Here is a 72,089-nt window from a genome sequence, read left to right as displayed (position 1 = left end):
GCTACCCAGACGGAATATAAGGTGTTGTTCCTCCAACCTGGGTGTGGCTTCATCTTGACAGTAGAGGAGGCTGTGGACAGACATATCAGAATGGGAATGGGACGTGGAATTAAAATGTGTGGCCACTGGGAGATCCTGCTTTGTCTGGTGGATTTCATTCAAAGGCATTAGTGTTTCCACACCAGGCTGTGATGCAGCCAGTCAATACACTCTCCACTACACATCTACAGACGTTTATCAGAGTTCTTGCTTCCCTAGCAATTGCATTTATGTGCTGGGTCCAGGACAGGTCCTCTGCGATAGTAACACCCAGGAATTCAAAGTTGCTAACTCTCTTCGCCTCTGATCCTCCAATGAGTACTGGCTCATGGACCTCTGCTTTCCCTCTCCTGGTCTATAATCAGTTTCTTGGTTTTGCTGACATTGAGTAAGAGGTTGTTATTATGACACCACTCAGCCAAATTCTCAGTCTCCCTCCTGTATGCTGATTCATCACCACCTTTGATACAGCCCACGACAGTGGTGTCATCAGCAAACTTGTACCTGGTGTTGTGGCTGTGCTTAGTCACACTGCCATCGGTGTAAAGTGAACACAGCAGGGGGCTGAGCACACATCCCTGTGGTGCTCCTGTGCTGGCGGAGATCGTGGAAGAGATGTTTCATTTGATGGTACAGAAGTATATCACCCTAGCAAAATAACATTTCTTTGGATCAAGGTGCAATACTTAATACACATAACACACACACAACACAGAGTAATATTACCACAAATAAATTAACAAATAATAGGCTGTATTTATTACACATACTAAAAAAATAACCAGTATAACGCTACTTGCACTTCATACTGATGAGACCTGAGTGGTGGCAGAGAGGTCAGTAGTCTCACAGACTGGGGGAAGAAGCTGTTTCCCATCCTAACAGTCCTTGTTCTAATGGTACGGTACCTTCTGCCTGATGGTAAAGGGACAAGGAAATTGCTGGATGGACAGGAGGGGTCATTGACAATGTTGAGAACCCTGTGTAAACAGTGCTCTGGATAAATATCTCTAATGGTGAATAATGGTTGTAGTATTGTTAAAAATACTAATTTGTATTTGTATTAAAACAGCAAGCACCCCCTCCTCTGTAATCTGTATAAGGTCCATGACCTCGCTGCTGTTTTGCCTCACTTCTATAGACTCAGTGTTATCATCTGAGTAAATACAGACGCAAAAAATCCTTTCTAGATCTTCCCCATCTCTTTTGGCTCTACACATGGATTACCAGAGGACCAATTTTATCCCTTGCAATCCTTTTGCTCTCCAGTTATCTGTAGAATCCTTTAGGATTCTCTATCACCTTGTCTGCTAGAGCAACCTCGTGCCTTTTTTTAGCCCTCCTGATTTCTTTCTAAGTATTCTCTTGGATTTCTTGTACTCCATAAGCACCTCATTTGTTCCTACTTGCCTGTACCTGCTGTGAATCTCCTTTTTTCAGAACCAGGGCCTCAATATCAAGGTTCCCTAAACATGTTATCCTTACCTTTCAAATACAGACACATACAAGCCTTTCACTCTCAAAATTTCACTTTTGGAGGCCTCCCACTTACCAAGGAAACAGCCTGTCCCAATCCATACTTGCCAGATCATTTTTGAAACTATCAAAATTGGCCTTTCTCCAGTTTAGAATCTCAACCAATAGATCAGACCTATCTTCTTGCTTATTTACTTTGAAACTAATGGCATTGTGGTCACTGAATGCTAAGTGCTCCCCTACACAAACTTCTGTCACCTCCCCATCCCATTCCCCAATAGGAGATCCAGTTGTGTACACTCTCTCGTTTGGACTTCTACGTACTGATTGAGGAAACTTTCCTGAACACATTTGACAAACTCTATTCCATTTCATCCCTTTACAGTATGGGTGTCTTAGTCAGTATGCGGAAAGTTAAAATCACCTTCTGTCACAACCTTAAATTTCTTGCAATAGTCTGTGATCTCTCTACAAATTTGTTTCTCTAAATCCCACGGACTGTTGGGTGGTCTGTAATATAGCTGTGTTGATGTGGTCATACCTTTCTTATTCCTGAGTTCCACCCATAACGCCTCACTAGTTGAGTTGTCCAGTTTGTCCGGACGGAGCTCTGCCGTGACATTTTCCCTGACTAGTAACTCCACCCCTCTCCCTTTGATCCCTCCCGCTCTATCACGCCTGAAACAAAGGAACCCCAGAGTACTGAGCTGCCAATCCTGCCCCTCTTGCAACCACGTCTCATTAATAGCTACAATATCATAATTCCAGGTGATGATCCGTGCCCTGAGCTCATCTGCCTTTCCTACGATATTTCTTGCATCAAAATATCTGCAGCTCAGAACTTTAGTCCCACCAGGCTCAACTTTTGATTCCTGGCTTTGTCTGAGGTCTTACCAACATCTGTCTCCACAACCTCTCCACTATCTGTTCTGGCATTCTGGTTCCCATCCCCCTGCAACTCTAGTTTAAACCCCACCGTGCAACATGAGCAAACCTTCCTGCTAGGATATTATTCCCCCTCCATTTCAGGTGCAAACCGTCTCTTCTGTACAGATCCCACCTTCCCTGGAAGAGAACTCAATGATGCAAAAATCTTTTGCCCTCACTCCTACGCCAACTCCTTAGCCACCATGGAGATGTCCCAGACCCTGGCAGCTGGGAGCCAACATACTATCTAGGTATCTCCTTCTCGTCCACAGAACCTTCTTTTAGTTCACCTAACTAATGAATCCCCTATCAACACAGCTCATCTCTTCTCCCCCCTTCCCTTTTGAGGTATAGAATCAGACTCAGTATCAGAGACCTGACCACTGTGACTTTCCTCTGCGAGGTCATCTCCCTGACGGTATCCAAAGTGAATTATCTGTCGTTGAGGGGGATAGTCAATAGACAATAGACAATAGGTGCAGGAGTAGGCCATTTGGCCCTTCGAGCCAGCACCACCATTCACTGTTATCATGGCTGATCATCCACAATCAGTACCCCGTTCCTGCCTTCTCCCCATAACCTTTGATTCCGCTATCTTTAAGAGCTCTATCCATCTCTTTCTTGAAAGCATCCAGAGACTTGGCCTCCACAGCCTTCTGGGGCAAAGCATTTCATATATCCACCACTCTCTGGGTGAAAAAGGTTTTCCTCAACTCCGTTCTAAATGGCCTATCCCTAATTCTTAAACTGTGGCCTCTGGTTCTGGACTCACCCATCAGCGGGAACATGCTTCCTGCCTGCAGCGTGTCCAATCCCTTAATAATCTTATATGTTTCAATAAGATCCCCTGTCAGCCTTCTAAATTCCAGTGTATACAAGCCCAGTCGCTCCAATCTTTCGACATATGACAGTCCCGCCATCCTGGGAATTAACCTTGTGAACCTACGCTGCACTCCCTCAATAGCAAGAATGTCCTTGCTCAAATTTGGAGACGAAAACTGCACACAGTACTCCAGGAGTGTCTCACCAGGGCCCTGTACAGCTGCAGAAGGACCCCTTTGCTCCTATACTCAATTCCCCTTGTTATGAAGGCCAGCATGCCATTAGCTTTCTTCACTGCCTGCTGAGGCAAACCTGCCTGCCAGAGTGCTGGTGCCCCGCTTATCAAGGTGCAACCCATCACTTTTGTACAATTCATCCTTACCCCGAAACATGCCCCAGTGGTCCAAGACTTCTGATTCCTGGAATTATTCTTGTGAATCTTCTCTGGACCCTCTCCAATGCTAGCACATATTTTCTTAGATAAGAAGCTCAAAACTGATCCAAGTGTGGTCTAACCAATGCCTTATAAGGCCCCAGAACTACATTCTTGTTTTTATATTCTCGTCCTATCAAAATGAAGGCTAACATTGCAATTCTCTTCCTCACCACCGACTCAACCTGCCAAGTTTGGTACAGAGGCACAGAACAAGCAAGCCCAGGTCTAGAGCCAGCCTCAAGGGAACAGGAATGAACAGAGGGGAAGTTGTTTTAAATCTGGCCAGATTTCACACATCTCCATGATGTAATGTACAAAAATAGACATCGAGCCTTTGGACAGGGTACAAAGAGAAAAATAGATTTCCCAGAAGGAGAGGAAGAATCCCAGAACCATGTCAGTTCCTATCCCCGTTCCCATTCTGACATGTTGGTCCATGGTCTCCTGTTCTGCCACGATGAGGCCACTCTTGTGTTGGAGGAGCAACACCTCATATTCCATCTTGGTAGCCTCCAACCTGATGGAATGAACATTTCTCTAACTCGTGGAAATTTCCTTCCTGTCCCCACTACCCTCTTGTTCTTTTCCCCACTTTAGCCTCTTAACTCTTCTCCTCCTCACCTACCAATTACATCCCCCTGGTGCCCCTCCTCCTTCCCTTGCTCTCATGGTCCTCTCTCTTCTCCTATCAGATGCCTTCTTCTTCAGCTCTTTACCTTTTCCACCTATCACCTCCCAGCTACATACTTTATTCCCTCTCTCCCTCCCATCTGGCTCACCTATCACCTGCCAACTTGTCTTCCTACCTTGTCCCCCACCACTTTCTTATTCTGGCATCTTCCGCCTTCCTTTCCAGTCCAGGTGAAGTGTCTCAGCCCAAAGCATCACCTGTTTATTAATTTCCATAGACGCTGCCTGACTTGCTGAGCTCCCCCCAGCTTCGTGTGAGTGTTGCTTTGGATTTCCAGCATCTGCAGGGTCTCTTGCATTCCCAGAACTGGAAATTATTTCACTCTCAGGAAGGGCAGAGCTGCAAGGGGTGGTGGGATCAGAGGTCTGGAAAGAGGGTATCTCAGAGAAAGGAAAGGGAGAGGGCAGCACAAACAGCCAGTAATGAAAGGGTTACTGTATGAGGAGTGTTTGATGGCTCTGGACCTGTACTCAGTGGCAATCTCAACAATGAGTGGGGATCTCAGTGAAACCTATCAGATGTTGAAAGGCCTAGAGAAACTGGGTCTAGAGGGCACAGACTCAGAAAAGAGGGATGTCCATTTAAAACAGAGATGAGGAGGAATTTCTTTAGCCAGAGGGTGGTGAATCTGTGGAATTCATTGCCACAGGTGGCTGTGGAGGCCAAGTCATTGAATATATTTAATGGGGAGGTATTTAAATTCTTGATTAGTCAGGGTGTCAAAGGTTATGGAGAGAAGGAGGGAGAATGGTGTTGATAGGGGTAATAAGTCAGGATTTTGGGAATGGTGAGAGTGGAGCACTGCGGGAGGGATGTGGGGCAGGTGGCAGAAAAGTAATGACATTCCTTCGCCATTGCTGGGTCTAAACCCTGGAACGGTCTCCCCAACAGTACCGTGGGAAAAACTTCCCCAAAAGGACTGCAGCAGTTCAGGGCAGCTCACTCCCATCTTCTGAAGGGGCACTTAGGGTTGGGTGGTATACGCCGCACAGGATGTTCAAAGAACGCACTGCAGCCATATTTCATTAGGAGTTTGAGGAGACTGCAAATGCCACCAAAGAAACGCACAGATTTCTACAGATGTGTCATCGATCTTCATCGGTCAGAACATGAAGGGATACTTTACACTTTATTGTCGCCAAACAATTGATACTAGAACGTACAATCATCACAGCGATATTTGATTCTGCGCTTCCCGCTCCCTGGATTACAAACCAATAGTAAATATTAAAAATTTAAATTATAAATCATAAATAGAAAATAGAAAAATGAAAAGTAAGATAGTGCAAAAAAAAAAATCGAGATACAGGTCCGGATATTTGGAGGGTACGGCTCAGATCCGGGTCGAGGAGAAGGCAGGAGATTGGGGCGGAGAGGAAAAATAGATCAGCCATGATGAAATGGCAGAGCAGACTTGATGGACCAAATGGCCCAATTTTGCTCCTACAGTGCCTATAAAAAGTATTCATCCCCCTTGGAAGTTTTTATGTTTTATTGTTTTACAACATTGAAACACAGTGGATATAAATTGGCTTTTTTTTTGACACTGATCAACAGAAAAGACTCTTTTGTGTCAAAGTGAAAACAAATTTCTACAAATACTTTATACTTTATTGTCACCAAAGAATTGGTACTAGAATGTACAATCATCACAGTGATATTTGATTCTGTGCTTCACACTCCCTGGATTACAAATATGAAAGGTATTAAAAATAGTTAAAATTAGTAAATATTAAAAATTTAAATTATAAATCATAAATAGAAAATAGAAAAATGGGAAGTAAGGTAGCGCAAAAATACCGAGAGGCAGGTTCAGATATTTGGAGGGTACGGCCCAGATCTGGGTCAGGATCCGTTCAGCAGTCTTATCACAGCTGGAAAGAAGCTGTTCCCAAATCTGGCCGTATGAGTCTTCAAGCTCCTGAACCTTCTCCCGGAGAGAAGAGGGACAAAAAGTGTGTTGGCTGGGTGGGTCGTGTCCTTGATTATCCTGTCAGCACTGCTCCGACAGTGTGCAGTGTAAAGAGAGTCCATGGACGGAAGATTGGTTTGTGTGATGTGCTGCGCCGTGTTCACAATCTTCTGCAGCTTCTTTCGGTCTTGGACAGGACGACTTCCGTACCAGGTTGTGATGCACCCTAGAAGAATGCTTTCTACAGTACATCTATAAAAATTAGTGAGGGACAGGCCAAATTTCTTCAGTTTTCTCAGGAAGTAAAGGTGCTGGTGGGCCTTCTTGGCAGTGAACTCTGCTTGGTTGGACCAAGTCAGGACATTTGTGATATTGACCCCGAGGAACTTAAAACTTTTGACCTGTTCCACTTGCGCACCACCGATGTAAATTGGGTCGTGTGGTCCGCTACTCCTCCTGAAGTCAACAACCAATTCTTTCGTATTGCTGATGTTGAGGGATAGGTTATTGTCTTCGCACCATGCCACCAGGTTCTTAATTTCCTCTCTGTACTTAAACTCAACATTACCCGAGATATGGCCTACAATTGTTGTGTGATCAGCATACTTATATATTGAGTTTGGTGGAAACTTGGCTGCACAATCATGGGTGTACAGTGAGTACAGCAGGGGGCTGAGTACACAGCCTTGTGGGGCACCGGTGCTCAGAGTGATTGTAGAGGAGAGCTTGTCCCCTATTTTTACAGCCTGGGTCCTGTCTGTGAGGAAGATCTGAGTGCTAAGGCCCAGGTTCCGGAGCTTAGGAATCAGTTTATTTGGCATGATGGTATTAAAGGCAGAGCTGCAGTCAATGAAAAGGAGCCTTACATATGTGTCTTTATTCTCCAGGTGTTCTAAGGAGGAATGTAGGGCCAGAGAGATGGCATCTGCCGTTGACCTGTTGCTCCGGTAGGCGAATTGCAAAGCGTCGAGGTTGACCAGTAGGTTGTGGTCGATGTGTGCCATAACCAATCTCTCGAAGCAGTTCATAGCAATTGATGTCAGAGCCACAGGTCGATAGTCATTCAGACATGCCACCTTGCTCTTCTTCAGCACTGGGATTATCGTTGCCTTCTTAAAACCCACGAGGGGATCTTAGACTGAAGCAAGGAGCAGTTGAAGATGTCAGCAAACACTCCAGCTAGCTCGCTTGCACAGGCCCGGAGATCCCGTCCTGGGACGCCATCTGGGCCCGTCGCCTTCCTTGGATTTATCTTCAGGAAGGCCCTTCTAACGTCCTCCTCGGTGATGATGAATCTCGATGCTACCAGGTCCAGTTCATCCGGAGGGAGCGGGACGCTCCTCTTCTGTTCGAATCTTGTGTAGAATATGTTAAGTTCATCAGGAAGAGAAGCGCACAGTTATTGATTTTCCCAGCCTTTTCTTTGCACCCAGTGATCTCATTTAGACCCTGCCATAGACTACTGGCATCCCTCTGGTTAGCCTGGGCTTCCAACTTGGCTCAATGTTGCCTCTTCGCGCCCTTAATGGCTTTCCGGAGTTCACGCCTGGATTCCGTGTCGCGCCCGGTATCCCCGGACCTAAAAGCCGCAGCTCTAGCCTTTAAAAAGGACTTGACCTCATCCAAGGTTTCCTGTTAGGGAATACCTGGATGGTCTTGAGAGACACACAGTCCTCCATGCATTTCTAAATAAAGTCGGTGACAGCTGAGGCATACTCATCGAGGTTAGCTGCCGAGTCCTTGAATACTAACCAGTCCACCGATTCAAAGCAGTCACGGAGGACCTCATCCGTTTCCTCCGTCCAACGCGACACTACTTTTGACACCGTGACCTCCCGCTTCAGTTTCTGTTTGTAAGCCGGAAGGAGGAGTATGGCCTGATGGTCCGATTTTCCGAAGTGAGGTCGTGGGACGGAACGGTAGGCATCTTTGACTGTTGTGTAGCAGTGGTCAAGTATATTCAGGCTCTAGTGGGGCAGGAGACATGTTGGTATAACTTTGGCAGCGCCTTTCTGAGGTTGGCCTGGTTAAAGTCCCCGTCTGTAATGAGCAAAGCCTCCGGATACCTGGTCTCAAGTTCACTGATGTTGGCGTACAGTATGTTCAGAGCACACTCCATGTCCGCCTGGGGGGGAATGTAGACCATTGTCAGTATGACTGAGGTGAATTCCCGTGGCAGATAATACGGACGACACTTCACCGACAAGTGTTCCAGGTCTGGGCTGCAGGAGCTTGTCAGTGCCACTGTGTCCGAGCACCACGCAGTGTTGATCAGTAGGCAGACACGACCTCCCCTCGTCTTGTCTGAAGACGCCTTGCGATCCATCCGATGGATTGAAAATCCCTCTGGTCGGATGGCACAGTCAGGGGTGGCAGGGGAGAGCCAGGTTTCAGTGAAACAGAATACACAGCAGTTCTGCATCTCCCTTTAGTAGGTGAGTCTCCCTTTAAGATCATCCACCTTGTTCTCTGTGGCTTGCACATCAGCTAGTAGGATGGTGGGCATAGGGACCCTGAAGCCCCTCAGCTTCAATCTGACCAGCAGCCCAGCCCTTTTCCCACGCTTCCTCGGTAAGTAGTGCATCTTTCCAGGTTTCCATCGATGCAGTGTGTTGTCAGCTCTTTGCGGTTGGTGGATGTGTCCCGCAGGAATCGATCGTCGGGTCACGTCGTCGTGCACTCTGGGTCGGGCCGGGTAATGGGGGAGGCTCTGCTGCCACTTACAGCTGCCAGGGGCCCGAGCTGTCGATTGGGTCGGGCCCCAAAGCCGACACTTAATCCCGGAGGGCCGGGCTCCTTGCTGAAACAAGTCCTTGAGCCAAGTCACGGCTGCAGAGGCCTCCGCTCCAATCGAGCTTCGGGCTCGATTTCTGAGGTCGGCGGCGGAGGCCTCACTTCCGGCAGCTGTGGATGGCCACCAACGGGGCTTTACGGTGGTCGCTCCGGGGAAGTTTCTGGGGCACCTTGAGGTCTGCGGCGTCACTTCTGCGTCACTTCTGCGTCGTTGTCTGCTCCGGAAAGGCGCTGGTCGGAATGGGCCGTGTCTTCATGCGCTCCGGCACGATAGCAGACCGTGGGTCTCTGGGAACGTGGTGGGCCTCGTTGGTCAGGTCCAGGTGCGGTCCGGAGTTTAAGAAGCGGTTCTGGCATGGTGGTCTCCAGCTGGGTCAGTAGCTTCGCCAGGGTGTTGTTGATCTTGATCTTGCTACATTGGAGGTTTAGAAGGGTTTCTCGGGTATAGGATAGTGGGGAGGGTAGTTTGCTCGGGAGAGCCCGTGCAGAGTCGCCAGTTACCGATGCCATCTTTAACATAAAATTGGTCAAAATTTATTAAAAATATTAAACACAATTGCATAATTACTCACCCCTTCAATTCAGTATTTAGTAGATGTAATTAGCAGCAATTTGTGGGTAGGTCTCTATCACCTTTGCACATTTTCCCCATTCCTCTTTACTAAACTGCTCAAGCTCTGTCAGATTGCATGGGGATCATGAGTGAACAGATCTGTTTAAGTCCAGCAAAAAAATTCTCAATTGGATTGAGGTGTGGACTCTGACTTGGCCATCCAGGACATTGTTGATTTTTAAGCCATTCCTATGTAGCTTTGGCTTTATGCTTGGGTCATCGTCTTGCTGGAAAACAACATTTCTCCCAAGTCACAGTTCTCTTGCAGACTGTATCAGGTTTTTCTCCAGGATTTCCCCGTATTTTGCTGCATTCATTTTACCCTCTACCTTCACAAGCCTTCCAGGGCCTGTTGCAAATGAAGCAGCCACCACCATGCTTCACGGTAGGGATGGTGTGTTTTTAATGATGTGCGGAGTTTGGCTTACACCAACATAACATTTAGTGTAATAGGCAAAAATTTAAATTTTGGTTTCATCAGACCGTAGAACCTTCTTCCAGCTGACTTCAGAGTCTCCCACATGCCTTCTGGCAAACTCTAGCTGAGATTTAATGAACCAAACACGAGGAATCCTGCAGATGCTGGAAATTCAAGCAACACAAAGTTGCTGATGAATGCAGCAGGCCAGGCAGCATCTCTAGGAAGAGGTACAGTCGACATTTCGGGCCGAGACCCTTCGTCAGGACTAACTGAAAGAAGAGCTAGTAAGAGATTTGAAAATGGGAGGGGGAGGGGGAGATCCGAAATGATAGGAGAAGACAGGAGGGGGAAGAATGGAGCCAAGAGCTGGACAGGTGATTGGCAAAAGGGTTACGAGAGGATCATGGGACAGGAGGCCCAGGGAGAAGGTAAAGGGGGAGGAGGGGGGGAAACCCAGAGGATGGGCAAGGGGTATAGTGAGAGGGACAGAGGGAGAAAAAGGAGAGAGAGAAAAAGAATGTGTGTATATAAATAAATAACGGATGGGGTACGAGGGGGAGGTGGGGCATTAGCGGAAGTTAGAGAAGTCAGTGTTCATGCCACCAGGTTGGAGGCTACCCAGATGGAATATAAGGTGTTAAGATAATATAAGAATATAATGTATTTTTTTTAACATTAGCTTTCTCTTTGCCACTCTTCCATAAAGCTGTGACTGGTGAAGCACCTGGGCAACAGTTGTTCTATGTGCAGTCTCCCCCATCTCAGCCACTGAAGCTTGTAACTCCTCCAGAGTTGTCATAGGTCTCTTGGTGGCCTCCCTCACTCGTCCCCTTCTTGCACGGTCACTCAATTTTTGAGGATGGCCTGCTCTAGGCAGATTTACAGCTGTGCCAAATCTTTCCATTTCTTGATGATTGACTTAACTGTACTCAAAGGGATACTCAGTAACTTGGAAATTTTCTTGTATCCATCTCCTGACTTGTGCTTTTCAATAACTTTTTCTCAGAGTTGCCTGGAATGTTCTTTTGTCTTCATGGTGTAATTTTTGCCAGGATACGGACTCGCCAGCAGTTGGATCTTCTTCTTCTTCTTCTTCCTCTTCTTCTTCTATTTCCGGCAGTTTAGATGCAGCTAGACGTATTACTGCCTTCTGCAGGATGTATAATTAATTATAGAATTATAGAATTTCAAGGAACTCAAATTCTCGAATATAACCTAGTCTCACGTATAAACTGTCACATGGTTTCCAAATAATTGCATTGCCTCAAATCACATTAATTTCATTTGAATCATTTGTAAAACTAAAAGCTTCTTGTTTCAGAATATTCATTATCGTATGCTTAACATTTAAAATTGCTGTTTTCCAAGTCTACCTGCTACTTCCAAGTTTTCCTTTTCTTGAATGGAAGCTTGTAGTTGTTTATTGAGATCTTGAAGTTTTTCCTCAGCTGTTTCCATGTTTCCATTTTATAATCCAAATGTAGATAATTCACTTTGCAACAAATTCCTTTTCCCTTTTGTAACTTTGGAATAAGTTCCTCCATTTTTAATCTGTTTTCCATGTCACTGAATTTTGACTACAAGCATCTTCTCAGCAACCGTCTCCTTTAAATGCAGTACTGTTTCGTCCAATCTCTTTCCAACTCACAGTTGTTCTTATTCAGTACTTCTATTTGTTGATGGAGTTCTGCACATTTATCCTGGGTTTTAACCATGTTTCTTGTAAACATAAATTCTGAGGTTTTCCCCTTAAATTCTGGTACATACTTCTTAAGTTCTTGATCATTTGCGATAAGACTCTTTGCATTCCTTTGTGATATATATATATATATATATATATATATATACAGCCATTAATTTCCTGCCTCTCCTGCCTGTGAACTGTTTGATCCTCCATTCAGTGTATCTTTGACTGCTTCCCACCTAAGCCCTGTAATACCAAGATATTTATCTGCAGACTTGACTATAATTTTAATTTTTTCGGTTCTTTTGTCTGTTTGCACTGAACAGTTAATTGCAGCTACCATAAACAGTACGAAATCCTTCTTACTCATTATTAGTGTATCTTTATTTATCATATTACAGCCTTTACAATTCATCGGTTTATTATTCCCTGAATTTGTTTGCTTGATAGCCTTCTCTTTTCCAGCAAATGCTTTCACTGCCTCTGCGTAACCGATCCCTTGAGTTACTTTTACATATTGTATCTCATCTTCTCTCTTGCTCATAACACACCCTTGATAAGCTGCGCTGTGTTCCTCACCACAATTGCAGCATTTCAGCCGAGCTCCCGCCTCACATTTCCCGTATTCATGTTCTCCAGCGCATCTTCCACATCTTTGTTTGCCTCTGCAGACCGCTGCAATATGCCCGTATTTCTGACATTTAAAGCATCTTAAAGGCGGTGGCATATATTTTCTGACCAGAAAACACATATACCCTTAATAAACTTTAGTTGGCAATCTCTCTTCATCAAAGTTAATCATAACCGATAAACTATCACACTTTTTCCCCGTTTCTTGTAGCTTTCAAACATTTGGCCTCAATAATTTTTGCTCCTTTTATGTTCTGTTTAATCTCATCCATTGTAACTTTTGTTGGTATCCCTGAAATAACTCCTCTAGTCCACTTGCTATCGTTGGGTATTGAACATTGTACTATTTTGCCATTTATTTCATTTAATCTTATCACTTTGCCTTGTTGAGCACTATGCCGACAAATCACTCATAGCGCTCCATTTCGTAAAATCTTTGCACTTTTGACTTCACCTGCAAGTTTGTTGATTACCTTCGTCAAATGAATCGGGTTCCATTCACCAAAAGATGCTCTGTCTTTGCTCAGTTTTATAATTGCTTTAATCTCACCTTCTTTTCGTTGTTTTGCTATCCTATTTTGTTTGTCCCCTGACTCCTCAGAGTTTGACATCTCATACCTCTGTTTTCTTTTCTTACTCTTTCCACTCCATTCCTCTTTCTCGCCAACGTCCATCTCTAACTCACTTCCACTGTCCGTCGGCCAGCAGTTCATCCTGCGGGATATTCTCTTTATCAACTCAGCAGATGTGGCCTCCCTACTCGTCTCCTCTTCAGCAGTTCCACCCACGATCGGCACTCTGGTCTGGCTCGAATCGGTGATGAAAACAAGCGACATTGTTGCCCTCCGTTCCTCACTGCCCGCAACGTGCAGGCTCGGTACTCCACAATTCAGCTCTATTCGGTCAATTTGCCTCTCCCTAAATCGGCCTCAACTCGAATCAACTCAATTCACGAGCTGTCTCAACTACTACTTGGCCAACTCCCAGCTGGACCTTCCAGATACAGGTGTGTTTTTACTACGATCAATTGAAACACCTTGACTGCACACCTAGATCTCAATTAAACTCAGTTTGACTTCTAAAACCAATTGGCTGCACCAGTGATGACTTGGAGTGTCATATTAAAAGGGGTAAATACTTATGAAATCAATTAATTTGTGTTTTATATTTGTAATTAATTTAGCTCTCCTTGCATAGATCTGTTTTCATTTTGACATGGAAGAGTATTTTTCTGTTGATCAGTATCAAATAAAGCCAAATGAAATACACTGTGATTCAATGTTATAAAACAATAAAGCATGAAAACTTCTGCGGGAGGGGGTGAATGCTTTTTATAGGCACTGAATATCTTATGGTCTTATAGAGAGCATTGTAACTGGTCGCATCACCATCTGATCTGGAGGAGCCATAGCACAGGATCGGAAAAGGCTGCAGAAAGTTGCAATCTCATCCAGCTCCACCAGCCTGCCCAGCATTGACGAAATTTTCAAAATGCGATGGCTCAACAAAGCAGCATCTGTCATTATAGACCCCGTCACCCAGCCCTCTTCTGATTGCTACCATCAGCGACAAGGTACAGGAGCCTGAAAACACAGTCTCAATGATTCAGGAACAGCCTCTTTCCCTCCACCATCGGATTTCTGAATGGACAATGAACACCACCTCACTATTTTCTTTTCTACTTTCTTTGTACTACTTATTTAATTTATATCTCTGATTATAATTTATAGTTTTTATTATCATTCCACTGCATTGTACTGCTGCCACAAAACAACACATTTCACAACATTTGCCGGTGATTTTAAACCAGATTCTAATTCAGATTTAACCTCGTCAGTTCCAGCATTGGTCTCAGAAGCCGGTCTGTGCACGTCGTGTTAATGTTCTTTGTGTAGAATCAGCAGGCAGTCTGTCTGCTGTCAGGCCGGAATATCATCCCCCCACAGCTGGTGCTCACCGGGGCTGGGTAATATTTCACCGGTGCTCTGCACAACGGCCCCTCGCTGGATGGGATGTCTTTGCATTCCACTGGCCAGCATTGCAGTTTATACACAAGCAAACAAATACGTGCTGTCTCACTCTAAAACACACAGACACACAGACACACACACACACACACACACAGACACACTCACACACACACACACACACACAGACACACAGACACACACACACACACACACACTCACAGTGGCATGTTCACACACACACACACACACACACACACACACAGACACACAGACACACACAGACACACACGCATGCACATACACACATACACCCGCACACATACACCCGCACACATACACCCACACACATACACAGACACAGACACACACACAGACACACACACGCACACTTTAGTCATGGTCATAGTCATACTTTATTGATCCTGGGGGAAATTGGTTTTCGTTACAGTTGCACCATAAATAATAAATAGTAATAGAATCATAAATAGTTAAATAGTAATATGTAATTTATGCCAGTAAATTATGAAATAAGTCCAGGACCAGCCTTTTGGCTCAGGGTGTCTGACCCTCCAAGGGAGGAGTTGTAAAGTTTGATGGCCACAGGCAGGCATGACTTCCTATGACGCTCTGTGTTGCATCTCGGTGGAATGAGTCTCTGGCTGAATGTACTCCTGTGCCCACCCAGTACATTATGTAGTGGATGGGAGACATTGTCCAAGATGGCATGCAACTTAGACAGCATCCTCTTTTCAGACATCACCGTCATAGAGTCCAGTTCCCTCCCCACACACACACACACACACACACACACACACACACACACACATGTACACACACACACACACACACACACACACACACACACACACACATCTACACACACACACACACACACACATGTACACACACACACACACACACACACACACACACACACACACACACACAGAGTACAGCACAGAAACAGACTTTTCAATCCATCTCACCCATGCCGAACTATTATTCTGCCTCATTCCATTGACCCACACCCTGACCATAGCCGTCCATAACCCACCATCCGTATATTTATCCATTGAAATCGAACCCTCATCCTCCACTTCCACTGGCAGCTCATTCCACATTCTCGTCACCCTTTCAGTGAAGAAGTTTCCCCTCATGTTCCCGTTAAACATTTCACCTTTCACCTTTAACCCATGACCTCTAGTTCTAGTCTCACCCAATCTCAGTGGAACAGTCTTGCTTGTATTTACCCTATCTATACCCCTCATAATTTTGTATACCTCTATCAAATCTCCCCTCATTCTCCCACACTCCAGGGAATAAAGTCCAAACTTATTCAAACTTTCCCTATAACTCAGGTCCTCAACTCCAGGAAACATCTTGTAAATCGTCTCTGTGGGAGGTTTGAGTGAGAGGTGAACTCCCGGATTCTAGCACAGAAAATGCAGGGGCCCAGGCAGAGATATTTCAAATGTTCCTCGCCACCAGAGTTGTGGATAAGGTAGCAAGAGTGTAGGAGGTGTAGCTGGATACGAAGGTATGGAGTGGTCAAGCCCAGAGCTGATGAAGGGAGCTGAGGCAAGGCGGGGGTGCGAGATGCTCTGCTTGTGTGGGTGATGAAGTCTTTGTGATGGGAAGAATCTGGGGTCAGATACTCGTCTGAGGGTCAAAGTGGTCAATCCCAGGCACATTCCAGTACTGTTCATCTGTAAATAAAGGGACAGATTCTTCAAGAACTGTCAGATAACGAGGGGCCCCAGGTACTCGGAGATGAATCACCCCTGATGTATGCAGACCCCCTTAGAAGGTCAAATCTCCAGAGTTCTGTGTAAATAAGGCAACAGGAGCATGCGTGGAGAAGAAGGAATGCACAGATTTCACCTGGGGGTCGGGCCATGTGATTGTGTGGGCTTTGACCAACACACATGAACCGGGAGCAAAGCCAGCCTGAGACACAGGCACGCACCTCGAGCAGGCTGTTCCGAGAAGAGCTGGCTCACTCGAAAGGAGAGGAGGAGCAGGAGGAGGTGCAGTGGGGGAGGGGGGAGGCTGGTGGGGGGGTGGTTTACTGTGGGAGACTTGCAAAGTAAAAATCCCAATCTGAATCATATTTAATATCATTGGCATATGTCCTAAAATACAAACAATAGGAATTCTGCAGATGCTAGAACTTCAAGCAACACATATCAAAGTTGCTGGTGAACGCAGCAGGCCAAGCAGCATCTGTAGGAAGAGGTGCAGTCGACGTTTCAGGCCGAGACCCTTCGTCAGGACAAACTGAAGGAAGAGTGAGTAAGGGATCTCAGTGAAGATGAAGCCACACTCAGGTTGGAGGAACAACACCTTATATTCAGTCTGGGTAGCCTCCAACCTGATGGCATGAACATCGACTTCTCTAACTTCCGCTAAGGCCCCACCTCCCCCTCGTACCCCATCTGTTACTTATTTTTATGCACACATTCTTTCTCTCACTCTCCTTTTTCTCCCTCTGTCCCTCTGAATATACCTCTTACCCATCCTCTGGGTCCCCCCCCCCTTGTCTTTCTTCCTGGGCCTCCTGTCCCATGATCCTCTCGTATCCCCTTTTGCCTATCACCTGTCCAGCTCTTGGCTCTATCCCTCCCCCTCCGATCTTCTCCTATCAATTTGGATCTCCCCTCCCCCTCCCACTTTCAAATCCCTTACTCACTCTTCCTTCAGTTAGTCCTGACGAAGGGTCTCGGCCTGAAATGTCGACTGTACCTCTTCCTACAGATGCTGCTTGGCCTGCTGCGTTCACCAGCAAATTTGATGTGTGTCCTAAAATATGTTGTTTTGTGACAACAGTGCATTGCAGTACATAATAAAAAAACTATGAATTATAATAAGAAAGACATGTGTACAAGAATTCAATTGAATAACTAGTACAAAAAGAGAACAAGAAAAGGAAAAGAATAGTGAGCTAGTGTGCATGGGTTCATTGACCATTTCAGAAATCTGATGGCGGAGGGGAAGAAGCTGTTCCTGAAATGCTGAGTGTGTGTTTTCAGGCTCCTGTACCTCCTCCTTGATGGTAGCAATGAGAAGAGGGCATGTCCTGGGTGATGGGGGTCCTCAATGATGGATACTGCCTTTTTGAGGCATCGCTTGTTGATGATAAGACCATAAGACATGGGAGCAGAATTAGGCCATTCAGTCCATCGAGTCTGCGCCACCAATCCATCGTGGCTGATCCTGGATCCCACTCAACCCCATATTCCTGCCTTCTCGCCATATCCTTTGAGTGATCAGGAAACGATCAACTTCCGCTTTAAATATACCCACAGACTTGGCTTTCACCACAGTCTGTGGCAGAGCATTCCACAGATTCACTACTCTATGGCTAAAAATATTCCTCCTTACCTCTGTTCTAAAAGGTCACCCAGCTCAATTTTGAGGCTGTGCCCTCCGGTTCTGAATGTCCTCGATGGAGGGGAAGCTGGTGTCTGTAATGGAGCGGTTGAGTTGGTGACTTTAGGCAGCTTTTACTGATCCTGCACAGTGACCACCTCCCCCATCATACCAGATGGAGATGCAACCAGTTAGGATGCTCTCCGCAGTGACTGTGTGCTGTCAGTCTCTGTCGCTCAAAACAAACCATTTCCCCACTGCATCGAGCCAGGATGTTCAGGATCAAACTTAAAGGTTGCGAACTGTGCCAGAACCAGAGATAGTCACGATGAAGAAGGTGGCCCTTTGCCTTCATAAATCGAAGTATTGAGAGCAGGAGTTAGGGTGTTACGTTGAAGTTGTGCAGACGTTAGTGAAGCCCAGCTTGGAGTGTTGTGTGTATTTCTGGTCAGCTACCTACAGGAATGATGTCAACAAGACTGAAAATTTAGAAAATTTACAGGGATGCTGCTGGGACCTGAGGACCTGACTTATAGGGAAGTGTTGAATTGGCTAGGATTTTATTCCCTGGAGAGAGGAGAGTGAGGGGAGATTTGACAGAGGTATACAAAATTATGAGGGGTATAGATAGAGTAAATGGAAACAGGCTTTTTTCACTGTTTTGGGGAGACTAGAACTGGAGGTCATGGATTACGGGTGAAAGATGAAATGTTTAAAAGGAACATGAGGGGGAACTTCTCCGATCAGAAGTTGGTGAGAGTGTGGAACGAGCTGTCAGCAGAAATGGGGGCTATGAGTTCTATTTCAACATTTAAGAGAAATTTGGATAGGTACATGGATGGGAGGTGTATGGAGGTCTATGGTCTGGGTGCAGGTCGATGGAACTAGGCAGATTAATAACTTGTCATGCCCTAGATGGGTCCATAACACCATAAGACACAAGAGCAGAATTAGGCCATCTGGCCCATGGAGTCTTCTCCGCCATTCAATCATGGCTGATCCTTTTTTTTCATCTCCTCCTCAAACCCAGTTCCCGGCCTTCTCCCCATTACCTTTGATGCCATGTCCAATCATAAACCTGTCAACCTCTGCCTTAAGTACACCCAACGACTGGCTCCACAGCTGCACGTGGCAACCGCACAGGCCAAGGGATCTGTTTCTATGCTTTAGTGCTCTATGACCCATTGTGCTTCTGCCCACTGCTGAGGGGATACTTGGACCAATTATACCCAATGACTTGGCCTCCACAGCATCTGTGGCAATGAATTCCATAGAGTCAGCACGCTCTGGCTAAAGCAATTGCTCCTCTTCTCTGTTGTAAATGGACATCCCTCTGTTCTGAGGCTGTGTCCTCTGGTCTGAGAGTCTCCCACTATAGGAAACGTGCTCTCCATGTCCAGTCTATCTAAGCCTTTCAATATTCGAAAGGTTTCAATGAGATCTCCTCCCACCCCCCCCCCACTCCATTCTTCTAAACTCCAGCGAGTACAGGTCCAAAGCCATCAATCGCTCCTCATACAGTAACCCTTTCATTCCTGGAATAATTCTCATAAATCTCCACTGGATCTTCTCCACTGCCTACACATCCTTTCTTAGATAAGAAGCCCAAATCTGCTCACGGTAGTAGTTGACCATTGTATCCGACAATGACAGGAAATCTGCGCTGGGGAGTTTTTGAGTGGAAAAGCCATTACACTGGGGCAGTCCCTCTCTCTTGACCTCAGAAATCCAGGTCCAGGGATACAATCGAGTGTCACAAACCTTGGTTGCGGTAATGACCATGTTGTCTCTGTGCCTTGTCATGTCCTTTGATCTCCATGGAGCATTGCAGTATCACCTTCCTGGCTGTTGGATCTCACTGTGGATCTCATCCGCACTGTTCGCTGGAGCTGACTTCACATGCGAGGGCAGGCTTCAAGTTCAATACTCAACGTTCAGGAAGTTAAATGCTATCCAATATCTGGAGTAGTCGTGCGATCACTCGAGTTGAGTCTGATGTTCTGCTCAGGGGTTGTCTATTCTTGGGTCCTCAGGTGGATGTAGAGGCCGAACTGGGCACCATGGGACTTAATATGGAATATGAGTGTGGATTTCCTTAATGGAGAACGCCTGTGTGTGACTGTGCTGATGTCCGGGCAGCCACCACATGGTCCTTGACAGATTGGGGTCACGGTCCAGTGACATGGGGTGTAGGATGAGTGTGGACCCTTCACTGCTGCAGGCTTCCTCCACTTTCACTGCTGTTGTGAACTGTCAACATTTCCCACCAGCCCTACTGTCGATGTCTTGTTTGGATCGCTCTTTGTCTGGAATCTCCTGCCAGGTCCACCGTCGAGGTCTTGTCTGGATCGCTGTTTGTCTGGAATCTCCCGCCAGGTCCACCGTTGAGGTCCTGTTTGGATCACTCTTTGTCTGGAACCTCCCGCTTGGCCTTCCCGCCATGGGTGACCCACCAGGAGCTAATCTCCAGACGACATCACTCTCGGGATCTCAGGAACACACGAGGCTCTTTACACCAGCAAGGTGGTGATCCTCAGAGAAGATCCCTGTAGCTCATTTAGCGGTACAGTGCGGAGTAGGTGCTCCGACCCCTTGAACTGGACAGCGCAGCAACTGCTGCCAAACCCCATTAACCTAACCCAATCAAGGGACAATTTACCAAGACCAGTTAACCTACCAGGTACACTTTAGACTGTGGAAGGAAACTGGAGCACCCGATAAAAACCCCGTACATCCCATAGGGAAAACATAGAGAGACTCCTTACGGAAGACACTGGGACTAAACTCTGAACTCTGACACCTCGAGTTGTAATAGTGTCACATTAACCACTGTGGACCTCAGTATGCTCCTGTGTCTTATGGCCTTATGTAAACTTTGTTAATGTTGTTTATTGGTTCCGCAGTTTCAGTCCCAGCTCTCAAAGTCTTTCTGAAACCTCTCTCTCTCTCAATCTCACTTCTTATTACTCCAGTTACTTTTACTTTCAGCTGAGAAGCTTTTAATAAATCAAACTTCTGTTACCAACTGTGGGATGTTCCTTTCTGTTTCAAAGATATGACACAAACATTTATTTGGAGTATGAGCAATTCTGGATACCATAACTATGGATTAACTAAAATGAAAACTGATCCACACTCATGAGAATGATCCCTGGACAGAAGGGTTCGCATATAGTATGAGGAGAGTTTGATGACTCTGGGCTTGTACTCACTGGAGTTTAGAAGAAAGAGGGGGAATCTCATTGAAAACTATTGAATATCAAAAGGCCTAGATAGAGTGGATGTGGAGAGGATGCTTCTTATAGTGAGGGAGCCAAGGACCGGAGGGAACAGCCGCAGAATAGAGGGATGTCCATTTAGAACAGAAATGAGGAATTGCTTTAGCCAGAGGGTGGTGAATCTGTGGAATTCACTGCCACAGTTGGCTGTGGAGGGCAAGTCATTGGAGATATTTAAGTGGAGGGTGATAGTTTCTTGATTAGACAGGGTGTTAAAGATTACGGGGAGAAGGCAGGAGAGTGAGGTTGAGAGGGATAATAAATCAGCCATGATGGAATGGCAGAGCAGACTCGATGGGCTGAATGGACTAGTTCTGCTCCTATGTTTTATGGTCTTTAGGCTCCTCCGTGGTCTTTTTGACCAGTGACATGCGACCTTGTTGTTACCTATGGTCACAATATGCTGGGGCCTTTATTGATGGATTTGGGGAAGCCTATAGAGTTGACTTCATGAATGTAAGACAGATTCCAACCAGAGCAGCTGGAGAGTTGGAATTCAGTTAAAAAACACTGGAATTACACATAGACGTCCTTGACTCAGGTGGGAAAAGGCTTGTGTGTTGGGATTGGAACTGGTTTATTATTGTCAGATGTACTGAGATGCAGTGAAAAGCTTGTCTTTCCTACTGCTCACACAGCTCAGATCAGATCATTACAAAGTGCAGTGTGGCAGCACAATAACAGAATCAAAGTGCAAAGTTCAAAGTAAATTTGTTATCAGCACATATGTCTCGGCGTAAATGGGGTGTCCAGGGAGGGGTAGCACCTCTGGTGGTGGCTGGTCGTGCTTCCCCCCAGGGGCTGCTCGTTGACCTTTGATCCCCACATGCCACCCGGTTCTCACCCGTAGCTCCAAGTAACCGGGACAGTGGTCACACCCCAGTGCACCACTTGGACAGGTGGGCTAAACCTGGTGAGGGTAGCCGGGAACCTCCAAGCCTGGTGAGATAGGGATGTGCTTGTACCAGCATTCGAAGCCAGGTCTGGCGGACCAGGCAGGTGAGATCAACTACAAGATCCAACGACCAGGAAGGCGGTGCTGTAGCACTTTGTGGAGAGCAAAGAACATGACAGGGCACAGGGTGTCATGGCTACCCACTGCAGCCAAGGAAGTGATGATTTTTCATGCCATTAGATAAAGGTTTTTGAGGCTGAGAGTGGAACTGCCCGGTGCAATGGCCTTTTCAGTATAAAACTCCTCCCTCACAGGTTTTTCTCCCTCAGCTCTTTAGCTGCACAGACAAACGTCATTGTTGGAAGCCACAGACAACCAACACATATATCTCAGCATAGTGCAACCACGAGATTTATTTCCATGTGGGCATTCAGAGTCAATCTAAGAATCAACGAAAGAGAGGGCGGACAAGCAACCAACATGCAAAAGAACAAACTGTGCAAGTACAAAGGAGAAAATCAACAAAATCAATCAATCAATCAATAAATAAATAAATAAATAAATAAGCAATTAATATTGAGGACATGAGATGAAGAGTCCTGGAAAGAGAGTCCCTAGGTTGTGGAACAATTCAGTGATGGAGTGAAATTATCCCCTCTGGTTCAGGAGACTGATGGTTGAGAGGTAATAACGGTGCAGAATAAAGTTACTGAAAAAGTGCAGTGCAGGTAAACAATAAAGTACAAGATCATAATGATGTATATTGTGAGGCCAAGAATTCATCTTTTCGTACAATAGGTCCATTCAGGAGCTTGATAACAGTGGATAGAAGCTGTCCTTGAGCCTGGTCGTACGTGCCTTCGGGCCTTGTATCTTCTGCCCGATGGGAGATGGAGAAGAGAGAGTGTCTGGAGTGGATGGGGACTTTGATTGTTCTGGCTGCTTGACCGAGGCAGTGAGGAGTGTAGACAGAGTCCATGGAAGGGAGGCTGCTCCCTGCCATGTGCTGAGCTGTGTCCACAACTCTCTGCAGTTTTTGCAGTCACTCGCAGAGCGGGGTGTGAGGAAACTTGTTAGTAAGTCTGAGCCTTTCTGTGACTCTAGTTACTACTGTCCTCTGACCTGCTCTAGCTGGACTCCTGGTTCAAGGAAACCTGGCCAAGAACTTGTCCCGGCACTGTCCTCTGCAGTGGGGGCACCGCACAGAATGGTAGCTTTGCTTATTGATAAATATTCACTTTGTTCGATCACCTTGTTGTTGATCAGTGTTTATTATTCATGTTGTACGGTGGTGCAGTATTTAAAATTCTGTCTTTCCTGTCCAGTCCTGATTACAGGAAGAGGAGGATCTGTCTGTCTGTATCTTGTTTTACGGCGGTTGGCATCCAGCTTAATGGTGCATTACCACCAAAGGAAGAGGAGGATACAGCCAAGTCCATCACAGGAGAAGCCCTCCCCATCATTGAGCAGATCTACAAGGAGAAATGTTGCAGGAAAGCAGCATCCATCATCGGGGGCACCCACCACCCAGGCCATGCTCTTTTCTCGCTGCTGCCATCAGGAAGGAGGTAGAGGAGCCTCATGACCACACCACCAGGTTCAGGAACGATTATTACCCCTCAGCCAAAGGGGATAACTTCACTCGCCCTATCACCCTTGGCAGGTAAAAAAGAAGAGATTTGATAGATGTATACAAAATTATAGGAGGTATAGGTAGGGTACATTCAAGCAGGCTTTTTCCACTGCGATTGGGTGGGACTACAACCACAGGTCATGGGTTAATTGTGACAGGTGAAATGTTTAAGGGGAACATGAGGGGAAACTTCACTCAGTGCTTCGTGAGAGGGTGGAACAAGCTGCCAGTGCAAGTGGTGCATGTGAGCTCGATTTCAACGTTTAAGGGAAGTTTGGATGGTCGGGATATGGAAGGCTGTGGTCACAGTGCAGGTTGATGAGAGTAGAAGATTAATTGGTTCAGCACAGACTAGGTGGGCCGAAGGGCCTGTTCTGTGCTGTACTGTTCCATGAGTCTGTGACTATTTACAATGACCAGTTGACCTACTAACTGGTACATCTTTGGACTGTGGGAGGAAACTGGAGCACCTGGAGAAACCCACGTTCCACGAGGAGAGCGTCCAAACTCCTCAAAGAGGGTGCCATAATTGAGCTTTGACTACTCCGAGTTGTAATAGCGCCGTGCTACCCTCTGCATTACCATAGCAGTATTGTCACTGTGTCTCAGTACAGGTGACAGCAACAAACCGATTAGCAATGACGTCTTTGTGGAATTCCCAGGGGCTCAGTTCTGCACTTGCTACCCGTGCCTGGCAAGAGGAAGGTTTCTGGCCCGGACCCAGACAGTGACGTCGTCACAGGAGCCTGATTGCTGACTCTGATGCCAGCAGAGGGAAGCAGGCTGCCAGGCCTGAGCCACTGCACGGTGCGGACACTGCACTGCGGAGGACAGGACGGCCCGACAGTGGTCAAAACTGCCCAACTCATCCCCAGCACCAGCCTACCCTCCACCAAGGACATATGTACAGAAAGGTGCCGGAAAAGGACCAGAAACATCATGAAGGATCCCACCCACCCTGCTCATAGACTGTTTGTCCCACTCCCATCAGGGAGGCTACGTAATATCCACGCTAGAACTACCAGACTCAAAAACAATTACTTTCCCCAAGCAGTAAAGCTGATCAACTCCTCCACCCACTGACCCAACTACTGATCTCCCTGACACCACCCAGGTATCATCACTTATGAAGTTATACTGGATACTTTTAACTTCTGTCATAAACGCATCTTGTTATTTTTTAACTTATTGTCACTGAGTTCGGATATGGCCCAAGTGTGGAGCGAGAGACACTGTAAGTGGGTTGGTAGTTCACAGACTTTAATGTGAACAGAGTTAGAGGGAAAAGGAAACAATAAGCGCTAGGCCAAACGGGCCCATTAACTAAAACTCTCAAATAGAAAACGAAGACAATGCTGTGGCTGAAATTAATAACTAAATATAAAATGGTCTTCAGAGTCAATTTCTCAGACAAGGCCGAATCAAGCAGGCAGTGAAACATTGTTGTGCTTTGCGCAAGTCTCGACAAGCACTATGACGACAAGTATGGAGTTAAATACCGTCATGGTGAAGTAATAATTAATTGACATTTACAGATTCATGAACGCAATTGCCGTATCTACTGTGCTGCCAAATCCATAGTTGTGACATTTATTTGTGGTCATATTATCATACGTGTGGTGCATGAGTTATATGTACTGTGTTGTGCACCTTGATCCAGAGGAACGTTGTTTTGTTTGGTGGTATACAATAAACCTGAACTTGAAAAAAATAAATACAAATAATACACATTTTTAAAAGAACCAGTTGTCCCTTGGATGGGTCAGGGAAGGGGTTCCCACTGCCTCTTGGCTGAATTCTTTGAGGGACTTAAATCACAAAATAAAATAGGCTGCAGTTTCTCTGATCTGTTTTGCTGGGAACAATTAGCTGGTATCTCACTGGCTCACCCTGCATAGGTTCTAAAAGGCAGACACACCGAGATGTGCTGGAAGTTGGAGGTCTGGTGTCTGCGAGTCCACTAGTCCGGGCAAGGGGCAACCCTCTGGGACTGGAATTCGGAGATTGAGGCCCAGAGTTCAAAGTCCCATCATCAATGAGTCCTGGGATCAATACCAAAGGTCGAAGGCCAAAGGTCAAAGACTGAAGTTGGGAAGTTTCTAAGTCAAGGCCTGATGTTCGAAACATCTATTTGATAGGTTTCAATGAGATGCCCCCCTCATTCTTCCAAACTCCAGTGAGTACAGAACCAGAGCCATCAAACACTCTTCATACACTAACCCTCCATTGCTGGGATCGTTCTTGTGGCCGTCCTCTAAACCATCTCCAATGCCAGCACATCCTTTCTTAGATAAGAAGCTCAAAACTGCTCACAATACTCCGTTTGGTCTGACCAATGCTTTAAAAAACCTCTGCATTACATCCTTGCTTTTATATTCTAGTCCTCTCAAAATGAATGCTAATATTCCATTTGCCTTTCCTTACCTCCAACTCGACCTGTCAGCTAACCTTCAGGGAATCCTGCACGAGGACTCCCAAGGCCCCTTGTACCTCAGATTTCTGAATTTGCTCCCTGTTTAGAAAATGGTCGATGTCTGTATTCATTCTACCAAAGTGCATGAGCGTACACTTTCCTGTGCTGTGTTCCACCTGCCACTTCTTTGCCCATTCTCCTAAACCTAATTAGAGATTAATCAGTTTTGTCACAAGTGCATCGGAACGTACAGTGAAATGCGTTATTGCGTCAAAGATCAGCACAGTCTGAATTTGCACTGGGGCAGTCTGCAATTGGTGCCATGCTTCCAATGCCAACATTTCACTGCATGTTTTCATTTACAGATCATAAATAAATAACAAACACGCAGAAGTCTGCAGATGCTGCAAATCCAATGCAACACACAAAATGCTGGAGGAGCTTAGCAGGACAGGCAGCATCTATGGAAAAGAGTAAACAGTCAACATTTCAGGCTGAGACCCTTCATCAGGACTGAGAAGGAAGGGGGAAAGATGCCAGAATAAGGAGAATAGCTAGAAGGTGATAGGTGAAGCGTGGCCAAGTGGTTAAGGCATCGGTCTAGTGATCTGAAGGTCGCTAGTTCGAGCCTCAGCTGAGGCAGCGTGTTGTGTCCTTGAGCAAGGCACTTAACCACACTTTGCTCTGCGACGACACCGGTGCCAAGCTGTATCGACCCTAGTGCCCTTCCCTTGGACAACATCGGTGGCATGGAGAGGGGAGACTTGCAGCATGGGTAACTGCCGGTCTTCCATACAACCTTGCCCAGGCCTGCGCCCTGGAAACCTTCTAAGGTGCAAGTCCATGGTCTTATGAGGCTAATGGATGCCTATATATGATAGGTGAAGCCAGGTGGGTGGAAAAGGTCAAAGGCTAGAAAAGAAAGAATCTGATAAGAGAGGAGAGTGGGCCTTAGGAGAAGGGGAAATAATAGGCAGGTGAGAAGAAGTGAAAGGTAAGAGTGGGGAATGGGGAGGATGAAATTTGATGAGAAAGAAATTGATGTTCATGCCATCAGGTTGGAGGCTACCCAAAAGGAATAAAAGAAGTATCTCCTGCACCCTGAGGGTGGCCTCATCATGGCACAGAGGAGGACATGGATTGACGCGTCAGAATGGGAATGAGAATGGGAATTAAAATGTTTGGCCTCCAGGAAGTTCTGCTTGTGGCAGGTAGAACAGTGATGTTCAAAAAGTGGTCCCCCAATTTACAAAGTGTCTCACCAGAGTGGAAGAGACCAGATAGAGAGCACCGGACACAAAAGGTGACTGCAACTGATTCACAGGTGAAGTGTTGCCTCACCTGGAAGGACTGTTTGGGGCCCTGAATGGAGGTGGGGGAGGAGATGAATGGGCAGGTGTAGCATTTATAAGTGTTTGGAGGGAGATTAGTGGGGAAAGACAAGTAGACAAGGGAATCGTGGGGGGAGTGATCCCTGCAGGAAGTAGAGAGTTGGGGAGAGGTAAAGATGTTTAGCAAGGGGATCCCTTTGGAATGGTGGAAGTTGCGGAGGATAATGTGTTAGATGCAGAGGCTGATGGGGTGACGAGTGACTCTATCATTATTAAGGTGGCAGGAAGATGGGGTGATCGTGGACGTACAGGAAATGGTGGAGATGCATCTGAGAGTAGCATCAATAGTAGAGGGAGGGAAAGCCCGTACTTTGAAGGAGGAGGATATCTCCGATGCCCTGGAAAGGAAAGCTGCATGCTGGGAACACACGCGGTGGAGATGACGAAACTGAGAAAAGAGAATAACGTTTTTACAGGAGAGAGGGTGGGAAGAGGTACAGTTGAGGTAGCCATGGGAATCAGTAGGCTTATAAAAGATATCAGCTGACAGTTTGTCTCCAGAGATGGAGACAGAGAGATCACGAAAGGGGAGGGAGGTATCACCTCGCCCCGCCTTTTTATTGAGGCATCTTCCCGATCCTTTTCCGTTCTGAAGAAAGGTCTGGGCCTGAAAAATCTTTTCCCCATGCTGCCTGGCCTGCTGAGTTCCTCCAGCGTTTCGTGTGTGTAGATAAATGAATAAATCTGAATCTGAATCTGAGCTCGGAGACATGGGACTTCAGCCATTCCATGCCCTGTGAGCAGATTGCCCAGACATTCAAGGTGAGGCAGAGAAAGGATGAAGGAATCTGTCTTAAACTATTCCAGCTGCAGACAGCAGGCTCTGACCCACACATGTGGCCAACAGATGTACACAGATCAGCAGACAACCAATAACTCCACTCAGACCTGGCCTACGTGTTTACCCTGACCAGAGGGCTGATCGATGTGGAATCGGCCTACGTGCTTACCCTGACCAGGAGGCTGATCGATTGTGGACTTGGCCTACGTGTTTACCTGTCATATGAAGGTAGCTAGGAATGGACTCAAGTGCAGGACGCAGACACTGAAGTATTAGGGGCAGGACTAGGATACAGGGTGAGAGCTAGGACATGGACATGAAAACCGGGAACCCAGAACAGGACTGGACAAGAGAGCTAGGAGCCCAGGCTTGGATTCCGAGCCAGAGACTGGACAAGGACCCAGAACCTGGGTCTTGTCTCTGGCTTGGACCCCAGAACTAGGCAAGGATGAGGCTTGGCTGGCAGGCAGGACAAGGCTGGAGTCTTCAGGCTTGAGGCTGGAGGCTAGAGACTTGAAGCTCCTCCTGGGCAGGGCGTGGATCTCCACCCGATGGAGGCAAGGGTCAGGAAGTGACAGAGCCAACCGTAGGTAACGGCAATACGGCCTGGCTTACCCGACGGAGGCAAGGGACAGGAAGGGAGCTAGGTAGGGGGTGGCTCCAGGACAAGACAGCAAGACAAGGCAAGGTTTCACGCAATGCAAGGCAAGACAGAACTACAGGCGAGGCAAGAGTTACCGGCAAGACAAGGCAAGGCTTCAGGTAAGGAAACAGAAGGCAGGGGAAGGGATACAAGGAGTAAGGACAAGAACAATCCAGCAGCCACGCTCTGGTCTCTAAAGGAATTTATGCAGCCAGCCCCAACGAGCATCAGCTGCCTCAGTTAGAGCTCAAGAAGAACAGAAACAGGGTAGACAGGAAAACCTGGAGCAAGGGTTGATGGACCGGACCGTGAACCAGAATACGGACTTCACGGACCGGACCATGACATTACCCTGGCCAGGGGGCTGATCGATGTGGAATCGGCCTACGTGGTTACCCTGGCCGGGGACTGATCGATTACGAACCCGGCAACGACACCACCAACTTGCCTTTGTATGGTGCTATAAGTTGGTCACGCTGTTGTTCAAGCCACCTAACACAGTGGTGACTGTCAGATTCAGATTCAGATCTATTTATCGCATGTACATGGAAACCCACAGTGAAAACACACAAAAAATGCTGGTGAACGCAGCAGGCCAGGCAGCATCTATAGGAGAAGGTACAGTCAACGTTTCGGACCGGGACCCTTCGTCAGGACTAACTGAAAGAAGAGCTAGTGAGAGATTTGAAAGTGGGAGGGGGAGGGGGAGACCTGAAATGATAGGAGAAGACAGGAGGGGGAGGCATGGAGCCAAGAGCTGGAGAAGGGAGAGGATCATGGGACTTTACTATCCCCACTGACCTTCCACTGCCTGAGGCAGAGCGCTCTGTCCTCAGTAAGGGCCTTACCTTTGTTTCCCTTTACCCACACCTCAGCGAGATTGGCGTTCGCCATGACGCTGAACTCTTCTTCCACCGGCTCCGTCTTCGAGCCTACTTCTTCGGCAAGGACTCTTCCACCCCTCCCGATGACCCTTTCTCCCGTCTTCAACCCTCTTCCTCTTCATGGACACCCTACTCTGGTCTTCTGCCTGCTCTGGATCTCTTTATTGCTAACTGCCGACGGGACATCAACTGTCTTGACATCACCACACCTTGTTCGAATTCCAACCTCACTCCTTTCAAACGCTCTGCTCTCCACTCTTTGGCCCATTTAGTCCATGGAGAACCATTTAAACTGCCTACCCCCATCGACCTGCATTAAAGCGGCCTATCCAAATGTTCAAAGTTTAAAGTAGCTTTATTATCAAAGTACCATATAGTACAAGGCAGAGATTCATTTTCTTTCTGTCATTCACAGTAAATACAGAGAAACATGATAGAATCAATGAAAAACTGCACACGACAAGACAAACAACCAGTGTGCAAAAGACAACAAACGGAAAGAAAATAAATAAATAAATAAATAAATAAATAAATGAATGAATGAATGAATGAATGAATGAATGAATGAATGAATGAATGAATGAATGAATGAATAAACAAACAAACAAACAAACAAACAAACAAGCAAGCAAGCAAGCAATGAATATTGAGAAGTGTTGGCGTGTGGCCAAATGGTTAAGGCGTTTGTCTAGTGATTTGAAGGTCGCTAGTTCGAGCCTTGGCTGAGGTAGCGTGTGTTCCCTTGAGCAAGGCACTTAATCACACATTGCTCTGCGACAACACAGGTGCCAAGCTGTATGGGTCCTAATGCCCTTCCCTTGGAGAACATTGGTGTTGTGGCGAGGGGAGACTTGCAGCATGGGCAACTGCTGGTCTTCCATACAACCTTGCCCAGACCTGTGCCCTGGAAACCTTCCAAGGAGCAAATCCATGGTCTCACAAGACTAACGGATGCCTAAAAAAAAATTGAGAACATGAGATGAAGAGATCTTTAAAGTGAGTCTTTAGGTTGTGTGAGCAGTTCAGTATTCAGGTGAGTGAAGTTATCCTAATGCTGTCCATATATCACCAAAGTACCCCTACCCGAAAAAAATTGCAATAAGAAGTTTTATGGTCATTTCTTGTACTTTCAGACATACTGAACAACATATCAAAAGTTGGACAGAAACAGAGCACGGGAAAGTAAAAAAAAAAGTGACGTTAAAAAAATGGCCGCCAATGAAAAGAATTGGACTTATTTTGCTATATTTCACTATTTCTAACAATGGTAGTGCCATAATTGTGGTATAAAATGTGAATGGAAATACCCGCAGTGTGTGTTTTATCGCCAGGACTATGAACTATTATTTCATGATGTCACACTGTGGGTCAACTACCAGCACATGGTAGGGATTGCTAGGGCACTTGTTGGGGCCGATTGAATGGGGTCGTGGGAGATGCATCTCAGTGCTATCTCAGCTTGCTTGCTGATATTCGCAGCCGCTGGCCATCTGAATTATCTGAAGTCGGCTCATCTCTGTCTCCAGAAGATGCATGCATTGGAGGATGACAACCCTGAGGTTCACCAGAAGTTCCAGTCTGGGTTCCATGTAATCAGACGCAGCAGCCAATACTGGGCTGGCCTTGGTTCTGACCTTGTGATAGAACAGACACTAATGCACTCACTAAAAAGCCAAGGGAGCCTAATGCGAGGAAGTGGGACGTCAGAGCACCAGAGAGCAGTTTGGACTACGTCTTCCACTGTGTCATCCTCTTACAACCTTGCCATGCAAGAACTGACCGCGAATAGTTACACAACAGGTGAACAACATAAAGAGTTGTCCACCTCCAGAATGAGTAGAGATGAGGCTAACCTTGAAAAAGTGGCAGCAAAACTGGACTGTTTCACGCCACTTTCAGATGATAAATCATTGCGCTTCATCATCACAGGGGTTTTTGCAAATGAGGATGTCAATGTACATGACCTGTTTGCAATAGGAGATGACAGTTCGGAAGATGGACGGACACTCTGTTTTCTCGCATTCGCACAAAAGGAGTTCGAAGGTCAAGACACTAGCATCCAGCAGGGCAGACAAATTTGATGAAGACCATAGCATAGATCCAGCATTGTTATTCAAGAAGTTCCTAGTTTTGTCACAGGCAGGTGATTTCCAGCTGGACGAAGTGATATCGGATACTCTGTCCATATCGGATGTCTTTGTTCAAAGCAAAGAACATCTTGTGCCAGCCGGATAAGCCACAGAAGCGATAAAGAACTATGTCACCTCCAAATCGGACAATACTGTCACACAGACGGTCCCAGTGACAGATTACCATGTTCTGGATGGGGGATCACTTCTGCACCACTTAAAATGGATGGAGGGGTGCACCTACAGTTCAATTGCAGATGACTACGCCTCATTCACTGTCAAGCACTATGTCAGAGCCACTGGAGTGTTTGATGGTTATGGGCTTGGACTGTACTCATCAGCGTCGAAGTAGAAATTTGAATGCGAACAAAGTGAACATGACAGAGGCGACAAAATTTGTTGGAAAAAAGGAGGACTTCTTGTTGAATGAGGCAAACAAGCAGGTAATTATCCAGCTCATCATGGAACATTTGTGACAGAGAGGCTGCGGGCTGAAGGAGATGCTGACGTTGAGATCGCAAAAGCAGCCGTCACAATGTCTGCTTTCAAATCTACCACCCTCGTTGGAGAAGACACAGATCTCCTCATACTCTTGCTCTACCATGTAGTGGTAACAAACTGCACTGGACTCTATTTCCGCTCGTACAAGGCAAAATCAAATGTCTATAATATCAAGGCCCTTTAGCAGATACTCGGAGAAGCAGCTTGTAATGATCTATTGTTTCTCCTTGCCTTTACCGGATGTGACTCAACGTCCAGTGTATTTGGGATCGGAATGAAGTCGGGGTTCCAAAGAATCATCAAGAAAGAAAAGGGAATCAGAGACTGTGTCTGCTCACCAAAGCAAAGTCAGGATGATGTGGAAACCAATGTCTGTAGGGCAATGTTGGCATTGTTCAATGGAAATCAGAACGACTCCCTAGCATCAATCAGATACAATGTGCTCTGCAAGAAAGTTGCGAGAGCTAAGACTTTCGTCGCGCCTGAGAGACTGCCACCAACCACCTCGGCCTGTAAATTTCACTCCCTGCGGGCTTACTACCAGGTTATGGAGTGGATGGGCTGTAGTGATGAAATGCAGTCGTCAGAGTGGGGATGGAGGGTAGATGGGGAAAAACTCGTTCCAGTGATGACAGACAAAAGGCCTGCTCCAGAGATACTTATTCAGATGATTCACTGCAACTGTTCGGGAGGGTGCAATACGCTAACGTGTACCTGCAGAAAGCATGGGCTGGAATGCACCAGTGCATGTGGGCACTGCCAAGATGGCAACTGTGACAATATGACAAATGAGCCAGTGATAGAAGAGGATGATGAACAAGACTGCATCTGAGAATCCATAAGGTAGCATATTATGTGTCATGACATCAGTATTTAATACCAGAGTTGTCCCTTGATTACATCATTGATGATGTCATGATGTCAGTACAAATGCAACTTTCATTCCAGGAACTACTGTTGTTTGAAAAACGTTGGTGAAAAGAGCATTCATTAAAACGTCAGGTTTAAAAAACTTGCAATTTGATGGTTATCAGTCAGATTTTTGACGTTTTTCTGCTGGCGACCATCTTGCTTTTGATGCCACTTTTGGAGACTTTCCCGTGTGTCAAAATTTTCCAACTTTTGATATGTTATTCTCCACAGTGAATAGTACAATAAACGATGATAGAACTTTTTTACAATTTTTTTGGCTTAGGTGGTATATTGACCCGCCTATTCTCTGATGGTTGAGGGGTAGTAACTGTTCTTGAACCTGGTGATGTGGGTCCTGAGGCTCCTGTTCCTTCTTGATGACAGCAGCGAGGAGGTGATGGGGTTCCTGATGATCGATGCTGCTTTCCTGTGACAGTTTTCCTTTTAAATGTGTTCAGTGGTGGGGAGTGCTTTACCTGTGATGGACTGGGATATATCCACAACTTAGAAACCATAGAAAAACTACAGCACAGAAACAGGCCTTTTGGCCCTTCTTGGCTGTGCCGAACCATTTTCTGCCTAGTCCCACTGGCCTGCACACGGACCATATCCCTCCATACACCTCCCATCCATGTATCTGTCCAATGTATTCTTAAATGTTAAAAAAGAACCCGCATTTACCACCTCGTCTGGCAGCTCATTCCATACTCCCACCACTGTCTGTGTGAAGAAGCCCCTGCTAATGTTCCCTTTAAACTTTTCCCCCCTCACCCTTAACCCATGTCCTCTGGTTTTTTTCTCCCCTTGTCTCAGTGGGAAAAGCCTTCTTGCATTCACTCTATCTATACCCATCATAATTTTATATACCTCTATCAAATTCCCCTCATTCTTCTACGCTCCAGGGAATAAAGTCCTAACCTATTCAACCTTTCTCTGTAACTGAGTTTCTCAACTCCTGGCAACATCCTTGTAAACCTTCTCTGCACTCTTTCAACCTTATTTATATCCTTCCTGTAATTTGGTGACCAAAACTGAACACAATACTCCAGATTCGGCCTCACCAATGCCTTATACAACCTCATCATAACATTCCAGCTCTTATACTCAATACTTTGATTAATAAAGGCCAATGTACCAAAAGCTCTCTTTACGACCCTATCTACCTGTGACACCACTTTTAAGGAATTTTGTATCTGTATTCCCAGATCCCTCTGTTCCACTGCACTCCTCAGTGCCTTTCCATTAACCCTGTATGTTCTACCTTGGTTTGTCCTTCCAACGTGCAATACCTCACACTTGTCAGTATTAAACCCTATCTGCCATTTTTCAGCCCATTTTTTCCAGCTAGTCCAAATCCCTCTGCAAGCTTTGAAAACCTTCCTCACTGTCCACTACACGTCCAATCTTTGTATCATCAGCAAATTTGTTGATCCAATTTACCACATTATCATCCAGATCATTGATATAGATGACAAATAACAATGGACCCAGCACTGATCCCTGTGGTACACCACTAGTCACAGGCCTCCACTCAGAGAAGCAATTCTCTACCACCACTCTTTTTGTAGGATTTTCCAAACAAGGGCTTTGGTGTTTCCATACCAGACCATGATGCAGCCAGTCAATGTACTGTCCACCACATATCTATAGATGTTTGTCAAAGTTTTAGATGTCATGCAGAGTCTTTGCAAACTTCTAAGGAAGTAGAGCTGCTGCCGGGTTTTCTTCATAACTGCACCTGTGCTGGACCCAGGACACATCCTCTGAAATGATAACACCAGGGAAATTAAAGTTGCTGATTCTCTCCTCCTCTGATCCCCTAATGTTGTATCTTTTTTTCTGGTAAGAGCCTTTGTTGGCAGAGAGTAGTTCTTCTGTTTTATCTCCAGAGACATTGAATCTTCAGATGGGGGGTGCGAAATATGAACGAAGAATAACCTGAGAAATTGACAGGCAAATTTATGTAATACAATACTAGATTTCTTTCATATTACCAAAAATAATGATCCAATTAGTGTCTGCGACTCTTCAAACGTAACATTTGTGGGGTTGTGGTGTTCAGTTTGGACATTACCTTAATTATGCATTAATGCAAGTTATGCTTCTTGAAGTAAACTAGATTAAATTTGACAAGTTCTGTTTGATCTTCATGTTCTGATTAATAACCCTGCCACAACCTGCAGTTGGCTATTAAGAAGACTGATATTGATTTCAAAGTTCAAATGTTCAATGTAAATTTATTATCAAAGTACATCAGTATGTCAGAATCAGAATCAGGTTTAATATCACTGGCATATGTCATGAATTTTGTTGTTTTGTGGCAGCTGTACAATGCAATATGTAGTACTGAAAACTAAAACTTCTGATAAGAGATGTATGTATAGAAAAAGTAAATTAAGTAAGTAGTGCAAAAAAAGAGCAAAATATAGTGAGGTGGTGTTCATGGGTTCCATTCAGAAATCAGTCAGCAGAGAAGAAACTGTTCCTAAACTGTTGAGTGTGTTAAAAACACAAGGGATTCTTCCGATGCAGAAAATCCAAAGCAACATACACAAAATGCCGGAGGAACTCAGTAGGTCAGACAACATCCATGGAAGTGAATAAACAGTCGATGTTTCAGGCCAAGAGTCTTCTTCAGGATTGGACAGGAAGGGGGAAGATGCCAGAATAAGAAGATGAGGGGAGAGGAGAGAGACCAACTGGAAGGTGGTGGTGAAGCCAGGCCAGTGGACGAGGGAATCGTCGAGGCAGCGATCCCTGTGGAAAGTGGGGAGGTGGTAATGTGTTGGATGCGGATGCTGATGGGGTGGTAGGTAAGGATAAGGTGGAGGGTGCATGAAGCAGTGCCAATGCAGTTATCACTGTAGTGCAGTTACAGTTGGGGAGTTTACTAGGGAAGGCTTGGAACATGGACTGTTCTGCATAACCAACAAAGAGGCAGGCATAGCTGGGGCCCATGAGGGTGTCCATGACTACCCCTTCAGCCTGGAGAAAGTGTGAGGAGCCGAAGGAGAAATTGTTGAGGGTAAGGACCAGTTCTGTCAGACAGAGGAGGGTAGTAGTGGAGAGTGGTGGGTTTGTGGAATGTGCTGCCAGGGGTGATGGTAGAGGCAGATACATTAGGGACATTTAAGAAGGTCTTAGATAGACACAGGAATGATAGGAAAAAGGAGGAGTATATGGGATGGAAGGGTTAGATTGATCTTTGTGTGGGTTAAAAGGGCTTGTACTGAGCTGTAATGTTCAATGTTCCATATAAAGCTGGTTGGTGTAGGAGGTAATTGAATCAGAGAAAGATAGGGATTAACCAAAACATCTTTTTTTAAAATCCTTCACCTCGTCTAGGGTCTGGGCTACTGATAGCAGCTTACCAGAGTCCTCAGTCCTGAGCTAGTATTCCAGTTTTCCAAGTATGTGAAAAGCAAGAGGATAAGACATGAGAGAATAGGAACAATCAAGTGTGACAGCGGAAAAGTGTGTATGGAACTGGAAGAGATAACAGAGGTACTTAATGAATACTTTGCTTCAGTATTCACTATGGAAAAGGGCCTTGGCAATTGTAGGGATGACTGACAGTGGATTGAAAAGCTTCAACATATAGACATTAAAAAAGAGGACGTGCTGGAGATTTTGAAAAGCATCAGGTTGGATAAGTCACTGGGACCAGATGAGATGTACCCCAGGCTACTGTGGGAGGCAAGGGAGGAGATTGCTGAGCCTCTGGCAATGATCTTTGCATCATCAATGGGAACGGGAGAGGTTCCGGAAGTTTGGAGGGTTGCAGATGTTGTTCCCTTATTCAAGAAAGGGAATAGAGATAGCCCAGGAAATTATAGACCAGTGAGTCTTACTTCAGTGGTTGGTAAGTTGATGGAGAAGATCCTGAGAGGCAAGATTTATGAACATTTGGAGAGGCATAATATGATTAGGAATAGTCAGCATGACTTTGTGAAAGGCAGGTTGTGCCTTATGAGCCTGATTGAATGTTTTGAGGATGTGACTAAACACATTGATGAAGGTAGAGCAGTAGATGTAGTGTATATGGATTTCAGCAAGGCATTTGATAAGGTACCCCTGCAAGGCTTATTGAGAAAGTAAGGAGGCATGGGTTCCAAGGGGACCTTGCTTTGGCGATCCAGAATTGGATTGCTCACAGAAGGCAAAGAGTGGTTGTAGACAGGTCATATGCTGCATGGAGGTCGGTGACCAGTGGTGTGCCTCAGGGATCTGTTCTGGGACCCCTTCTCTTCTTTTATAAATGACCTGGATGAGGAGGTGGAGGGATGGTTAGTAAATTTGCTGATGACACAAAGGTTGGGGGTGTTGTGGATAGTGCGGAGGGCTGCCAGAGGTTACAGCGGGACATTGATAGGATACAAAACTGGGCTGAGAAGTGGCAGATGGAGTTCAACCCAGACAAGTGTGAGGTGGTTCATTTTGGTAGGTTAAATATGATGACAGAATATAGTATTAATAGTAAGATTCTTGGCAGTGTGGAGGATTAGAGGGATCTTGGTGTCCGAGCCCATAGGACACTCAAAGCTGTTGTGCAGGTTGACTCTGTGGTTAAGAAGGCATACGGTGCATTGGCGTTCATCAGTCGTGGGATTGAGTTTAAGAGCAGAGAGGTAATATTACAGCTATATAGGACCCTGGTTAGACCCCACTTAGAGTACTGTGCTCATTTCTGGTCACCTCACTCCAGGAAGGATGTGGAAAGTATAGAAAGAGTGCAGAGGAGACTTACAAGGATGTTGCCTGGATTGGAGAGCATGCCTCATGAAATAGGTTGAGTGAACTCGGCCTTTTCTCCTTGGAGTGACAGAGGATGAGAGGTGACTTGATGAAGGTGTATAAGATGATGAGAGGCATTCATCGTGTGGATAATCAGAGGCTTTTTCCCAGTGCTGAAATGGCTAACACGAGAGGGCACAGTTTTAAGGTGCTTGAAAGTGGGTACAGAGGACATGTCAGAGGTAAATATTTTATGCAGAGAGTGGTGAGTGTGTGGAATGGGCTGCCGGCGGTGGTGGTGGACGCGGATACAATAGGGTCTTTTAAGAGACGCTTGGATAGGTACATGGAGCTTAGAAAAATTGAGGGCTATGAGTAACCCTAGGTAATTTCTAAAGTAAGTACATATTTGGCACAGCATTGTGGAAGGGCCTGTATTATGCTGTAGGTTTTCTATGTTTTCTATGTTTTCTATATCTATGTTTAAAAAGGGGAAGGAAGCTAGCTGAAAGGTGATAGGTGAAGCCAGGTGGGTGGGAAAGGTCAAGGGCAGGAGAAGAAAGAATCTGATCAGAGACGAGAGTGGACAGTAGGAGAAAGGGAAGGAAGAAGAGTCCCAGAGGGATGTAATAGACGGGTGAGAGGAAGTGAAAGGTCAGAGTGGGGCATGGGGGAGGGGCAAAATTTGTTCACCGAACACTGGGAGGAGAGGTTGATATTCATGTTATCAGGTTGGAGGGTACCTGGATGGAATATAAAGTGTTATTCCTCCACCCTGAGGGAGGTCTCATTTTGGCACAAGAAGGCCATGGGATGGGAATCGGAATTATAATGTTTGGCCACTGGGAAGTCCGGCTTGTGGCAGATGGAGTGGAGGTGTTCGACAAAGGTGGGGTGGAGGTGTTCGACAAAGGTGGGGTGGAGGTGTTCGACAAAGATGGAGTGGAGGTGTTCGACAAAGGTGGGGTGGAGGTGTTTGACAAAGGTGGGGTGAAGGTGTTCGACAAAGGTGGGGTGGAGGTGTTCGACAAAGGTGGGGTGGAGGTGTTTGACAAAGGTGGGGTGGAGGTGTTCGACAAAGGTGGGGTGGAGGTGTTTGACAAAGGTGGGGTGGAGGTGTTCGACAAAGGTGGGGTGGAGGTGTTCGACAAAGGTGAGGTGGAGGTGTTCGACAAAGGTGGGGTGAAGGTGTTCGACAAAGGTGGGGTGGAGGTGTTCGACAAAGGTGGGGTGAAGATGTTCGACAAAGATGAGGTGGAGGTGTTCGACAAAGGTGGGGTGAAGGTGTTCGACAAAGGTGGGGTGGAGGTGTTCGACAAAGGTGAGGTGGAGGTGTTCGACAGAGGTGGGGTGAAGGTGTTCGACAAAGGTGGAGTGGAGGTGTTCGACAAAGGTGAGGTGGAGGTGTTCGACAGAGGTGGGGTGGAGGTGTTGGAACTGAGAAGAGGGATGAGAGATGGAGTTCTGTCATTTCTAACAGGATCCCACCACCAAGCACACCTTTCCCTTCCCCCCCCGTCTGCTTTCCGCAGGGATCGCTCGCTATCTGACTCCCTTGTCCATTCGTCCCTCCCCACTGATCTCCCTCCTGGCACTTATCCTTGCTAGTGGAACAAGTGTCACACCTGCCCCTACACCTCCTCCCTCACCACCATTCAGGGCCCCAAACAGTCCTTCCAGGTGAGGTGACACTTCACCTGTGAGTCTGTTGGGGTCATCTACCGTATCCGGTGCTCCCGGTGCGGCCCCCTGTATATCAGTGAGACTGAATGTAGATTAGGAGACTGCTTTGCCGAGCATCTGCGCTCTATCCGCCAGAATCTCCCAGTGGCCATCCACTTTAATTCCACTTTCCACTGTGATTCTGAGACGTCAGTCCACGGCCTCCTCTACCGCTGCAGTGAGGCCACACTCAGGTTGGAGGAGCAACACCTTATATCCTACCTGGGTAGCCTCCAACCTGATGGCATGGACATCGATTATTCAAATTTTCAGTAAAGGGGGACCTCACTGAACCCTATCAAATACCGGAATGCCTGGATAGAGTATCTAGGCAGAGGATGTTATCGAGAGCGGGAGAGTCTAGGTCTAGAGGGCACAATCTCAGAAAAGAGAGACATCCATTTCGAACAGGGGACTTCGAGGTAAGTTGTCCCTGTTTCGAATCAGCCAGTTCCATGCACGTTTTCCATCCGTGCTGGGCTGAGCATCGAGCTGGTGATTCAGCCTTGTAAACAACAGACAAATACTAAAGAAACGGGAGGATGCACCGTGAAGCACGGAGAGGAACAACAACAATCTTGAACAGAGATGAGGATGAATTTCTTTAGCTAGACGGTTGTGAAACCTTTGCTACACCTGTGTGGAGGCCAAGTCACTGGGTATATTTAAAACAGAGGCTGTTGATTATTCAGGGCGTTTAAGGTCATGGGGAGAAGGCAGGAGAATAGGGATGAGGGGGATAATAAATCAGCCATGATGGAATAGCAGAGCAGACTCAATGGGCTGAATAGTCTAATTCTGCTCCTATGTCTTATCATGTGCTGGTGCAGTGGCGGAAAACTGCAATCTAATTCATCTTCCACCCTGCGAACAATGGACAGCAGCACCAACAGGAGAGCGGAGAAGAAACCTACCCAGTCTTGCCTCGTGTTGCAAATTGTCCCAGATGTCAGCCTGGTGAATGGCCTAATTCTGCTCCCATGTCTATGTCTTATGGTCAGATCAGACTTGAAGGGCTGAATGGCAGCTTCTTGCCATCGTTTCTCATTTTCACCTCTCTGTCCTTTGTACTCTTCTATTCTCATCCTTCCAGAAAAAAATAACATTCATCTGCAGGGTCTGGTTTCACCTCCCGCCTGTCAGCGCACCACCCCCACGCTCGACTCTCTTCCTTCTCAGTTGCCTACATCAACGGGCATCCTCCATATCCCTCACTAGGCTTCTTGGTTTCTTGTTATCTGTAGGTATTGAATGATAATCCACGGTGTTGCCTCAATTAGAGGACATGACCAACTTGCATTATTTTAGATACAGCACGGTAACAGGTCATTCTGGTCCAACGAGCCCTTGCTGCCCAATTACAGCCAGGTAACTAACTAGCCTACTAATCCATACATACTTGCAATGTGGGAGCACCCCAAAGAAACCCACCTCTCCAAGGGAAGACCGTACAATGTCCTTACGGACAGCGAGGGAATTGATCCCAGGTCGCTGGTGCTGTACTAGCATTACGCTAGCCGTTAAGCTTCCTCGCTGCCCCAGAATGCATCATTTACGTCAACGGCCAACACAGTCTGTTGGTGTGCTGGGGGCAGCCTGCAAGTGTCACCAGGCCTCCGGCACAGACAGAGCGTGCCCACGACTTACTACCCTTAAGCCATACATCGTTGGACTGTGGGGGGAAACTAGGTCACCTGGAGGAAACCCACGTAGTGATAGCGAAAATGTAAAAACACCTGACAAGCACGCCCAAAATTGAACGCGCATCGCTGCCGGTATAAAGCGTTACGCTAACTGCTACACTATCATGCTGCGGAACATCGGAGGCTGAGGGGAGACCGGATAGGGGTTTACAACAAAATAAGAGGCATATACAAAGTACAGGTCAGAATCATTTTTCCCCATGATGGAAGAACACTGAGGCTGTCTACAAGAAGGGTCAGAGCCGTCTCTATTTCCTGAGAAGACTGAGGTCCTTTAACATCTGCCAAACGATGCTGAGGATGTTCTATGAGTCTGTGGTGGCCAGTGCTATCATGTTTGCTGTTGTGTGCTGGGGCAGCAGGCTGAGGGTAGCAGACACCAACAGAATCAACAAACTCATTCGTAAGGCCAGTGATGTTGTGGGGATGGAACTGGACTCTCTGACGGTGGTGTATGAAAAGAGGATGCTGTCCAAGTTGCATGCCATCTTGGACAATGTCTCCCATCCACTACATAATGTACTGTGTGGGCACAGGAGTACATTCAGCCAGAGACTCATTCCACCGAGATGCAGCACAGAGCGTCATAGAAAGTCATTCCTGCCTGTGGCCATCAAACTTTACAACTCCTCCCTTGGAGGGTCAGACACCCTGAGCCAATAGGCTGGTCCTGGACTTATTTCATAATTTAGTGGCATAATTTACATATTATTATTTAACTATTTATGGTGTTATTACTATTTATTATTTATGGTGCAAGTGTAACGAAAACCAATTTCCGCCGGGATTAATAAAGTATGACTATGACTATGACTATGACTATGAAATGTCTATTACTAGAGAGTCTTGGGTGACACGGTCACATAGTGATTCAATCCCTGCCTCTGTCTGTAAGGAGTTTGTACGTTGTCCCCCTGACCATGTGGGTTTCCTCCGGGTGCTCTGGTGTCCTCCCACATTCCAAAAAGACTCATGTGTCATTAGGTTAATTGGTCATATGGGTTCAAGTGTCTTGTTGGACCTAAAGAGGCTGGTGGGTGCCTGGAATGAGCTGCTCTGGTGGTGTTGGAGGCAGATATGATATTAGTGATTAAGGGGTGTTTATATAGACATACACAATGTAGGGAATCGAAGGTCATGGACCATGTGCAATTATACAGGTTAGTTTAATTTGGGATTCAGGGCAGTACATACATTGTGGGCCGAAGGGTTTGTTTATGTGCTGTGCTGGTTTGCAAGGCAGTTGTCTAGCCCCCGTCCAATGATCAACCTCTCATCAGGACTCACTGTTTTCTGTCAGCATAGAGTGGTAGTAGCTGGTTGCCTCTCTGACAGGACACCTGTGACTCGTGGTATTCACAGGCATCAGTGCGGCTGGGTTCTTTGTTGTAAGTCATCTTGGATGCTGTCCAAGTTGCATGCCATCTTGGACAATGTCTCCCATCCACTACATAATGTACTGGTTGGGCACAGGAGTACATTCAGCCAGAGACTCATTCCACCGAGATGCAACACAGAATGTTATAGGAGGTCATTCCTGCCTTTCCTTGGAGGGTCAGACACCCTGAGCCAATAGGCTGGTCCTGGACTTAGTTCCTGGCATAATTTACATATTACTATTTAACTATTTATGGTTCTATTACTATTTATTATTTATGGTGCAACTGTAACGAAAACCAATTTCCCCCGGGATCAATAAAGTATGACTATGACTATGACTATGACTATATCAATGATCTGGATGATAATGGTTAACTAGATCGGCAAATTTATGGATGACACCAAGATTGGGGGTGTAGTGACAGTGAAGGAGGCTATCATGGCTTGCAGTGGGATCTGTACCTGCTGAAAAAATGGGCTGAAAAATAGGAAATGGAATTTAACGTAGACAAGTGCAAGGTTCTGCACTTTGGCAGGACCAACCAGGGTAGTTCTTACACAGTGAACGGTAGGGCATTGAGGAGTGTGGTACAACAAAGGGATCTAGGAATACAAGTACATAATTCATTGACCGTGGTGTCATAGGGTCATGAAGAAAGCTTTTGGTGCATTGGCCTTCCTAAATCAATGTATTGAGTACAGGAGATGGGATATTATGTTGAATTTATATAAGACGTTGGTGAGGCCTAATTTGAAGTATTGTGTGCAGGTTTGGTCACCTACCTACAGGAATGATGTAATGAAGGTTGAAAGAGTGCAAGGATGTTGCTGGGTCTGGAGGACCTGAGTTACAAGGAAAGATTGAATAGGTTAGGACTGTATTCTCTAGAACATAGAAGACTGAGGGATTTGATGGAGGTACACAAAATTATGAGGGGTATAGATAGGGTAAATGCAAGTAGGCTTTTTGCACTGAGGTTGGGTGGGACTACAACTAGAGGTCATGGGTTAAGGGAGAAAGGTGGAATTTTAAGGGGAACATGATGGGAAACTTCTTCACTTAGAGGGTTGTGAGAGTGGGGAATGAGTTGCCAGAGCAAGTGTATGCAAGTTCAATTTCACTGCTTAAGCAAAGTTTGGCTAGGTACACGGACAATAAGGGCATAGAGGTCTATGGTCCCGGTGCAGGTCGATGGGAGTAGGCAGGTTAAACGGTTTTGGATGGACTAGATGGGCCGAAGGGCCTGTTTCTGTGCTGTACCTCTATATAAAAAGTAAAGTATGCAGTGTTGCTCTTCCAACCTGAGAGAGGCCATACTTTGCAGTAGCTGAGTCCGTAGACAGACATGGGGCAATGGGAATGGAGAATCTGCTTTAAGCAGAGGCTGGAGTCAGGGTATTTTCCTTGCTGCTCTCTCAGCTATGGGCGGGATTTACTCATGGTCACGGTCCTGTATAAAGACAACTGGTTCGGGAACAGAGCCAGAGTGGGAGAGGTTGCAGCCAAAGGCACGGCTTTTAAAGGCAATGACAGGGGTGGAAGGAAACTGAAGAAATAATTTATTTCCTTCTAAAATTAGAGGGGACGGAAAGGAGATACAAAGTAATTTGCAGAGTTTAGCTGGAAGCCGTAGCCGTGACCAAATCCTTGGTGATAACATTGATCCACTGCCTAGGTTTGTCCGTTTTTCTTCCCCAGTGCTCCTGAACAACAGTCATTCGTACATTATAGCAGTTCCAGCGCAGGGTAGACAGGGGCCAGGGCGAATTATCAGGCCAAAAACTGACACAGAGCTGTGTCAGGACAGGCTGGCTGCAGATGTCAGCAAATCCTCAGCCAAAGTAGGTCTTTTTCAGTCAAGGCATTGAATTCAAAAGTTAGCAAGTTAGGCTGCGACTTTGTAAAATTCTAGTTAGGCCACATCTGGGGTTTTGCATGCAGTTCTGGTCACCCGATGACAGGAAGGATGTCAAAACTTTGGAGAAGGTGCAGAAGAATTTACCAGGATGCTTCCTGTATTAGACCATGAGACCATAGAATATAGGAGCACAAGGAGGCCATTTGGCCCATCGAGTCTGCTCCACCATTTCATCATGGCTGATCCAATTTTCATCTCAGCCCCAATCTCATGCCTTAACCCTGTATCCCTTCACAATCTGACCAATCAAGAATCTATCAATCTCTGCCTTAAATATTCATAAAGATTTGGCCTCCACAGCTGCCTCTGGTAAAGAATTCCACAGACTCAGCACTCTCTGGCTAAAGAAATTCATCCTTATCTCCCTTCTAAAAGGATGCTTCTCTATTCTGAGGCTGTGTCCTCTGGTCTTAGACTCCCCCACCATCCTCTCCACATCCACTCTAAAAAAGCCTTTCACCATTTGATAGGTCTTAATGTGGTCACCTCTCATTCTTCTAAATTCCAGTGAATTCAGGCCCAGAGCCAGCAGATGCTCTTCATAGGACAAGCCATTCAATTCTAGAATCATTTTTGTGAACCTCCTTTGAACCCACTCCAGTTTCAGCACATCCTTTCTAAGATAAGGGGCCCAAACCTGCTCACAATACTCCAAGTGAGGCTTCACCAGTGCTTTATAAAGTCTCAACATTACTTCCTTGCTTTTATATTCCAGTCCTCTTGAAATGAATGCTAACATTGCATTTGACTTTCTCACCACAGACACAACCTGGAAATTAACCTTCAGGGAATCCTGCACAAGGACTCCCAAGTCCCTTTGCACCTCAGTGTTTTGTATTTCCTCTCCATTTAGAAAAAAGTCAACCTTTTCATTTCCTCTACCAAAGTGAATGATCATACACTTCCAGACACTGTATTCCATCTGCTATTTCTTGGTCCATTCTCCTAATCTGTCTAAGTCCTTCTGTAGCCACTCTACTTCCTCAAAAATTACCCACCCCTCCAACTATCTTCATATCGTTTGCAAACTTGGAAACAAAGTCATCAATTCCGTCATCCAAATCATTGAGCTATAATGTAAAAAGAATTGGTCTAACACAGACCCCTGTGGAACATCACTAGTCACTGGCAACCAACCAGAATAGGCTCCTTTTATTTCTACGTTTTGCTCCTGCCAGTCAGCCGCGACTTTATCCATGCTAGAATCTTCCCTGTAATATCATCAGAATCTCGGGGTCTCGGCAACAAAGCAAACACTTCCAATGGACCAACCTCGAAGCTAGTCAGTCAGAACCTTCTGCTGCCTAACTATTCACAGCGTTTTGAACCAGTCAACCAGATTACGATATCTAATCAATATCCATTCAGAGCCTGGAGGAGTATACAAGCCAGCATTCTGAGGAGACAACAACCTCAACTGCACACTGATGACTTCTCAACTGAATCTGAAACATTTTGCCAAGCTCAGCGATCAACCAAGTCAAGTCACTTTTATTGTCATTTCAACCATAACTGCTGGTACAGAACGTAGTAACAATGAGACAATGTTTTCCAGGACCATTGTCCACATAAAACAATACAAAAACTACACTGAACTACCTAAGAAAAAACACAAAAACTACACTAGACTACAGACCTAGGACTGCGTAAAGTGCACAAAACAGTGCAGGCACTACAATAAATAATAGAAACATAGAAACATAGAAACATAGAAAATAGGTGCAGGAGTAGGCCATTCGGCCCTTCGAGCCTGCACCGCCATTTATTATGATCATGGCTGATCATCCAACTCAGAACCCCGCCCCAGCCTTCCCTCCATACCCCCTGATCCCCGTAGCCACAAGGGCCATATCTAACTCCCTCTTAAACATAGCCAATGAACTGGCCTCAACAGTTTCCTGTGGCAGAGAATTCCACAGATTCACCACTCTCTGTGTGAAGAAGTTTTTCCTAATCTCGGTCCTAAAAGGCTTCCCCTCTATCCTCAAACTGTGGCCCCTCGTTCTGGACTTCCCCAACATCGGGAACAATCTTCCTGCATCTAGCCTGTCCAATCCCTTTAGGATCTTATACGTTTCAATCAGATCCCCCCTCAATCTTCTAAATTCCAACGAGTACAAGCCCAGTTCATCCAGTCTTTCTTCATATGAAAGTCCTGCCATCCCAGGAATCAATCTGGTGAACCTTCTTTGTACTCCCTCTAAGGAAAGGATGTCTTTCCTCAGATTAGGGGACCAAAACTGCACACAATACTCCAGGTGTGGTCTCACCAAGGCCTTGTACAACTGCAGTAGTACCTCCCTGCTCCTGTACTCGAATCCTCTCGCTATAAATGCCAGCATACCATTCACCTTTTTCACCACCTGCTGTACCTGCATGCCCACTTTCAATGACTGGTGTATAATGACACCCAGGTCTCATTGCACCTCCCCTTTTCCTAATCGGCCACCATTCAGATAATAATCTGTTTTCCTATTTTTGCCACCAAAGTGGATAACTTCACATTTATCCACATTAAATTGCATCTGCCATGAATTTGCCCACTCACCCAACCTATCCAAATCACCCTGCATCCTCTTAGCATCCACCTCACAGCTAACACTGCCACCCAGCTTCGTGTCATCTGCAAACTTGGAGATGCTGCATTTAATTCCCTCATCCAAGTCATTAATATATATTGTAAACAACTGGGGTCCCAGCACTGAGCCTTGCGGTACCCCACTAGTCACCGCCTGCCATTCTGAAAAGGTCCCGTTTATTCCCACTCTTTGCTTCCTGTCTGCTAACCAATTCTCCACCCACACCAATACCTTACCCCCAATACCGTGTGCTTTAAGTTTGCACACTAATCTCCTGTGTGGGACCTTGTCAAAAGCCTTTTGAAAATCCAAATATACCACATCCACTGGTTCTCCTCTATCCACTCTACTAGTTACATCCTCAAAAAATTCTATGAGATTCGTCAGACATGACTTTCCTTTCACAAATCCATGCTGACTTTATCCGATGATTTCACCGCTTTCCAAATGTGCTGTTATCACATCCTTGATAACTGACTCCAGCAGTTTCCCCACCACCGACGTTAGGCTAACCGGTCTATAATTCCCCGGTTTCTCTCTCCCTCCTTTTTTAAAAAGTGGGGTTACATTAGCCACCCTCCAATCCTCAGGAACTAGTCCAGAATCTAACGAGTTTTGAATAATAAATAAGAAACAAGACAATAGGCACAGTAGAGGGCAGTAGGTTGGTGTCAGTCCAGGCTCTGGTTATTGAGGAGTCTGATGGCTTGGGGGAAGAAACTGTTGCATAGTCTGGTTGTGAGAGCCTGAATGCTTCGGTGCCTTTTGCCAGATGGCAGGAGGGAGAAGAGTTTGTATGAGGGGTGTGCGGGGTCCTTCATAATACTGTTTGCTTTACGGATGCAGCGTGTGGTGTAAATGTCTGTGATGGCGGGAAGAGAGACCCCGATGATCTCCTCAGCTGACCTCACTATCCACTGCAGGGTCTTGCGATCCGAGATGGTGCAATTTCTGAACCAGGCAGTGATGCAGCTGCTCAGGATGCTCTCAATACAACCTCTGTAGAATGTGGTGAGGATAGCGGGTGGGAGATGGACTTTTCTCAGCCTTTGCAGAAAGTAGAGACGCTACTAGGCTTTCTTTGATATGGAGCTGGTGTTGAGGGACCAGGTGAGATTCTCCGCCAGGTGAACACCAAGAAATTTGGTGCTCTTAACGATCTCTATGGAGGAGTCGTCGATGTTCAGCAGAGAGTGGTCATTTGTGTGTCCTCCTGAAGTCAACAACCATCTCTTTTGTTTCGTTCACATTCAGGGACAGGTTGTTGGCTCTGCACCAGTCCGTTAGACACTGCACCTCCTCTCTGTATGCTGACTTGTTGTTCTTGCTGATCAGACCCACCATGGTCGAGTCATCGGTGAACTTGATGATGTGGTTTGAGCTGTGTGTTGCAACACAGTCGTGGGTCAGCAGAGTGAACAGCAGTGGACTGAGCACGCAGCCCTGGGGGGCCCCCGTGCTCAGTGTGATGGTGTTGAAGATGCAGCTCCCAATCCGGAATGACTGAGGTCTCCCAGGGAAGGAGGGAGGAGAAGATGGTGACGCGACGGCAGCGCGCGCGGCCACTTCGGTGGTGATATCTGTAAAAGGTCAAGTAGGGGACCGTGCACAATTCTGATTTTGATGGAGACGGACGTGAGAGTACGGAGGAACATCTGGAAAAACTTCTGAAATGCTCACTTTGCTGCTGCTGCTACTGTGTGGTAACCAGAATCTCCAGAGCTGTAGGCCTCGAAACCCTCGGCTTTGCTTGTTTCAGCGGCCGGGGCTAGGTCGATGGCACTCGGGAGGCTGTATCCGAGGGGCTGGTCGGAAGCTCGGAGTTTTCGGACGGACGGACTCAGTGTCGGCTGTGGTCGGCTGCTTCCAAGGCATCGGCAAGTTGACGGTACCTGGAGGTTTATGGCAGGGAGTTTCTCCCTTTTGCCACCTGCTATTGGGGACTCAGGAGTCGATCGACTCGGGGACTTTTGAGACTTTATTTACCGTGCCCATGGTTTGTTCTTCACCAAATTATAGTATTGCTTTGCACTGTTGTAACTGTATGTTATAATTATGTGGTTCTGGCAGTGTTAGTCTTTGGTTAACAACAGGAATTCTGCAGATGCTGGAAATTCAAGCCACACACATCAAAGTTGCTGGTGAACGCAGCAGGCCAGGCAGCATCTCTAGGAAGAGGTGCAGTCGACGTTTCAGGCCGAGACCCTTCATCAGGACTAACTGAAGGAAGAGTGAGTAAGGGATTTGAAAGTTGGAGGGGGAGGGGGAGATCCAAAATGACAGGAGAAGACAGGAGGGGGAGGGATAGAGCCAAGAGCTGGACAGGTGATAGGCAAAAGGGGATACGAGAGGATCATGGAACAGGAGGTCCGGGAAGAAAGACAAGGAGGCGGGGGGGACCCAGAGGTTGGGAAAGGGGTATATTCAGAGGGACAGAGGGAGAAAAAGGAGAGTGAGAGAAAGAATATGTGCATAAAAATAAGTAACAGATGGGGTACGAGGGGGAGGTGGGGCATTAGCGGAAGTTAGAGAAGTCGATGTTCATGCCATCAGGTTGGAGGCTACCCAGACGGAATATAAGGTGTTGTTCCTCCAACCTGAGTGTGGCTTCATCTTTACAGTAGTGGAGGCCGTGGATAGACATGTCAGAATGGGAATGGGATGTGGAATTAAAATGTGTGGCCACTGGGAGATCCTGCTTTCTCTGGCAGACAGAGCGTAGATGTTCAGCAAAGCGGTCTCCCAGTCTGCGTCGGGTCTCACCAATATATAAAAGGCCACATCGGGAGCACCGGACGTAGTATATCACCCCAGCCGACTCACAGGTGAAGTGTTGCCTCACCTGGAAGGACTGTTTGGGGCCCTGAATGGTGGTAAGGGAGGAAGTGTAAGGGCTTGTGTAGCACTTGTTCCGCTTACACGGATAAGTGCCAGGAGGGAGATCAGTGGGGAGGGATGGGGGGGACGAATGGACAAGGGAGTTGTGTAGGGAGCGATCCCTGCGGAATGCAGAGAGATGGGGGGAGAGAAAGATGTGCTTAGTGGTGGGATCCCGTTGGAGGTGGCGGAAGTTACGGAGAATAATATGTTGGACCTGGAGGCTGGTGGGGTGGTAGGTGAGGACCAGGGGAACCCTATTCCTAGTGGGGTGGCGGGAGGATGGAGTGAGAGCAGATGTACGTGAAATGGGGGAGATGCGTTTAAGAGCAGAGTTGATAGTGGAGGAAGGGAAGCCCCTTTCTTTAAAAAAGGAAGACATCTCCCTTGTCCTAGAATGAAAAGCCTCATCCTGAGAGCAGATGCGGCGGAGACGGAGGAATTTCGAGAAGGGGATGACGTTTTTGCAAGAAACAGGGTGAGAAGAGGAATAGTCCAGATAGCTGTGAGAGTCAGTAGGTTTATAGCAGACATCAGTGGGTAAGCTGTCTCCAGAGACAGACAGAAAGATCTAGAAAGGGGAGGGAGGTGTCGGAAATGGACCAGGTAAACTTGAGGGCAGGGTGAAAGTTGGAGGCAAAGTTAATAAAGTCAACGAGCTCTGTATGCATGCAGGAAGCAGCGCCAATGCAGTCGTCGATGTAGCGAAGGAAAAGTGGGGACAGATACCAGAAAAGGCACGGAATAGTCTTTGGTTTGTCCTGTTTTCTGTGATATCACTCTGGAGAAACATTGTATCATTTCTTAATGCATGTATGCATTTCTAAATGACAATAAAAGAGAACTGAGTGTTCTCATAATCTAAGGAAGTCTAGGATCCAGTTGCAGAGGGAAGGTGTTCAGGCCCAGTAGGCTCAGCTTTCCAATCAGTTTCTGATTGTGTTGAATGCTGAACTGAAGTCTATGAACAGCATTCGAACGTACGTGTCTTTCTTGTCCAGGTGGGTTAAGGCCAGGTGGAGGGTGATGGCAATGGCATCATCTGTTGAACGGTTGGGACGGTACGCAAACTCCAGTCTATAACCAAACTTATAAACTCTAGTTTAAACCCCACAGTGCAGCATTAACAAAACTTCCCACTGGATATTAGATTATGAAGACACGTAGTCCTCTTTTATTGTCATTTAGTAATGCATGCATTAAGAAATGATACCATATTTCCTCCGGTGTGATATCACAAAACACAGGACAGACCAAGACTGAAAAAACTGACAAAAACGCATAATTATAACATATAGTTACAACAGTGCAATAATACCATAACTTGATGAAGAAGTCCGTGAGCACAGTAAAGGTTCAAAGTCTCTCAAATGTCCCACATCTCACGCAGACGGGAGAAGGAAGAAAAACTCTCCCTGCCATACCCGACCACGGTCCGACTCTGAGTCATCCGAAAACTTCGAGCTCCGATCAGCTCTCTGACACTGAGTACTGAGCACCATCTCTGTCCGAATGGTTCGACCTCAACCTCGGTCGCCAACAGCAGGCAAAGCCGGGGATTTTGAGGCCTATCCTCTGAAAGATTCCCGACCACACAGTAATGACAGCAGCAAACTAGCATTTCAGAAATTTCTCCAGATGTTCCTCTGTGCTTTCACGTTCATTCTCCATCAAATCAGAATTGTCCACGGCCCCTATTTAACAGATACAATATCATTTTTCACTGGAGGGCTGCGCACACGCAGGCGCGCTGCTCTCTCTCCTCCCGCCGTTCAGGTGCCCTCTAGTTCAGGTGCAAACTGTCCCTTCTGTACAGGTCCCACCTTCCCGGGAAGAAAGCCCAATGATCCAAAAATCTTATGCCCTCCCACCTACACCAACTCTTTAGCCATGTATGTTTTTCCTAGTTCTAGCCTCACTAGCATCTGGCACGGGTAGCAATCCTGAGATCACAACCCTGGAGGTCCTGCACTTTAACAAAGCCCCTAACTCCCTGGACTCGCTATGCAGAACCTCATCACTCATTCTACCCATGTCATTGGTACCTACATGGACCACGAATTCTGGCTGTTCACCCTCCCACTTAAGAATGCTGAGGACTTGATCTGAAATATCCCAGACCCTGGCACCCAGGGGGCAACATACCATCCAGTAATCTCGTTCTCTCCCACAGAACCTCCTGTCCATTCCCTATCTAATGTATCCTCTATCACCACAGAGGCAGACTCAGTGCCAGAGAACCGACCACTGTGACATTCCTCTGTTAGGTCACCCCCCCCCCCCGCAACAGTATCCAAAATGGTATTCCTGTTGTTGCGGGGTGGGGGGATGGCCACAGGGGTACTCTGCTCTGGCTCCTTAACCCCTTTCCCCTTCCTGACTGTCACCCAGTTTCCTGTGTCCTGCACCTTGGGTGTAACTACCTCTCTATATGTCCTGTCTATCAACCCCTCAGCCTTCTGAACAATCTGGAGTTCATCCAGTTCCAGCTCCAACTCCTGAACGCGGTTTGTTAGAAGCTGCGGCTGGATGCACTTCTCACAGTCGTAGTCATTAGGCACGCTGGAGGTCTCCCTGCCTTCCCACATCCCGCAAGAGGAGCATTGCAATATCCTGCCTGATTTCTCTACTGTTCTAACTGAGCAGGTATAAAGAAGGAAAGGGAAAAAAAGACAGCCTAGACCTTTTCTTTTCTTTTGCTTTCTCTGACTGAAGCCTCTCTTCATTGAAGCCTCGAAGAGCTAAAGCCTCAAGACCACCTCTCTGACGATGGCCACTGCGACGACGACCCCTGTGCTTGTCCCTGCCTTCCTTTAACATGCTCTTGCTAATCAATCCATCAGAGGGCATGAGGCTATGTGCTGTAACAAGAGGTCGGATAAACTTGGGTTGTTTTCTCAGGAGTGGCAAAGGCTGAGAGGAGATCTGACAGAGGTCTATAAGATTATGAGAGGCACAGATAGAGTTTGGTCATTATGTGCTGTGTCGCACACAGAACTGTGCAAAGGTCTTAGGCACATATTTATATATCTGGGGTGCCTAAGACTTTTGCACAGTTCTGTAGAAATTTCATGTTTTGCACTGTTCTGCTGCTACTGCAAAATTTCATAACATAAAATGTTGCAGATGATACTAAGTTAGGTGGCGTTGTGGATAATGAAGTAGGTTTTCGAAGCTTGCAGAGAGATTTAGACCACTTAGAAGAGTGGGCTGAAAGATGGCAGATGGAGTTTAATGCTGATAAGTGTGAGGTGCTACATTTTGGTAGGACATATATGGTAAATGGTAGGGCATTGAAGAATGCAGTAGAACAGAGGGATCTAGGAATAATGGTGACACAAACAACAGGAATTCTGCAAGTGCTGGAAATTCAAGTAACAAACATCAAAGTTGCTGGTGAACACAGCAGGCCAGGCAGCATCTGTAGGAAGAGGTACAGTCGAGGTTTCAGGCTCGGCCCAAAATGTCGACTGTACCTCTTCCTAGAGATTATAGGAATAATGGTGCATAGTTCCCTGAAGGTGGAATCTCATGTGGATAGGATGGTGAAGAAAGCTTTTGGTATGCTGGCCTTTATAAATCAGAGCATTGAGTATAGGAGTTGGGATGTAATGTTAAAATTGTACAAGGCATTGGTGAGGCCAAATTTGGAGTATTGTGTACAGTTCTGGTCACCGAATTATAGGAAAGATGTCAACAAAATAGAGAGAGTACAGAGGAGATTTACTAGAATGTTACCTGGGTTTCAGCACCTAAGTTACAGAGAAAGGTTGAACAAGTTAGGTCTCTATTCTTTGGAGCGTAGAAGGTTGAGGGGGGGCTTGATAGATAAAATTACGAGGGGATAGATAGAGTTGACGTGGATAGGCTTTTTCCATTGAGAGTAAGGGGGATTCAAACAAGAGGACATGAGTTCAGAGTTAAAGGGCAAAAGTTTAGGGGGTAACACGAAGGGGAACTTCTTTACTCAGAGAGTGGTAGCTGTGGGACGAGCTTACAGCAGAAGTAGTTGAGACAGGTTCGATTTTGTCATTAAAAAAAATGGATAGGTATATGAACAGGAATGGAATGGAGAGTTTTGGCTGAGTGCAGGTAGATGGGACTAGGTGAGAGTAAGAGTTCGTCACGGACTAGAAGGGCCGAGATGGCCTGCTTCCGTGCTGTAATTGTTATATGGTTATATGGGAGTGATGATAAACTAGGTACTGATGTGGGTCTCTATTGTGGACTGAGAGTGGGTAGGGGGCCAGGGAGAGGGGAATCATGGTTGGGAAAAGGGGAAGGGAGAGGGGAGGGAGGGAAGTATGAAGCACTAGAGAGACATTTTGTAATGATCAATAAACTGGTTGGGAATCAAAGGACCCGTTCTATGTTCTATGTTCTACGTCAGCCAGTCTTTTGGTTTTATTAGCTATATTCTGCATACTGTTCTCGCATTTCCTTTTGTACTCACTCACTGTACAGAATGATCTGTCTAGATGACAGGCAAATGGAGCTTTCACATGTAACAATAATAAAGCAATTACCAGGAATCTGCAACCCACAGATCGCCTGAGGCAGAGTAATTGAACTCATCTTTTGTAGTGTTTAATGGATGACTGTTCTGGGAAACTGACAAAACAGTGGACTGAAACTGAGATCAGATCAGTGAAGCTCTTACTGATTGGCCAAAGAGGCTCAGGGCTTGCGTGACCACCTCCTATTGCCATTCATCTTTAAGAGCGAGCATTTTTATTATCACAGACAAAATTTTTGAAATTATCTGATGGGCCAGATAAGGTTGTGATGTTAACGATGTGGTTAATGGCGAGTTACATTAACAATATGGAGCATTAGAAATGCTGCTGTAGATTATTCCTGCGTTCCTGCATTTAGATTAGAAAATGTCACTATTTTGCTGCGGCCAGGGTGCTGAAGGACTGCTTTGCTCACTGTTGGTCAGTGGTTCGTACGTTCTTCTCCCTTTTCAAAGATGGGGAGTATCCTGATGGGCTGTGTCTCCATCTGGTCTGGAGCGGCCACTGCACAGGATCCGAAAAAAACGGCAGCAAGTTGTAAACTCAGCCAGCTCCATCATGGGCACCAGCCTCCCCAGCATCGAGGACACTTCAAAAGGTGATGCCTCAGAAAGGAGGCATCTGCCATTAGGGACCCCCATCGCCCAGGACCTGCCCTCTTCTCACTGCTACCATCAGGGAGGAGGTACAGGAGCCTGAAGACCCACACTCAATGTTTCAGGCACAGCTTCTTCCCCTCGGCTGTGGACATTGAACCCATGGCCACTACCTCATCCTTTTTCTCTTTTTTGCTCTTTTTGTAATACTGATTTAATTCAACTTATAGTCATAGTCATACTCATACTTTATTGATCCCGAGGGAAATTGGTTTTCGTTACAGTTGCGCCATAAATAACTAAATAGTAATAAAACCATGAATAATTAAATAGTAACATGTAAATTATGCCAGATGGAAATAAGTCCAGGGCCAGCCTATTGGCTCAGGGTGTCTGACCCTCCAAGGGAGGAGTTGTAAAGTTTGATGGCCACAGGCAGGAATGACTTCCTATGACGCTCTGTGTTGCATCTCGGTGGAATGAGTCTCTGGCTGAATGTACTCCTGTGCCCAACCAGTACATTATGTAGTGGATGGAAAACATTGTCCAAGATGGCATGCAACTTAGACAGCATCCTCTTTTCAGACACCACTGTGAGAGAGTCCAGTTCCATCCCCACAGCATCATTGGCCTTACGAATGAGTTTGTTGATTCTGTTGGTGTCTGCTACCCTCAGCCTGCTGCCCCAGCACACAACAGCAAACATGATAGCACTGGCCACCACAGACTCGTAGAACATCCTCAGCATCGTCCGGCAGATGTTAAAGGACCTCAGTCTCCTCAGGAAATAGAAACGGCTCTGACCCTTCTTGTAGACAGCCTCAGTGTTCTTTGACCAGTCCAGCTTATTGTCAATTCGTATCCCCAGGTATTTGTAATCCTCCACCATGTCCACACTGACCCCCTGGATGGAAACAGGGGTCACCGGTACCTTAGCTCTCCTCAGGTCTACCACCAGCTCCTTAGTCTTTTTCACATTAAGCTGCAGATAATTCTGCTCACACCATGTGACAAAGTTTCCTACCGTAGCCTTGTACTCAGCCTCATCTCCCTTGCTGATGCATCCAACTATGGCAGTATATAACTATAGTACACACACACACACACACACACAGATATATATATATATTTCTTATTGTATTTTATTATACATTCCAACGTACTGCTGTTGCAAAACACTGAATCTCATGATGTACGTCAGTGATGTTAAGCCCGATTCAGATTCTGAAAAATTGTCACTATTTAACCCAGGTGAGTAGTATTTGGAGGGTGTAAGACAGACAGAGTACATTCAATTTCACTTAGCAGAGAGGACAATAACTAACGGGAGAAGATATTCAACCTTTAGGGTGTTCTATACAAGGACTTCCAGAACACCCTAAAGGTTAACTTGCAGGTAGAGTCGGTGGTGAGGAAGGCAAATGCAATGTTAGCATTCATTTCAAGAGGTCTAGAACACAAGAGCAGGGATGTGATGCTGAGGCTTTATAAGGCACTGGTGAAGCCTCACTTTGATTATTGCGAACAGTTTTGAGCTCCACACCTAAGAAGTGATATGCTAGCATTGGAGAGGGTCTAGAGGAGGTTCACAAGGATGATATAGGCAGACGCCCAACCTGTGACTGCTAGAAACTGCAGGAATTTGTGGACATGGCTCAGCACATCACAAAAAAATAAACAGCTTCCTCTCAATGGATTCTGTCTTCGCTTCTCACTGCCTCGGTAAAGCATAACCAAAGATCTCACCCACCCACCCAGGCATTCCCTCTTCTCCCCATTCCCATCAGGCAGTAGATACAAAAGCCCGAAAGCGCGTAGTGCCAGGTTTAAGGACAGCTTTTATCCCACTATTATCAGACACTTGTGTAGTCCCTGGTATGATAAGATAGACTCTTGACCTCGCAGTCTAACCTTGCACCTTACTGGCTGTCTGCACTACACTTCCTCTCTAACTGTGACACTTTGTTAGAAACGTAGAACAGTACAGCACGGGAACAGGCAATTCGGCCCACAATGTTGTGCCAAACAAGCTAAAAAACAACCAAACCAATCCCTCTTCCCTACACCATGTCCATATCCCTCCCTCTCCCTCTACTAATCCCTCTTCCCTACACCATGTCCATATCCCTCCCTCTCCCTCACATTCATGTGTCCATCAAAATGTCTCTTGACAGCCGCTAATGTGTCTGCCTCTATCTCCATACCAAGCAGCACATTCCAGGCACACACCACTCCCTTCACACCTTACCTCTCACATCCCCGTTGATCCTACCACTTTTTATGCCTTTTACCCCAGGCTGGGAAGCCCTGCTGTAGAACAAAATTAATCATTCTTAACTCCCCACTGCTTTTTGGCCAATTACTTTATACTTCACGCTCCTGGGTTCCCACCCTCCTACCAGTGGAAAAAGTTCCCCTGCACTTCTGCTTGATGGTGAGAGAGGGAGAGACTGTGAAGGGTTAGGGTGGCTACCCTTCAACAGATCATTGAATACTTGTTGATAAAGCTTAGAACACTGAAGATAGAGCGATGTATAATATTATAAAAAGCATACGTCATTCTACAGCTGTGCATAGCGAGCATTCTAACAAGCTGCATCACTGCAGCGTACAGAAACTACACCGCGACGGACAGGAAGACTCTACAATGAGTCGTCAAAACTGCCCAACACATCACTGGCACCAGGCCACCCACCAGCAAGGACATCTATACAGAAAGGTGCTGGAAAAAGGCTAGAAACATCATGGAGAACCCCACCCACCCTGCTCATGGACAGCTCGTCCCACTCCCATCACGGTGGAGGATACGTAGCCTCCACGTCAGGACCACCAGACTCAAAAACAGTTCCTTTCCCCGAGCAGTGAGGCTGATCAACACCTCCACCCACTAACCCACCCCTCCACACCCCCAACCACCACTACTTTATCATTTCCTGTCAGTCACCCTATGTACAGACACTCCTGTGTCTAGTGTCACTTTATGGACATAAAATCAATCTACCGTATGTGTATAAGCTCCCTTATATGTTTATTATGCTTTTCATTATCTTGTTGTGTTTATTGTGCTGCATCGCATCCAGAGTAACAATTGTTTCCCTCTCCTTTACACTGGTGTCCTGGAGATGATCATATTATGGACTCAATGACATTAAACATCTGAATCTTAAATCTTAAAGCTTACAACAAAGAAAGCTGAGCATAGGGCAGTGTGTTGTACAGCCTGATCGGTGGAGGTGGGGGGGAGGTGATGGTAATTGAACACAGGACAGTGTATTGTACAGGTCGATCGGGTGTTTAATTGAACACAGGACAGTGTATTGTACAGGTCGATCGGGTGTTTAATGGAACACAGGACAGTGTATTGTACAGATTGATCGGGGGTTAATTGAACACAGGACCGTGTATTGCACAGGTTGATAGGGCGTTTAATTGAACACAGAATCGTGTATTGTACAGGTCGATCAGGTGTTTAATGGAACACAGGACAGTGTACTGTACAGGTTGATCTGATGTTTAATTGAACATAGGACAGTGTATTGTACAGGTCGATTGGGGGGTAAAGAAGGTATACAGCATGCTAGCCCTTATTACCTGAGGAACTGAGTTGAAAATTCAGGAAGTTATGTTGCAGCTTATTACAACCTACAGTAGTTAGATTAGATTAGATTAGTCCTCTTTTATTGTCATTTAGAAATGCATACATGCATTAAGAAATGATACAATGTTTCTCCGGAGTGATATCACAGAAAACAGGACAAACCAAAGACTAACACTGACAGAACCACATAATTATAACATATAGTTACAGCAGTGCAAAGCAATACCATAATTTGATGAAGAACAAACCATGGGCATGGTAAAAATAGTGTCAAAGTCCCCGAGTCGATCGACTCTGGAGTCCCCAGTAGCAGCGGCAAAAGGGAGAAATTCCCTGCCATAAACCTCCAGGCACCGTCAACTTGCCGATACCTTGGAAGCAGCCGACCACAGCCGACACTGACTCCGTCCGTCCGAAAACTTCGAGCTTCCGACCAGCCTCTCCGATACAGCCTCCCGAGCGCCATCCTCTGCTGAGTGCCTTCGATCTCTCCCGGCTGCCGAAACAAGCAAAGCCGGGGATTTCGGGGCCTTCTGCTCTGGAGATTCCGGTTACCACACAGTAGCAGCGGCAGCGAAGCGAGCATTTCAGAAGTTTTCCAGATGTTCCTCCGTACTCTCACGTCAAATCAGAATTGTGCAATCCGAATCAGAAGAATTAGGCTTCATCTCAATTATCGTTCACATTTGTGGTCGCCCCATTGTTGGAAGAATGTCGAGTCATTGGAGAGGGTGCAGAAGAGGTTTACCGGGATGCTGCCTGGATTAAAGATTTTGTGTGTGTTGTTTACCAGGAAGCTGCCTGGATTAGAGGGCATGTGCTATAACGAGAGGGTGGACAAACTTGAGTTGTTTTTTCTGGAGCAGTGGAGGCTGAGGGCAGATCAGATCAAGATTTATCACATCTTCAGAGGCACAGACAGAGTGGACAGACAGTAACTTTTTCCACAGTTGAATTGTCTAATACCAGAGGGCATGTATTAAAGCTGAGAGGTGGTAATTTCAAAGGAGATGTGAGGGGTAAACTTTTTTACATGGAGAGTGGAGGGTGCCTGGACGGTGCAATTTGGGATTGGGGTAGAGGCAGAAACATTAGGGACATTTAAGAGACATTTAGATAGAAAAAGAAGGATATGGACATTGTGTAGGCAGAAAGGATTCATTTGGTGGGCCACTTGATTACTAATTTAGTTGGTTTGTGCGACTTCTTAACCCTCTCAAAGCCTTTAAACTTTTCTCCTTGTTGTACTGCCCAGTTCGTGTTTAAGCAAGTGTCTGCCTGACCAAAGAGGACGGGTCACGCAGGTGCAAACTAGATTAAGCACGTTTAACCCAGGCTGTTAGACAGGGATAGAACTTCACTGTGGGAATTCTCCTCTTCACAGCTTATTTGCTCTGTGTGTCTCGTGCCGAATCTCCACAGGCCCTTTTATGAGATTACAACAGCTTCAAGTTCAAGTTTAGCTTATTCTTGTTTAACCGTACACGTGTATACAGCTCAACGAAACAATGCTCCTCTGGACCAAGGTGCACGCACAGTACATGTATCTCACACACAGTACATATAACTCACACGCAGTACATATAACTCACACACAAATGGAATATTATCCCTCCGGATCAAGGTGCACGTACAGTACATATAACTCACACACATGACACACAAGGTAATATCACCACAAATAAATGAACAAGTAATAAGGTGTATTTACGACAGAAGTTAAAAGTAAACAGTATAATGCTTCATGCGTGATGAGACTGGTTGGTGGCCGGGAGCTCAGTAGTCTCACAGCCTGTGATAAGAAATTGTTTCCCACCTGGACCATCCCTCACAGGTGGCTATGTTGTTAGCAGATTGGTGTTTATTTATATACGCTCCTGGTAAACAGATGCTTCAGAGGAAAGTTTCAGTATCACTGTGTTACACCAGGCAGGAACAAACAGAAAATAAGAGGAAGTGAAATTCAAAAACAGTGAACTTGAATTCTACATGAATTCTGTCACTTGATTAAGCACTTCAATTCAGTTTTGACCAGCGATGAACTGATTCCATGGCTGTGGCCTGCAGCCGTTCGCACTCCCCTCAGTACTGAACTGACTCCTCAGCGCTGTGGACTCTGGTTCATGCCCTGTGCATTATTTGTTTACTTTTTATTGTTTGCATGATTTGTTCCTTGTTTTGCACATTGGGCGTTTGACGGTCTTTGTGGGTTTTTCGTGAATCTAATTGTGTTTCTTTGTTTTGTGGTGGCCCACAATCTCAAGATTGTATATGGTAAACATACTTTGATAATAAAAGCACTTTCACTTAGAACCTTGCAATTATACTACAACAGCCAAGGCTTCCTGAAGATGTTTCAGACAACTATGGAAAATGTTTTGAACATTCCTGCCCCTTGCCCAAGCCAAAATATTTACTCAACAACCCGTACCAGATGTGGAAGGGGCCAGAATTTCAGCTACAATAGAGCCTTCAGCGCGCAATGTTGTGCCAACCTCTAAGATCAATCTAACGCTTCCCTCCCATGTAGCCTCCCCATTTTCCTTTCATCCACATGGCTATTTAAGAGTCTTTCAAATCTCTCTGCAACACACATCAAAGTTGCTGGTGAATGCAGCAGGCCAGGCAGCATCTCTAGGAAGAGGTACAGTCGACGTTTCAGGCCGAGACCCTTCGTCAGGACTAACTGAAGGAAGAGTGTGTAAGAGATTTGAAAGTGGGAGGGGGAAGGGGAGATCAAAAATGATAGGAGAAGACAGGAGGGGGAGGGATGGAGCCAAGAGCTGGACAGATGATAGGCAAAAGGGATATGAGAGGATCATGGGACGGGAGGCCTAGGGAGAAAGAAAGGGGCGGGGGAAACCCAGAGGATGGGCAAGGGGTATAGTGAGAGGGACAGAGGGAGAAAAAGGAGAGAGAGAGAAAGAATGTGTATATAAATAAATAACAGACAGGGTACGAGGGGGAGGTGGGGACTTAGCGGAAGTTAGAGAAGTCGATGTTCATGCCATCAGGTTGGAGGCTACCCAGACAGAATATAAGGGGTTGTTCCTCCAACCTGAGTGTGGCTTCATCTTTACAGTAGAGGAGGCCGTGGATAGACATGTCAGAATGGGAATGGGATGTGGAATTAAAATGTGTGGCCACTGGGAGATCCTGCTTTCTCTGGCGGACAGAGCGTAGGTGTTCAGCAAAACAATCTCCCAGTCTGCGTTGGGTCTCGCCAATATATAGAAGGCCACATCGGGAGCACCGGACGCAGTATATCACCCCAGCCGACTCACAGGTGAAGTGTCGCCTCACCTAGAAGGACTGTCTCCTTAATGTTTCTGCTGGGTGTTCTATACACCAACCATTCTCTGTGTAATGAATTTATCTCTGACATCCCAATACTTTCCTCCAATCTCTTAAAATGATGTCCCTGCGTGTCAGTCATTTGCATCCTGGGAAAAGGTCTCTGGCTGTCCAGCCATCATTTCGTATAACTTCCGAACTGAATCACTTCACACTTTTCTGGGTTGAACTCCATCTGCCACTTCTCTGCCCAGCTCTGCGTCCGGTCAACATCCCACTGCAATTCTCAACAACCAAGATATTCAGAGTTTTCTTTTCAAGTTTGAGCAAGTTCTTTGCAGTCCTGGTGAAGGGTCTCAGCCTGAAATGTTGACTGTTTTTTTCATTTGCCCAGATGCTGCCTGGCCTGCTGAGTTCCTTCAGTGTTCTGTGTGTGTTACTCCGGACTTCCAGCATCTGTAGAATCTCTTGTGCTTATCGACCAAGGTGAGCTGCCCCGGGGATGGAATTGTGCAGAACATATCCATTCTACACAAACTCACAATTCAGCGGGGATCTGATTGCTGGCTTGCATTTGTTATTGGTTCCCACTGTGATAGCTGATTACACTGGGCTGTGAGAGCTATTATGCTGTGAAACATTTCTTAAATGTGACACAAACTTCACCTTTTGTGTGTAGACTTCCAACAGTCCAACAGTCATTGGGTTCTTAAACCGACCTGCTTACCCATAACACTCAGTCAACCTCATAACATTATAGAACACCCTTTGCGCTACAGTGGACTTGTCTCTGATTAGAACAGAGAGTAATACAGTCCCCTCAGCCCTCATTATCATCATCATTATGTGCTGTGTTGTACAATGTGGGTGATCTTGGTCTTTCCATGACCATGATTGTTCTTGGCAAATTTTTCTACAGAAGTCGTTTGTCATTGCCTTCTTCTGGACAGTGTCTTTACAAGACGGGTGATCCCAGCCATTATCAATACCCCTCGGGGATTGTCTACTTGGCGTCAGTGGTCACGTAACCACGGCATGTGGTATGCACCAGTTGCTCATAGGACCATCCACCACCTGCTCCCACCTTTGGCTTTATGTGATTGGGGTGGGGAGGTGAGGGCTAAGCAGGTGCTACACCTTGCCCAAGGGTGACCCACAGGCTAACGGAGGGAAAGAGTGTCTTATGCCCCCTTTGGTAGAGACGTGTCTCCACCCTGCTAACCTCCTATTATAGTGCCAAACTTCTAACCTGCTCTAAGATCAATCCAAGCCTTCTCTGCCTTCAAACCCTGTGTTTTTCTATCATCCATGGGCCTAGCTAAGAGTTGCTTAAATGCCCCGAATGTATCTCTGTATCTAAGGTATGTTTGTGTCTGTTTTGTACTCACGTCCAGTTTTGCAGAGTCTTTTTCTTCAGCTGCCTTGTGTACTTTCTGCTCTGGGTGTTACCATAATCAGGATTAATATCATTGGCACATGTGGTGAAATTTGTTGTTTTGCAGCAGTACATTGCAATACATACAGTAATAATTTTAAAAATATATAAATTGCAATATAAATATAAAATTAAATTAAACAAGTAGTGTAAAAAGAAAGCAAGAAAAATTAGTGAGGTAGTGATCCTGGGTTCACTGTCCATTCAGAAGTCTGATGACGGAAGGGAAGAAACTGTTCTTGAAATGTTGAATGTGTGTCTTCAGGCTCCTGTACCTCCTCCCTGATGGTAGCCATGAGAAGAGGGCATGTCCTGGGTGATGGGGTCCTTAATGATGGGTGCCACCTTCTTGAGGTGTTGTCTTTTGAAGATGTCCTCGATGCTGGGGAGGCTGATACCCGTGCTGAAGCTGACTGAGTTTACAACTTCCTGCAGCTTTTTTTGATACTGAGCAGTGGCCCCCCCAGACCAGATGGCGAGGCAACACATTAGAACACCCTCAGTGGAAATCTGCCAGGCTTTGGTGACAAACCAAGGCTCCTCAAACTCCCAATGAAATATAGCCGCTGTCGTGCCTTTGTAAATGCATCAATATGTTGGGCCCAAGATAGATCTTCAGACATGTTGACACCCGGGAACTTGAAACCTTTCCACTTCGATGAGGACTGATGTGTGACACAGCTGCAAGTACATGTTTCACCAGACCTCACTGTACCTCACCACACCTGAACGCACATCAATAAATCTGACTCAACTTGACTTGCAAATCCATAAGTGCAAGTTGGCCCATCTTGGATGCAATAGGAATCTCACCTCTTGATGTCATTTGGGGTTTGTGAAGGGTGCAGGTCACATACAGTGAGGGATGGAGCCTAGAATAATGAAAGATGTCCAGGTCGGGATGGTCTCATGCTAGCCTCTTAGGCAGAGGCTGGCTGTGTCACTGTAACTCACTGACAGAATCTCAAAGTTCAGAGTAAACTTATTATCAAAGTATGTGTGTGTTAACATGTACAACCCCGAGATCATTCACGGTGAACACAGAGATTCGCGATCCACGATTCAGGATTATTTAATGTAATTTCCAGTTCACAATTGTAAAGGAGAACAAAACTGTTAAAAACAAGAGAAAACCTGCGGATGCTGGAAATCCAAGCAACATCCACAAAATGCTTCAGGCCAGGCAGCATCTATGGAAAAGAGTAAACAGTCGACGTTTCAGATCGAGACCCTTCAGCAGGACAAACAATTGTTACTCCGGATCTGATGCAACACCAGAAACACAATAAGATAAAGAACACAGTAATAAAAAACACAATAAATATAAATACATAAGATAAATGACATACTTGCTTAACTATTCCACAAACTGTTGGAGAGTCTGCATCTATGGAAAGGAATAAAGAGTTGATGTTTTGGGCCTGGACCCCTCAGCAGGACTGGAAAAGAAGGGGGAAGATTCCAGAATAAGAAGATGTGGGGATGGAGGGAGGAGGATAAGTTGGCAGGTGATATGTGAGACCAGGTGAGGGAAGGTGGGTGGGTGGGAGAGGGGTGATAAAGTAAGAAGCTGGGAGGTGATAGGCAGAACAGGTAAAGGGCTGAAGAAGGAAGAATCTGATAGGACAGGAGAGTAGACCATGGTGGAAAGGGAAGGAAGATGGGTACCTGAGAGAGGTGATGGGCAGGTGAGGAGAAGAGAAGGGGTACAAGGGGAGTCAGAATGGGGAAGAGGACAGAAGGGGGAGAGGGAAAAGTAACCGGAGGTTGGAGAAATTGATGTTCATACTGTCAGGTTGGAGACTATCCGGACGGAATATGAGGTGTTGCTCCTCCCACCTGAGAGTGGCGTCATTGTGGCAAAAGAAGAGTCATGCTGGAGCGGGAATTGGAAGAGAGTAAATTCTACCGAACGTCAGTCGTTAGCCCCCCCCCCCAACACTGCTTTCAGGCACCCGATTGAAACACCATTGAAGCAGAATTAGGCCATTCGTCCCATCGAGTCTGCTCCACCATTCCATCATGGCTGATTTATTATCCCTCTCAGCCCCTATTCTCCTGCCTTCTCCCTGTAACCTTCGATGCCCTGACTAATCAAAAGCCTATCAGCCTCTGCTTTAAATACCCCCAATGTCTTGGTCTCCTCAACTGCTGTGGTAATGAATTCCACAGATTCACCACCTTAGTTCCTCATCTCTGTTGTAAATAGATACCCCTCTATTCTGAGGCTGTACCCTCTGCTCCTAGACTCTCCCACCATAGGAAACATCCTTTCCACATCCACTCTGTCTGGGCCTTTCAACATTCAATAAGTTTCAATGAGATTCCACACCCCCCATTCTGCTAAACTCCAGAGAGTGCAGGCTCAGAGCCATCAGACGTTCTTCATACGTGACGCTCAGCCTCCCCTCATTAAGAGTCTGTAAGGTTGACGTGAGTCTGATTTATCACCGTTTCTGCATCTCTCACCTGGTGCTGCACTGCAGCTTGTTCACAGGCTGCAGCAGCAGGGCGAGGCTCCACAGGCAGTGGTTAGTGTCCACGTCCCACGGTTCCTGAGACCTGCGTCCCATCCCGACCTCGGCTGCTCGGTGTGTGAGTGTCTGGGTGTGTGCGTGTGCCTGTGTATGTGGCTCTGTGTGTGTGTTGGTCTGACTGTGTATGTGTACCAGTGTGTGTGTCTGAGTATGTGTGTGCATGTGTGTGTGTGTGTGTCTGTGTGTGTGTGTATTTGTGTCAGTGTCTGTGTGTCTGTGTGTGTGTGAGAGTGTGTGTGTGTGACAGTGTATGTGTGTATTTGTGTGTGTGTGTGTGTGTGTCTGTGTGTGTGCATGTGTGTGTGTGTGTGTGTGTGTGTGTCTGTGTGTGTGCATGTGTGTGTGTGTGTGTGTCTGTGTGTGTGTGTGTGTGTGTGTGTGTGTGTGTGTGTATTTGTGTCAGTGTCTGTGTGTCTGTGTGTGTCTGTGAGTCTGTGTGTGTGTCGGAGTGTGCTTCTGTGTGTATGTGTGTCTGTATTTGTGTGTGTGTTAGTGTGTGTTTGTGTGTTCGTGTGTGTATGTGTGTCTGTGAGTGTGTGCGTATGTGTGTGTGTCTGAGTGTGGGTATTGGTATGAGTATGTGTGTCTGTGTATTTATATGCGTGTGTTTATGCGAGTGTGTGTCTGTGTAGGTGTGTATATGTATGTGTGTGTGAGTGTGTGCATGTCTATATGTGTCTATGTGTGTGTGTGTATCTGCGTGTCTGTGTATGCCTGTGTGTGTTTGTTTATGTTTGTGTGTGTCTGTGTATTTGTGTGTGTATGTGTGTTTTTCTGTGTGTGTGTGACTGTGTGTGTCTATGAGTCTGTGATTGTGTGTGTGTCTGTATGTATGTGTTTCTGTGAGTATTTGTATGTGTGGATGAATGTGTCTCGGTGTGTGTGCATGCCTGTGTGTCTGAATGTGGGTATTGGTGTGTGTGTGTGTGTGTGTGTGTGTGAGATTGTGTGCATGTGTTTGTGCGTGTCTGTGTTTGTGTGAGTGTGTGTGTGTGTATTTGTATGTGTGTGTGAGTATGTGTGTCTGTGTGTGGGTATTGGTGCATCTGTCTGTTTGTCTGTGTGCATGTGTGTCTGAGTGTGTATGTGTGAGTGTGTGTGGCTGTTTGTGTGTGTGTTGGTCTGACTGTTTGTATATGTGTAATTGTGTGTGTGTCTGAGTATGAGTGTGTGTGTATGACTGTCAGTGTGTGTGTGTGTCTGAGTATCAGTGAGTGTGTGTGTGTGTTGGTCTGACTGTGTATGTGCATCTGTGCAGGTGTGTGTGTGGAGTTTGCACACTCTCTCTGTACTGTGTAGGTTGCTCCATTTTCCCATATCTCAAATATAAGAGGATGGTTTGGTGACCCCACGTGGCCGCTAGTGTGGGTGTGTGTTTGTAGAAACACAGGGATTGGTGGCACACCGAGAGTATAATCTCCAGCAGGCCAAGGAAATAAGGCATACCGATGGGACTAGGAGCTGATATTAACTCAATGGGTTGAATAGCCTGTGTCACAGTACATTCTGTGAGTGTGTGTGTGTAATGCTTTCCAGTACCAGTGCTGCAGGGTTACAGCTGCCTCTGTCTGTAATAGGACATTCTCCTCATGGCCATGTGGGTTTCCTCCGGGTGCTCTGGTTTCCTCCCACATTCCAATGATGGATGGCTTATGGTTAGTGACGTGTGGAATGCTCTGTAGGTGTCAGAAGTGTGGTGACATCGAACATAGAACAGTACAGCACAGTACAGGCCCTTCAGCCCACAATGTTGTGCTGACCCTTAAACCCTGCCTCCCGTGTAACCACCCACCTTAAATTCCTCCACTTGTGGGCTGCCCCAGCACATCCTCGGGCAGGGATGGTTGTGGCCGTAAATGATGCGTTTCACTGTGTGTTTCGACTTTTTGATGCACATGCGACAAATAAAGTGAATCTTTAAATGTCTTTGGGTATGCCAAGATATCACTTTCACTAAAGCTGGAGACAGAAGAGCTGCCAAAGGCTGTAACATTGACATTATCTTCAAACCCCGAAAATTATTCATATAAGTGAACAACGATGATTCACTAGATGACTCAGTGAGAGATCATTGCCGAGGTTCAGCACAGACCAAACCTTATTGCTTTATAAAGGAGGAACATTTTAGTCTGTCTTTTCATGATGCAATTGAACATGGAAACAGGATGTTGAGCAAGATAACAGGTTGACAGGTTTCTCAGTGTTCTTAAGCACAAGAGATTCTGCAGATCATAAACACAAGGGATTCTGCAGATGCTGGAAATCCAGAGCAACACACACAAAATGCTGGAGGAACTCAGCAGGTCAGGCAGCATCTGTGGAAATGAATAAATAGTCGATGTTTCAGGCCAAGACCCTTCATCAGAATTGGAAACAAAGCGGGAAGAAGCCAGAATAACAAGGTGGGGGGGAGGGAGGAGAACAAGTTAGAAGGTGATAGGTGAAGCCAGGTAGGTGGGAAAGGTAAAGGCCTGGAGAAGAAGGAATCTGATAGGAGAGGAGAGTGGACCATTGGAGAAAGGGAGAGCTGGGGCACCAAGTGGAGGTGGGAAGAGGTAAGAGGCCAGAAGAGGGGAGGAGGAGAAATCGATGTTAGTACCATCAGGTTGGAGGCTACCCAGCTGGAAGATTCTATCGATGCTGGAAATCCAGAGCAGCACACACACAACGTCTGGAGGAAATCAGAAGGTCAGGCAACATCTATGGAGTGAGCAAACAGTTGACAATTCAGGCTGAGACCCTTCATCAGGGCTGGAAGGGAAGGCGGAAGAAGGCAGAATGAGAAGGTCAGGGAAGGGGAGGAGGACAAGCTAGAAGCTGACAAAAGGATGGACGGAGTGGGGATAAAGGAAGAAGCTGGGAGGTGAATTGGCAGAAAAGGCAAAGGGGCGGAGAAAAAGGAATCTCCCAAGAGAGGAGAGCAGAATATGAGGTGTTGCTCCTTAAATGTGACAGTGGCCTCTTCATGACACAAGAGAAAGCCATGGACCAACACATTGGAATGGGAGTGGGGATAGGAACTAAAATGGTTGGCCACCGGGAAATCCTGCTTTTGATTGTATTTCTCAGTCAGATTTTGGTAGTGCTTAGCATCTTTTTTGCAGCATTTATTCAGTATTCTTAATCTATTTGAAAGGATCAGAGGGTATGTAAGTGTTTGAGCTTTCTAGCAAACCAAAGGTTGATAGACCCTATTATATGTGTCGCTGTGGATGATAAACACACCTCCAGACAAAGTCTATATAAGATGGTCCATCACTGGAGGATAGAGGACAGGGGCCAGTATAACATCCTCGAGGCAGTGCTGAGACAGTGCCACAGATGACATCGGGAAAGGCTACAAATAATGGTCACCTTACGAGGGACAGTGGCCTGTTAAAGTAAATATCTCATCGGGCAGTCACATGGCAGAAACTCCATAGATAAGAGCATGCCGACGTGGTCAAGAGGTTCAGTTAGGCCTGTGTATACATTTCCCATGGGTTGCTGCCCAGGTTGGGGTTGAAGGAACTCAGATGACAGACTTCGTTGCCAAGCAATGACTTAAAATTAAGGATATAAATGTTACATAATGGGGGAGATAAAAACCATAATTAAACAGTCGATTCAGTCTCTGTGGCAACAACATTCAGATAAGGAAAAGAAAGTTTGGCATTTATATAAAATTCAGAGGATGATGGGAACTCAGTTGAGATGGGTAGAAAAGGAGGGAAGACGATATACTTATAATTTTACATATTGAACATACTAAGGAATAATTCCTTGTTCAAAATTAATATGCATAATATGGCAATTTGTCGGGAGAGCACTTGTCAAAACCAACGCAGTATACTGTACGTTGTTTGAGCAATAAATTTCACGACATATGTTAAACTTTATTCTGTTTCTGATGCAAATCCTATGAGGTGCAAAGGAAGTATCTAATTTTAAATTGAGATCTTTGTGACAGACAGCAGAAGTTTTCTGATGACTGCCATAGTTGGATGCATCAGCAAGGGAGATGAGGCTGAGTACAGGGCTACGGTAGGAAACTTTGTCACATGGTGTGAGCAGAATTATCTGCAGCTTAATGTGAAAAAGACTAAGGAGCTGGTGGTAGACCTGAGGAGAGCTAAGGCACCGGTGACCCTTGTTTCCATCCAAGGGGTCAGTGTGGACATGGTGGAGGATTGCAGATACCTGGGGATATGAAGTGATAATAAACTGGGCCGGTCAAAGAACACTGAGGCTGTCTACAAGAAGGGTCAGAGCCGTCTCTATTTCCTGAGGAGACTGAGGTCCTTTAACATCTGCCAGACGATGCTGAGGATGTTCTATGAGTCCGTGGTGGCCAGTGTGATCATGTTTGCTGTTGTGTGCTGGGGCAGCAGGCTGAGGGTAGCAGACACCAACAGAATCAACAAACTCATTCATAAGGCCAGTCATGTTGTGGGGATGGAACTGGACTCTCTCACGGTGGTGTCTGAAAAGGGGATGCTGTCTAAGTTGCATGCCATCTTGGACAATGTCTCCCATCCACTACATAATGTACTGGGTGGGCACAGGAGTACGTTCAGCCAGAGACTCATTCCACCGAGATGCAACACAGAGCGTCATAGGAAGTCATTCCTGCCTGTGGCCATCAAACTTTACAACTCCTCCCTTGGAGGGTCAGACACCCTGAGCCAATAGGCTGGTCCTGGACTTATTTCCATCTGGCATAATTTACATATTATTATTTAATTATTTATGGTTTTATATTGCTATATTTATACTCTATTCTTGGTTGGTGCAACTGTAACAAAACCCAATTTCCTTCAGGATCAATAAAGTAGGTCTATCTATCTATCAGACAGAGTTTAGGAAATCACAGCCTTTGTAATGTATATAAATACATATTTAACTTCTAGCAGATATACTTCCTGTCTCTTTGCTCCACACCTTAGCTCTGTAGATGGACGTAATGCACCTTACGTTGGTCTGCAACTCAAATGCAATTAAACCTCACAGGAAGAGCAAGAGGTTCAGTTGTTGTTCCGGCCAAACATCAGATTGGGGAGGAAACGTGATTTAACTGACTTTGACCGTGGAATGATTGTTGGTGGTTTGACTACCTCAGAACTACTGATTTTTCATGCACAGCAGTCTCTAGAGTTTACAAAGAATGGTGCCAGAAGCAAAAACCATCAGTGTGCGGCAGTTCTGTGGGTGGAAATGCCTTGTTAATGAGAGAGGTCAGAGGAGAATATCTAGACTGGTTTCAGGCTGACAGGAAGGCAATGGTAACTCAGAAAGCCACATGTTACAGCAGTCATGTACAGAAGAGCATCTCTGAACACACAACACGTCAAACCTTGAAGAGGATAGGCTACAACAGCAGAAGACCACGAACATACACTCAGAAGCCACTTAATTAGACACAGGAGTACCGCTCCATCAAATGTTTTTCACAGCTGTGTGCACCAACCATTTTTCTGAGCAGGAAATTTTTACATGGCCTGAAATCTGTTTAGCACTTTAAATGTTTTTGTAATGTACCTGCTATCAATATTTAAAATGAAAATTGAAAAATCACATACATTTGATTTTATTTATTAAGTGAAGGGTATAATGAAATACAGTCCAACAAAGAAAATCTTTCACGTTTCGTAAACTTTTTCCCATTTGATAGCGTTGGTATTCATTGAGCCAGTGGTCCATTAACAATGAGCAATGACTTCCATTCTGCATTCATTGTTACAATTTTTAACAGTGTTGTAATTTGAAACATAGACAATGTAAATGAGAAGCCCTAAAATGTTGCCAGTTAAAAGTTGCTATATGTTTATTATTCAGTTATGTATAATATTCATCAACACATAATTAATTACAGGGTATTTCACAATTATATTAACATAGATTTCAAAATTATAGTAGCATAACTTGATAATTATATTAACGAGGCATGAAATAAAATTCCAGCTGCACAACAACAAA

This window comes from Mobula hypostoma, chromosome 4, assembly GCF_963921235.1.
Source record: "Mobula hypostoma chromosome 4, sMobHyp1.1, whole genome shotgun sequence".
Lineage (NCBI taxonomy): Eukaryota > Metazoa > Chordata > Chondrichthyes > Myliobatiformes > Myliobatidae > Mobula > Mobula hypostoma.
This window is presented reverse-complemented; position numbering follows the sequence as displayed.